This window comes from Triticum urartu, chromosome 3 (assembly GCF_003073215.2).
Source record: "Triticum urartu cultivar G1812 chromosome 3, Tu2.1, whole genome shotgun sequence".
In the NCBI taxonomy this organism is placed as follows: domain Eukaryota; kingdom Viridiplantae; phylum Streptophyta; class Magnoliopsida; order Poales; family Poaceae; genus Triticum; species Triticum urartu.
In genome coordinates this window covers 742,231,273-742,294,761 of record NC_053024.1, presented here as the reverse complement: position 1 = coordinate 742,294,761, position 63,489 = coordinate 742,231,273, and the positions used below count along the sequence as shown (strand labels likewise).

General features: G+C 47.1%; 1 protein-coding gene and 1 pseudogene across 1 annotated transcript; one reads left to right on the top strand and one right to left on the bottom strand.

Annotated features, from left to right (window-relative positions):
- Positions 1 to 14,518: 14,518 nt before the first annotated feature.
- Positions 14,519 to 17,661, bottom strand: LOC125547395. The gene is made up of 3 exons (XM_048711276.1): positions 17,261 to 17,661; positions 15,293 to 15,521; positions 14,519 to 14,746 (listed from the first exon to the last, which is right to left on the bottom strand). The coding sequence occupies exons 1-3, from the start codon at positions 17,659 to 17,661 to the stop codon at positions 14,519 to 14,521; spliced, it is 858 nt and encodes a 285-aa protein (XP_048567233.1).
- A 3,058-nt stretch (positions 17,662 to 20,719) lies between these two features.
- Positions 20,720 to 39,341, top strand: LOC125547394 (annotated as a pseudogene).
- Positions 39,342 to 63,489: the final 24,148 nt, after the last annotated feature.

Sequence of the window (63,489 nt, the reverse complement as noted above, 5' to 3'; positions counted from 1 at the left end):
ATAATTTATGTGAAACAAGCTTTGTATGTATTGAATCACTGGCAGAACCGTTGATTCCTTAGATTGAGCTATGGAACCACTAATGAGAACAGTGTTCTATTTGCACAATCATCTAGAAAACATATCAAGATCGTAAATGAACCTTTGATTCATCACCCTCTATTGTTGTTTTCTAAAGCAATGATATACTTAGCCTTCCGTTATAGAATTCAGCACAATAACTTTCTTTGACCAATTACAACTTACTGTGCCACCATTAATCATTTAGTTGAAACCAAAAATCCCTTGGAGCACTGATAAAGATTTTATCAATGTACTTACTTTCAACAAGCCTGTATCGATGTAACTTCTTACAACAATCTCTTCATCTTCTCCCTATACGAGAAACATGTCATTAGTACTTAACGACATTTTGTCTGTGCAATTATTTGCTTTTGTGTGTGTAGATGATGTTCACAAGGCTTTGCATGATTCTCCTACTGGATTGATACCTTGGTTCTCATTAAGGGAAATTATTATCTTTATTGTGCTGTGTCTCCTCTCTTTGGTGAAAAAGCCAACGCAGCTCACATGTAGCAGCAGACACAATGAAAATGTCAAAGAAAATCTCCCCATGGAACTTCTCCCAGGAAAGAATACGGAGCCAATCCGATTCAGATTCAGAGTCGAGCTAATGTTGAGACATGTCCAACATAAAATACAAACTGGGTAGTGTGAAATTAGATGTTCAGTTATTTAATCAATGCCTAACTCACAAAGGAGAGATGTCAGGTTGTTGGCAATGTTGTAATTTATCCTCTTTAACACATTTTCGGCATTTAGCTCATCCAAGAAATAAGTCATGTTCATGTGAAACCTTATTTTCCATAACCTGGCTCTATCCCAAGTCTATCTGTGGGCGGACCCCCGAGCAAGTGGACGATTCCTCGTCTAGCAAGGTTGGCCCTGCAGCGCACTCCACTGACAAGTCCTTAAATGACTGTTCATACTACCCAGGTGCCCGGCACAGGGCTATGCCTAGGGCTATCATCACGACCACCTGAAGGGCATGCAATAAGATGGGACACTGGCATGGACGAAAGAGAACAAAGAGCAGTGTGGCGCGTCATGTCGGGGAAAGCATTCGAGCACCTGAGAAGGTACAGTGTCAGCTCAGCTACTACCAGGCATCACGAGCAAGTGGATTAATCGAACCGACTATCGTTTAGTATATTTCTTTGTTGCATTCTACCGACCAAGTATTGTGCGCCCCACGCCGATATAAAATCCCTTGTGTTCATCATTTTTCTGCCTGCCTTAGAGTGTTGATTGTCTAGGCATTTTAGCCCCTGGCCGAACTCATAAATACAAGGTATCCTTGATCCCTGGTGTCCAGAGAACATACTCCGACATTTGTTGCGCCGGGTAGGCAGCTGAGGCCAAGTTAAGAAGCTTGCAACTAAGGTAGCTAGGCATGGCCAATGGCCAAGAACCACCGATCCAGGAACACTCCCCAGGAGACTCCCGGCACCAAGCGGGTGAGGACGTACAATCCCCCCCGCGGCGTCAACTCATTTTGTGTTAGAGTACTCCCGTGTAAGTCTTGTATGTATGTGTGTCCATGTGGAATTCTAAGCCTAGTCTGTTTGGGTCTAGCCTGGTAGTATATATACATGACCACCCCGTGTAATCTGATCATCCAGAAAAAGATCAATAAAGATAAAAAATCTCAGGAGCGACACGCCCCTGTTGCAATCGAAAAATAGTCTGATCAGCTTTTGTCATTCGCGACGTTCTACGTGGGTTCCGCCGAAGTCGATCGATCCGGCCAGTTACGAGCTAGCAAGACGCCTTGGTGGCACTGTAGATCCAAAGCCAGCTGCTTGTGTGCTTGCACGTACGCACGTGTAGCTCATCGGTGATTTGGTCTAGCGATCAAAAGCGAACAATTGATATCAGAGCCTCGACGATCTACGATGACGAACAGTGACGCTGACTCAGTCAAGTCCGACAATGGCGGTTCCAAGGGGAACAAGACCGGCAACGACGGTTCCAAGGCGAACAAAAACGGTGACAAGATGAAAAAGGGCGGGAAGTCAGCGACTAGTGGTGGCGGAACGGGCGGCGCCAACGTGCAGGCGCATCGCAACATCCCCATCCAATATCCGATGCTCACCGACGTCAACTATGGCGTGTGGGCGGTCAAGATGAAGATTATTCTCCGAACCCTTCGAGTGTGGGAGGCCATTATGGACGACGATGTCGACCAGGAGTGCGACGAAGATGCCATGGCCACCATAGCCAAGTCTATGCCAGATTCCGTGCTGATGACATTGGCGGAGTTCGAGACAGTAAGAGAGGCGTGGAATATATACATGACCACCACGTGTAATCTGATCAGCCAGAAAAAGATCAATGAAGATAAAAAAGCTCAGGAGCGACACACCCCTGTTGCAATCGAAAAATAGTCCCGATCAGCTTTTGTCGTTCGCGACGTTCTACGTGGGTTCCGTAGAAGTCGATCGATCCGGCCAGTTACGAGCTAGCAAGACGCCTTGGTGGCACTGTAGATCCATAGCCAGCTGCTTGTGTGCTTGCGCGTACGCACGTGTAGCTCATCGGTTATTTGGTCTAGCGATCAAAAGCCAACAATTGGTATCTAGAGCCTTGACGATCTACGATGACGGACAGTGACGCTGAGTCAATCAAGTCTGGCAACGGCGGCTCCAAGGGAAACAAGCCCGGTAACGGCGGTTCCAAGGCGAACAAGAACGGCGACAAGATGAAAAACGACGCGAAGTCAGCGACTAGTGGTGGCGGAACGGGAGGCGCCAATATGCAGGCGCATCACAACATCCCCATCCAGTACTCGATGCTCATCGACGCCAACTATAGCGTGTGGGCGGTCAAGATGAAGATTATTCTCCGAACCCTTCGAGTGTGGGAGGCCATTACGGACGACGATGTCGATCAGGAGTGCGACGAAGGTGCTATGGCCGCCATAGCCCAGTCTGTGCCAGATTCCGTACTGATGACATTGGCGGAGTTCGAAACAGCAAGAGAGGCGTGAAATATATACATAACCACCCCGTGTAATCTGATCAGCTAGAAAAAGATCAATGAAGATAAAAAGCTCAGGAGCGACACACCCCTATTGCAATCGAAAAATAGTCCCGATCAGCTTTTGTCGTTCGCGACGTTCTACGTGGGTTCCGTAGAAGTCGATCGATCCGGCCAGTTACGAGCTAGCAAGACGCCTTGGTGGCACTGTAGATCCATAGCCAGCTGCTTGTGTGCTTGCACGTACGCACGTGTAGCTCATCGGTTATTTGGTCTAGCGATTAAAAGCCAACAATTGGTATCTAGAGCCTTGACGATCTATGATGACGGATAGTGACGCTGAGTCAGTCAAGTCCAGCGACGGCGGCTCCAAGGGGAACAAGTCCGGCAACGGCGGTTCCAAGGCGAACAAGAACGGCGACAAGGTGAAAAACGGCGGGAAGTCAGCGACTACTGGTGGCGGAACGGGAGGCGCCAACGTGCAGGCGCATCGCAATATCCCCATCCAGTACCCGATGCTCACCGACGCCAACTATGGCGTGTGGGCGGTTAAGATGAAAATTATTCTCCGAACCCTTTGAGTGTGGGAGGCCATTACGGACGACGATGTCGATCAGGAGTGCGACGAAGGTGCCATGGCCGCCATAGCCCAGTCTATACCAAATTCCGTACTGATGACATTGGCGGAGTTCAAAACAGCAAAAGAGGCGTGGAATATATACATGACCACCCCGTGTAATTTGATCAGCTAGAAAAAGATCAATAAAGGTAAAAAAGCTCAGGAGCGACACACCCCTGTTGCAATCGAAAAATAGTCCCGATCAGCTTTTGTCGTTCGCGACATTCTACGTGGGTTCCGTAGAAGTCGATCGATCCGGCCAGTTACGAGCTAGCAAGACGCCTTGGTGGCACTGTAGATCCATAGCTAGCTGCTTGTGTGCTTGCACGTATGCACGTGTAGCTCATCGGTTATTTGTTCTAGCGATCAAAAGCCAACAATTGGTATCTAGAGCCTCAATGATCTACAATGACGGACAGTGACGCTGAGTCAGTCAAGTCCGGCAACGGCGGCTCCAAGGGGAACAAGTCCAGTAACGGCGCTTCCAAGGCAAACAAGAACGGCGACAAGGTGAAAAACGGCGGGAAGTCAGCGACTAGTGGTGGCGGAACGGGAGGCGCCAACGTGCAGGCGCATCGCAACATCCCCATCCAGTACCCGATGCTCACCGACGCCAACTATGGCGTGTGGGCGGTAAAGATGAAGATTATTCTCTGAACCCTTCGAGTGTGGGAGGCCATTATGGACGACGCCATAGCCCAGTCTGTGCCAGATTCCGTGCTGATGACATTGGCGGAGTTTAAGACAATAAGAGAGGCGTGGAATATATACATGACCACCCCGTGTAATGTGATCAGCCAGAAAGAGATCAATGAAGATAAAAAAGCTCAGGAGCGACACTCCCCTGTTGCAATCGAAAAATAGTCCCGATCAGCTTTTGTCGTTCGCGACGTTCTGCGTGGGTTCCGCCGAAGTCGAATGATCCGGCCAGTTATGAGCTAGCAAGACGCCTTGGTGGCACTGTAGATCCAAAGCCAGCTGCTTGTGTGCTTGCACGTACGCACGTGTAGCTAATCGGTTATTTAGTCTAGCGATCAAAAGCCAACAATTGGTACCTAGAGCCTCGGCGATCTACGATAACGGACAGTGATGCTGAGTCAGTCAAGTCTAGCAACGATGGTTTCAAGGGGAACAAGTTCGGCAACGGCGGTTCCAAGGTGAACAAGAACGGTGACAAGGTGAAAAAGGGCGGGAAGTCAGCGATTAGTGATGGCGGAACGGGCGGCGCCAACGTGCAGGCGCATTGCAACATCCCCATCCAGTACCCGATGCTCACCGACGCCAACTATGGCGTGTGGGCGGTCAAGATCAAGATTATTCTCCGAACCCTTAGAGTGTGGGAGGCCATTACGGACGACGATGTCGACCAGGAGTGCGACGAAGGTGCCATGGCCGCCATAGCCCAGCCTGTGCCAGATTCCGTGCTGATGACATTGGCGGAGTTCGAGACAGCAAGAGAGGCGTGGAACGCACTCAAAGAGATGAGGATTGGAGAAGATCGCGTCACGAAGGCTCGGGCACAAGTGCTGAAGCGCCAATTTCACAAGTTGCAGATGGAGGAAACTGAATCGGTGAACGACTATGCCATGCGTCTTACTACTTTGGTGGGAGAGATCCGCGCGCTTGGTGCAAAGCTCGACGAGACCGAGATTGTGGAGAAGTTTTTTAGTTCAGTGACTGATAAATTCATGTACATCATCGGCACGCTCGAGCAGCTTTACGACATCGACGACATGACCATAACGGAGGCGATCGGACGCTTGCGGACATGGGAAGAGAATGCTCGTGGTTGTCAGAAGGGCAATGGAGGAGGTAGTGACCAACTCATGTACTCGCGCGTAGATTGGGAGTCCGCAAGTAGCAAAGGAAGGCCAACGTTGGCGAAGGCTCAAGCAACGCGAAGCGCGGCGGACAAACCGAAGAAGGCAAAGGAAAAGGCAAGCCACAAGGTCGTGGTAAGGTGGACCGATCTAAAGAGCGGAAGCCACGGAACTTGGATATGTCCGAGGTCAAGTTCTATAAATGCAACGAGATGGGTCACTTTGCGAAGGATTGTCCGGAGCCTAACAAGCGGGAGATCAAGGCAAATTTGGCAAAGAAGGAAGATGAACGTCCAGGTCTTCTGATGGCCGAAGTTTGTGATCTCGTCTAAACAGCGGTTGTGAAACCAAATCGGAAGGTGCTACTTCATGAGAAAAAGGTAACACCAAAGTTATCCGGGAGCCAAAACGTGTCGTGGTATCTCAACACGGGTGCCAGTAACCACATGACAGGGTGCAAGGAGAAGTTCCTCGAATATGATGTTCAAGGCTCGGTCAAGTTCGGTGATGGTTCAAATGTGGAGATTTGCAGGCAAGGTTCTGTCCTCTTCGAGGGTCTCATAGGAGAACATCGCATACTCATCGGAGTGTACTACATCCCACGGCTGCGCAACAACATCATCTCTGTCGGGAAACTTGACTAGAATGGATGCAAGGTGGATATTGAGAACGGAGTGATGACGATCTTCAACAACCTCCGAAACGTGCTAGCGCGTGTGAATCGCACGCGGAACAAGCTCTATATCCACAACCATGATCAATCTCAATCGGAGTGTTGGCTCGCCAAGAGTGATGATGATTCGTGGTTATGGCATGCTAGATTTGGACATGTTAACTTCTACGCTTTGAAGAAGATGTCGAAGATGGAGATGGTATCTGGGATGCCGTTTATCGACCATGTTGATCGAGTATGTGATGGGTGCTTGGTTGGAAAACAGCACCGCAGGCCGTTCCCTGCTCAGTCTACCTATCGTGCAAGTGATGCGATTGAGCTGCTTCATGGTGATCTATGTGGCCCTATCACTCCAGTAACTCACGGAGGAAAAAAGTGTTTCTTCCTAGTGGTAAATGACTACTCGAGATATATGTGGGTCGTTCTCCTACGATCTAAAGATGAGGCGTATGAAGCGTTCAAGAAGCTAAAGGCTGCAACGGAGATGGAACACAAGCAGAAGGTTCGCGCTCTACGGGCAGATCGCGGCGGAGAGTTTACATCAAACGAGTTCAACGACTACTGCGAGAAGATTGACATAAAGAGGTTCATCACGGCACCTTATACGCCGCAGCAGAACGGGGTTGTCGAAAGGAGCAATCGAATCGTCATTGACATGGCGAGAAGTTTACTAAAGAGCAAGAACTTGCCGGGGACTTTTTGGGGAGAAGCTATCTCGACGGCCGTCTATCTTCTCAACAGGGCTCCAACGAAGGCAGTGATCGGCAAGACTCCGTATGAAGCAATTTACGGACGGAAGCCGAATGTGTCTCATCTACGGACGTTTGGGTGTGTGGCACATGTGAAGATGGCGGAGCCGCATCTCTCAAAGCTTGCCGATCGCAGCACCAAGATGGTGTTCATCGGATACAAGAGGAGTTCCGGCACCAAGGCATACCGCTTCTATGATACACGAACCAAGCGTCTACGGATTTCACGCGACGTCGTGTTTGAAGAAAACCAAGCGTGGAATTGAAGCGCAACAGCCAACGATGCTCCAAACGGTAACAACTTCACAGTTGAATTTCCAACTGATGATGATGCAGGGGAGGACGTCCAGGTGGTTGGCAAGACGCCCAACCAAGGTGACCACAATGGTAGTGATCATCATGGTGCCGACACGAACGACGACGCCGATGACGTGGATCGCAAGGTCGCAAGGTGATAGCGACAACGCCGCGCAAGACACGGGTGAAGATCTCGGCAACCACATCGACAACGAGGCGCATAGTGATGATGACAATCAAGATGATGGTCACAATCACGACGACTACGCCGATGACGTGGATGCCAACGACCCGCCATCTACCATGCCCGAGACTCAACCATTTTTCTCAAGTGCATCGACACCGACACAATTTGTGTCGCCTCCTTCGCAAGCCACAATGGATTCTTCCGGGCCTCGTCGCTATAAGACCCTCAAGAAATTCTACAAGTACGCAAAGCCAGTTACGCTCGAGTACTCCGATTTGTGTTTACTCGGAGTTGAGGAGCCGGCGAACTTCGTAGAGGCGAGCAAAAGTTCAAGTTGGATGCACACCATGAATGAGGATATGAAGGCGATCGAGAGCAATGGCACGTTGACTTTGGTAATCCGACCTCTGAACCAAAAGGCCATAGGTTTGAAGTGGGTTTACAAGTTTAAGAAGGACACGAAGGGTGCCATTGTGAAGTACAAGGCAAGACTCGTTGCAAAGGGCTACGTACAACGTCAAGGAGTTGACTATGAGGAGGTGTTTGCACCGGTTGCTCGAATCGAGACGGTGAGAGTGCTCCTAGCTTTGGCAGCACAAGAGGATTGGAAGGTTCATCATATGGATGTGAAATCCGCTTTCCTCAACGGCGACCTCAAAGAAGAAGTATACGTGGAACAACCCCTCGGCTACGAGAAGAAATGCGAAGAAGGGAAAGTTTACAAGGTCAAGAACACTTTATGGGTTGAAGCAAGCGCTAAGAGCTTGGAACTCAATGTTAGACCGAAGTTTGGTCTCGCACAGGTTCAAAAGATGTCTCCTCGAGGATGCAAAAGACAGTCAACTAAGCATCAAAGTACAAGTGAAGGTTGAAGACATGACCAGTGAGGAGAGTTGTCGTCAAGCTATGGATGAGCCGACGACAAGAAAGACGATCTCTGAAATGCTACTAGAAACGGCAAAAGCAATGCCGAGGATAAAAATTACGAGCTAGCAAGACGCCTTGGTGGCACTGTAGATCCAAAGCCAGCTGCTTGTGTGCTTGCACGTACGCACGAGTAGCTCATCGATGATTTGGTCTAGGGATCAAAAGCCAACATTTTGGAGATGTCACACACGGCCTCCTTGAGGGTGGCGTAGGCTTTACTGAGTCACCCACCTACCCCTGTGTAGGAACGACCCCTCGTGGGCTCATGGCTCAGGGAAGTGGAAGAGAAGATGAGCTTGGTCTGACAGCATTCAGTCGGCAGCGCAACCCGTACTCCTTCAAGACCAAGGTGACCCCGGTCGGTGGATTCGGTGGCCTCCCCTAGCTAGCCTGTCGGGGATGGCCGGCGCGTGGCTAACCCCAACCTCCCGGCCCCGTGGGAGGGTAAGCACACCTTGGAAAGTACCCAGTTTTGGGACAATGGGTAGGGGCACTTGGGTCATGCCGGACAGGGAACAACCATATCAGGACTCCCTGGATTCCCCACGCTCTCTTTACAGGACCACCACCCAGAGCTCTTCCAGTGGTTGAGGTCACACCCCTCTATCGGGCGGGTTGTCAAGCGCTCTCCCTTGACCTCTGTTAGTTGGTGTGGCATCCAAAATTACATCATGATGCTGAGTACGATGGGGTCCAAGATCTAACAGAATACCTCCAGCTTTACACGACGGCCTTGCATGCCACTGGAGGGTCGGAGAAAGTTATGGCTAACTAGTTTCCCCTCATCCTAAGGAGTCGTGCAGTCTTGGCTCATGAGGGAAAAGCTGGGAACGAAAGATATCCAGAGCATGGCAGAATTGTTTGCCGTGGTAGAAAAGCATGCCAGGGCCGCGGAAGCTCGAGAATGGCCGCGCCGTACCAAGAATTCCAGCGGTGCCGGCTCTTCACGAACCATGATGGATAAAGAGAGAAAAAGTGTGGAGGCCGTCCTCACCGTTAAGGCACCTGTAGCTGCTGCCCTCGAGGGCAAGGATCGCAAGCCTCCCCAGCCTCCTCAGGAGATTCAGAATATGGAGGAACCTTCCGAGGAAGGCGCAGGAAAATGGTACAAAATTCAGAACACCCATCAACATGATTTAGAAGAGTTTAAGGAGGTACAGATCATGGCGGAAAAACATCAAAGAGAGTGGCTCGGGTATACCGGATGGAGGGAAAATGATCACTCCCCTCACAGGTCAAAAATCGGTGGATGCCTGAGCGAAACAGAGGAAATTGGGCCACCGGGCGTGGGGTGCGAAACTATCGTCCAAACCGCCCTGAAGTGCGCGAGGCCGTCAGAGGAGGCAATCGAGAACGTCCCCAAACCCCTGCGAATAACCCAGGACAAAGGGCACACCTCGACCATGGCTTTTATGTAACAAAAGACGTGGCGTACGTCTATGTGGGAGCTTCATTCCAGTTTTCACACCAATAGTTTTATTTCCTGAAAAATGGAAGTGAACGCCATAACTACCTATCGGGGGATTCGCGACCACTTAGATGGTCAGAAGTTTCTTTCGGCTTTGACTCAAAAGACCACTCCAAAAACACTTCCACCGTGGGATGCTTGCTCTAAGCATCTCCCTGACCAGCAGTAATATCCGAGTATCCTGAATGCTGGTTGACGGGGGCACAGGGCTAAACCTCCTTTCTCCCCAAGTATTGAAAGAAATGCAAATACCGTTGTGTTGGCTACGACTAAGCCAGCCTTCCTGGGAGCTACGCATGGCCACACTGTGTCGTTAGGCCAGATTTCCCTCATGACGATGACAAGAACAACTACCGAACTGAGTCGCTAGATTTTGACGTTGCTAAATTCATGTTACCTTACAATGTTAACCTTGGTCGCCCAGCCATGGGTAAATTTATGGTGGCATCCCACTACGTCTATATGACGATCAAAATAACATGACCAAAAGGGCCTATATGTGTCCTTTCTCACCTCCCCGATGGCGTGATATGCGCTGAAAAGATGTACCTGCCTGCTATCACCAAGGAAGGGATTACTAGGAATGAGGAGCCCACTCTCCCAAGCCCTTGAAGGTCAAGGATCTTCACGGAGGCTGCTGTCACCACAAAAAAATATCCCCCTCAGGGATGATCCTAGCCAAGTCATTAAGATTTGGGACCAACTCGATCCCAAATTGGAAAGTGCACTCATCTCCTTCCATTGGCTAATGCCAACGTGTTTGCTTGGTAACCGTCGGATATGTCCGGGCTCTCCAGGCAGGTGATCTAGCACTACTTATGCTTATGTTCGGGAGGAAGACCCGTTAAGCAAAAAATTCAGCGCCAGGCGCCTGACCAGCAGAAGTTTATACAACAAGAGGTCGAAAGGCTACAAAAGGCAGGCTTCATCCGGGAAGTTATGCACCCTGACTGGATAGCCAACCTCGTGGTAGTCCCCAAAGCTAATGGAGATGTGAGAATGTATATAGACTTCAGTGATATAAACAAGGCATGCCCCAAAGACCCATACCCTTTGCCACACATCAATCAGATTGTGGACTCCACTTCCAGGTGCGATTTTCTATGCTTATTAGATGCCTATTCAAGGTATCACCAAGTCCGAATGGTAGAGGGGTGTGATGAGAAAACAATCTTTGTCACACCTGTGGGGACTTTCTGCTACGTATGCATGCCTTTCGGACTGAAAAACATGGGCTCAATGTACGAACGCACCATGAGAATTTTCTTAGCCCTCAGATCAGGCGTAATGTGGAAGCCTGTGTCAATGACTTGGTAGTCAAGACGCGGGATAAATCTACACACTTGGAAGGTTTGGCCGAAACCTTCGGTAGCCTACAAAAATGTGCATGAAGCTCAATCCCAGCAAGTGCATATTCGTTGTCCCATCCTAAAAGTTGCTAGGATTCCTGGTATTCAACAGAGAAATCGAGGTTAACCCAAAAAAGATAAAAGCCATCGAGAAGATGAGGACACCTGCTCATCTTAAAGATGTGCATCACCTTGCTGGTTGCAGGCGGCGTTGGGATGATTTGTCTCCAAGCTAGGAGAGAAGGCTCTACCCCTATTCACACTCCTCAAGAGGACCAGTCCATTCCGGTGGACCCCAGAAGCAGAGCAGGCCCTCCAGCAAACGAAAGTATATCTGACTTACCCGCCTGTCATAGTGTCTCCCGAACCCCGACAACCATTGCTCTTGTATATCTCTTCGACCCCCCATGTTGTGAGTGCGCCATTGGTTGTCAAGCAGGAGGTCCTCCAGGTCCAAGAGGGACCTATGGAACAGGATGTAGAAAAATGGTTTGTCCAGTGACTTGTGTACTTTGTGACCAAGGTGCTACATGATGCGGAGATCCGGCATCCCACTATCTAGAATATGTTATATGCCATAATTATCGCCTCTCAAAGGTTATGACACTATTTCCAGGCCCACCTAGTATGGGTACTATCCTCCTTTACCTTGGACCTATCCTCTCAAACTGGAGGCCACAGGACGCATCGTCGAGTGCGCTGCGGAACTGGCAGAATTTGAGATGCTATAGTGGAATAACAATAGAAAAGCTCCCCATGTAAACCAGGCCTAGCTTGCAATATTGAGGCAATCTGATTCCGATTCGAAGCCCATGTGACGTTGAGACATGTCCAACATGAAATGTATTGGGCAGTGGAAAATTTTATATTCATTAATAACAGTGTCATAAAGAAAACATGACAGGTTGTTGCCATTGTTGTAACTTCTCATCTCTAACATATTGATGGTGTTTAGCATATTGGATAAAACAAGGCAAGAAAAATACTTATGTTACATATCCTCTTTATATTTCCAAATATATATGAAGTGTTTAGGTGGGCTGATGTCTTCAATAAGAATTTGTAATATTTACTTGATGTTGTAATGCACCCAACGATCTGATGAATCATTATGGTTCTGGTCAGATGAATTGATGGCATGAATACATTCTATCAAAATATGTAATTCACTCGTGGATCCTTACGATACGGGTTATTGTGCATATGAAATAAATCAACCTCAACTTGGCTTAGGTAGAAATGACATGTGCATCAGTGACATGTGAGATCAAATAGGGGAACGACTCTGCTAGAAGTGAATTGTTCCATTTACCAAGCTACAGAGATTCATATCCTGTGTTACCCAATGTACATGTACATATCTCCCAAAAATAATAGTAAGAGTATACTATTCTCAAATCATATTCATTCTGTGAAATTTCTCCTTGCGTACATAAATGCATGCCCAAGCTGTAGAGAGCCAAATATGAGCAACAATAGTGTAAGTGTGGGTCACTGATTAATCGAGGCAACCCGGCAAAACCATCATACATATGAAATATCTTCTCATGCATATTAGTGCTTGCTAGTTCAATAAATGACATAATCAGGTTGTAATTGGAATAGATCTAGATAAACAATAATTGTAAATAATGTGTCACATTAGGATATCCATTACTAAATTATTCATGGGGGTCCTTTTAGTTTGCACTCCCTCCGTTCCAAAATAGATGACCCAAGCTAGTCTTTCGCTATTAATATATGCATCCGGCCCAAACATTAAAATGTTGATAAGTTGCTCATGCTTATCTTATTGTATATCAATTGAAGTCATTAAGTCAAACATGGGAATATTTCACCTTTCTTCCATGAAGGTGAGACTAAAATACGACAAACGTGAGAGTACCCCCACCGCCACCCCCACCCAACATGAGGCCACCGCTTCGGCGTGCATAGACCATCCACCAAACCAGGGGCAATCGAGGCCTCGCTGCCACCCTCACTGGTAGCCACATAGGCTCTTCTGGTGGATGCCCTCTAGCCGACAATAAGAAGAGGGTTGGAGGAGCGTGCGACAATGACAAAATCCTAATCACCCTTGAATGGCATGCAGAGAGTGATGCGAGGGCGAATCGCATGATGAAACTATCAATTTCTTCTCTATGCTATGGTTGATCTTACGCCATATCCTCATCTCGGTGATATCTAGTCAAGCTGGTAGAAAGGACTTTTTTAGCTTCGAGTGTTATGAATACCTGATCCATATGCTAGTTACTCCATTTCAGTATCTCACTTTCCAATGTAAATCAATGTAACTAGCATCGAGTGTTGCCGAGATTTGTGAAATGTTCTGTCACTCACCCTCGTCATAACTTGTTATTCTCTGGTGGTGCACATGTCATTGTTTTCTCTGACAGTAGTTTGTCTAGAGAATGTTATCCTATTTAATTTTTCTGCATTAGTCAATAATATACAACAAAAATTACAGGAGAAACATTGTAGCCAGAATGTGCAGCTTGATATAACACATTCAGATTTATGAAAAAAATCAATATATCAAACTTTATATATATGTGTGAATCATTTTATTTATCCACATCATAAAAGATTTATCTAGGATGTATTTTGCAAAAGATAAAAAACTCGTATTCTCGACCGGCATGATAAAACTGCATGTATAATTATTATCACAAATTGATAACTTTCTTGGATTTTTTTATGTTGATGATTGGTTGGCGATCTTTGCATGTGTCCCACTGACATTTTTGTTGATTTTTGTGGCTGTTTCGCTATGTAATTTGCGAATGTTTTTTCTATAGCATTTTTTCCTTGGGGAATGTTGCCTTCATATTACTGTTGGCCTTGCGGAGTTTCTATAGACCTTATGCAAAATTATGTACTCCCTCCGTTTCTTTTTACTCTGAATATGAGCTTGTCTCAAGTCAAACTCTTCAATGTTTGACTAACTTTTATACAAAAATAATAAATACAAAATTGACATCATTAGATCCTTTTTTGAATAAATTTGTCATATTATATTTATTTGGTATTGTAGATCTTGATATTTTTCCTATAAATATATTCAAGCTTCACAAAATTTGGCTTCGGACAAATATAATAAATGGAGTAAAAACAACAGAGGGAGAACATATATGCCTTTCCTTGTCTATATGTGCCTCATAGATGCAAACCCAAATGGCTAATTTCTCGACGCCTATGTATGCGATCCTTTTTGTGTGTGACCGTATGCATATGCATACAGCATACATGCATGTACTGGACTCGGGATCTGACTGAGTTTGGATCTCAGTACGGGAAGCCGGCGTTCGGTTGATGGAGCCCCTGCTGCACTGTCTCCTTCCCGGCAGGGAACTCCGGAGGCGGCAGCATCACATTAAGCCATTGGTCTATCTACATGTCTAGCCCTGCGTCGAACCCCGGCGGCTTAGGCATCGTCATCTGCATCTGCTCCATATCCATCCCGGCGGCCAACCCTGGCGGCGGAGGCGTCTCCTGCATATCCATCCCGGCGGCGACCACCTGAGACGGAGGCAGCGCCGCCATCACCATCTGCTGCATATCCATCGCGGCCTCGAACCCCTGCTCCTGTGGCAAAGGCAGCAGAAACCAGGGCCAGCCCTGGGCCATGGCGAAGAGTGCGATCGCCTAGGGCCCAGCCCGAGCAGGGGCCCATATCCTGTAATGTATGTGTACTATATGATGTAGAAGGAAAAAAGAAGAAGCAGCGATGGCAGCAGGCCCAGCCATTCTGTTACACGCTTGTTGCTCTTCCTGAGAACGCCGCCGTCACCTCCTCTCGTTTCTTCTCCCAGTCTCCTTTCTTCAATAGTTCAACTTTTCCCCAATTAATTGACCCAAGTTCCCAAAGGCCGGCGCTACAAACGATGCTAGCCAATGGATTGTTTCGTTGTATTATTAGTCCTTCATCATTTGATGGGTTCCTCAACCTGGTTCTTTCATCTTTTAAGTACTCTGTGGCGACAAAGTCTCGATGGGCATCGGCGAGGACTAACGCGGCGAACCAGCCACACACCACCCCGATGCTCGAGGCGTTGAGGGCAGCGCAGGCCGCAGCGTGTTCCAGCGACCGGTGAGAAGCTGGCCGTGGCCGTCGGGGCCGTGGCGAGGCGAGGGGCCAAACCATGAAGTTTCTGAGTTTTAGACTGCACGTAGAAACTGGAACTCCATCCCGTCGTTGGCGGTGCCGCTGCTGCTACCGAACTCGAAGGTGCTGCCACTGAAGATCTGGGGCGGCGGCGGCGGGCCCACCTCCGCCATGTGGCTCATGTGGGAGTGCATCGCCTCGAGGAGAACCTGGTTGGCGCGATCGGAGACGACGCCCTTCACCTGCATCAGCGCCGCAAAGAAGGTCGCCATGTCCTTGTCCCTAGGGCTAGATGTACGAACGGGCTTTTTAGCTCGGCTCGAAGCTCATTCTAGCTCGGCCCGATTGGGCTCGGCCCGACAAGTGAAAAGGACGAGCCGAGCTGGAAATATAGGCCCGTTCCGCGACCAAGCCGAGCCTGTTTTCGCTCGGTCCAGCTCGGTGGCCCGTTTCGTAACGCACTCAAATTTTAAGATTCCACAGCCAGCGCTACACAAGCAGGCTAAGCCCAATACGAAGCGAACCCCTTTTCACTGACCTACACGAGCAGCATGCACCCATGCACCACATCCTGCACCATCCCCGCTGCCGCCGCCGCCGCCGCACACATCGGTCGCTATCAGTCGCTCCCAGCCTCCTTCCTTACAATCTCTTCTTCTTCCCAACGCCATCCATTAATCTGCCATTCTCTTTCCAAGTAAGAAAAGGAGGGGGTGACGTTGCGGCGGCGCTGGGCAACATGCCGCAGGGGCAGGACAACGCGACCCCGCTGGACGCTGCACCCACGCATGCCGTTGTCGACGCGCACGCACGCAGGCATGACATTGCCAACGAGCGCACGCACGCACGCCGGTGCTCGCGCGCTACCCATCCTCGTCCTTCTCTGCTCCTAGTCCTCCCCAACGTCGGCCGTTGCGTCCCCGCCTTATCCTCAAAGCCGCGCCGCCACTTCCATGCCGCCACACTGCCCACGTCGCTCGCCGTCCCGTCACGCACACACCATGCTCTGCTCTGGCTCGCCGCTGGCCACTCATGCACACAGCAGTACAGCATGCACTAAGACTCCTCTGTCCACTCACGAGCCGCTCGGGCTGGACCGAGTCGGTGCAAAAACGAGCCGAGCCACCCAAATGCAGCTCGTTGGTTTCACGAGCCTAGCCGACAGGGCCGAGCCGGCAAAATCCGAGGCCCTGTACCAAACTCGAAAATGGGCCTTACCTCACCAAATCCTTGATTTTATTTTGTTTCTTTCTACGCTTTTGGTAACCAGATTCATGTTCTCTAATCAAAGACATGACTTGGATCATGCAATACGAGACGCTTAATAGATGAAAAAAATAATAGCTAGAAGATTTTTGCAGAACTAAATAGCGGATGTAAATCGCAACTCACAATCAAGGCCTCACGTGATCGCCGGTTATCAAAGCGACGACGCTTAAGAAATTGGAGATCGGAAGATGGCTTGAACCTTCCATTCCTTCATGTCCTCCCTGCCGCGCTGCCGTTCGTGGTCCTGCTCTCCTGGAGGAGACCGAAGAATGGATATAACCTACAATTTAGCTTAACTCGGCCGCCGGAGGAGAAAATCAAGAGATTGGCTTTGTTCGTCTCAATGGATCGCTGGATTTTTTTTCTTAGGCAGATCGATCACTTTTTTTGAGAGAAGGCAGATCGATCGCTGGAAGATCGATCGCTGGATGAGGCGCACGTCCCAATTGGGGCCTGTTTCACCCAGAGGAAAGACGGAAGGAGGCCCGTGTACAAAGGATAAAAGACCCAGCCAATTGGACTTTGCCTAGCCGTGCGTACAAAATCTGAGGCCCCTGAAAACTGGGGGCCCTGTGCCGGCGCACAGGTTGCATCCCCATGGGCTCGGGCCTGCTAGCCGAGCCTAGCCGCTCCAGAGCGAGCTAAACTGTGGCTCGGACCTAACTCGGCTCGGCTCGGCTCGTGTCTAGCCCTACTTGTCCCCTATGTCGCCCACGATTCGGGTCGAACCAAGCCTCTATATGGTCCCCCCACAGAACGCTATTTCGCCATGGCCTTGTCCGTGCGCCCGGTCCAGCTTTTCGAGCTTCTTATCTTCGCCGGCAGCACCCTCCCCCGCGCCCTTCCCAGCACCCTCCCCCGCCAGCAAGCGGTCGTCGGCAGCGTCCTCCTTCCTCGCGCCAGCCCCAGCAGCCTCCCCCGCCAGGAAGCGTTCCACGACGGAGTCGACCGAGGGGTGGCCGAAGGAGATGGCCCTGCAGCGGGGAGAGAAGGCGAGGGCGGCCACCTGGGCGCCGGTCAAGACCGACAGATCGGTGGCCTTTGTGAAGAACCCCACGCGGCGCTTGGAGTAGCAGACGTACCGGGCATCCTCCTGCTCGATCCGGCCGATACCGGTCTTCTTCGGGCCGCTGCCACCTCTCCGGTTGGGCGGCGCCATTGCTCGCTTGCTCGGTGGCTAGCCTCGGAGAAAGGGAGGAAGAGGAGTGGTTGTGGGTGTGGCTTCGTCTCGGGGTCGATGGGTCTATATAGGAGAGGAAATCTCTTCGCTGGGCTACGTACATTAAAGCTCGTGATAGGCAATGAGATACAATTGGGTATGCGCTGAGCTATATACATTAAACTCACGCGTCAAAGGATAACTACGTACAACGTATTATTTAGAAGGGAAATGTTTCGAGCCGGCAGACCGGCCGAACTTTCCGCCGGTTTCGTACGCCATGCTGGCGCTCGCGCCCACGAAAACAAACGTTCCCCGCGACCAAGTGTACATGGGTGGGCCCGCGCACGAAACTGCTTTTTTCCTTTCCTCTTTTCTTCAACCCCCAGCCGGCGACGAAGTGCTACCACCGGCCGGCGAGATGTTGCAACATTGCTCTACCAGACGGCGAGGAGCACAGGAAGGGCGTGAGGCGGAGCTCGCCGCCGTCGGCCTCCATCCCACGCGCCAGATCCTCGACGGCCTCGTCCACGGCCGGGAGCTACTGCTCCATCCCCTGCCCGCGCGGCCACCATGACTGCCGCCGCGACGCACATTTTGCTCGGAACTGAGCCGGTGAGCCTAGTAGATGTGGAGCGGCCACGGCGGAGCCTTGCATGATGGTTTGCTACGAGCGACTGTTATTTGGGGAGTGCACGTGATGCTGCTGTTCTGCCGCCCATGGCCGGTGCTGCCAAGGGCGCCATATGCCGGCGAACAAGCAGAAGCCGATGTGCTGCACGGGAATGCTTCAACCGGCTACGACAAAGCTGTTAACGGCACTGGTCGAAGCTGCAACCAGAGACATAAATTGCTACATGCGCCATTATTTCTGCAGGGACAAGATAAAATAGGTGTTACAACCGGTGCACATAGGAGCTACAACCGTCAAAGCCAACCGGTGACAATTTTGCTGGAACCAGAGAGAGAATGAGTTTCGATGGACATGCATCAGAGCTGCAACCAGTACTGAAAAATGCTACATCCGGCAACCAAAAAAGCTACATCCGGCTTTAGAAAAAGCTTCAACTAGATATGGGGTAGCTCGAGGTCGGCCACCGCGCAGCGCAAAAAGCTGCAACCGGTGACGAGAAAAGCTACAACCCGCTTCTAGAAAAGCTTCAAACAGAAAACGGCTAACTAGTAACGGCGGCCGGCGAAGATGAAGCTGTGTGGCCGTGCTACAATGGGCGCATGGCGAGCTACGACACGGCCGGTGGTGATGCTGGAACCATCACCTGGATATGCTACATTGTTTTTGTGTTGGAACCGGCCGGTGGTGGTTTTTTGCTACTACCGTCCACAATTTTTACTACATCCATTTTCTCACGACGGCCAGATGCCGGTGGTGGGTTTCTATGAATTCCGGCGGCGAGATCCAGCACGCGGGGTGGGGGGGGGGGGGCGAAGGCTGCAGCCGGTCGTCGGCGAGCTGCTACGGGCTCGCGGCGGACTACAACCTCGACCGGCTGTAACCATGGCCGCACGTTGCTGCATCCATGGAGGTTTCAGAAACACACGAAGACGACATAGGTGAGGGGCGGGCGTCCAGCGACGAGGGCGGCGACCGTCGGCGACCGACGGCGAGGGCGACCGGTGGTGAGGAGGCGAGGCGAGGCGGTCGGCGCGTGCTGGGGCGTCGACGCACGAGGGGGCCGTCCTTTTCCCGTGCGGGAGGTTGAAGAAGGAGGTGAGGGAAGGAATGGATCTGACGGTACAGGGGACCAGATCTGACGGCCAGGGCTGGACCGGCCCAACTGTTGGGCCGGTGCACCGGCGCAGATCACTGCCCTATTTAGAAACTATTCCTTCGCACCCCAAAAGAAAGCGTTCCTTCTTTTTTTCGTATGCGATTTTTTTTCGTATGTGATTTGGTTTGCGCTAAGCTGAATCGATCGGGACGTGACCCCAAAGTATTGTTGGACGCACAAAAGCAAGTGCTCCTTTTTTTTCCTTCTTTGAGGATTAAAAGCAAGCGTGCCTTCGTCCGGAATTACTTGTCATAGATATGGATATATCTACATGTATTTTAGTTCTAGATATATCTCTTCCGATTCATTTTTGTGACAAGTAATTCGGGACGGAGAAAGTAGTAGTTGGGAAATAATGTATTTTTTTCTTGGGTATACATTTGATACAACATATGGAATATATATCCGTGCCTCGAATCACCTTCAAAATGGCATACCTACACCACCCGGTGGTACCATCTCGCGCGCACAACATCAATAACCATCATTTCTACATTAGCATGAAATTCTCCAATTAATAATTTCATTCTCGTCTGGGTGAACACTTTCAATTATATTAAAACAATATTGCATTATGTTTAGCAGAGTGTATGTTTGGCTATGTGAAAACAAACCGAGGTGATGAAGCACTTATTTATATTGTTATAAATGGAGCATATATATGAACAACGAGATTGCATATAGGCATCCAGATATGTCGATGGGTCGTCAGCTAAATGCATGATGCATATAACTAGACATGGATAAAAGATCACTTCAATGGATCCTGCGCTATCTGACACAGTGTACAACCCCAAGAAGAATGCAATTGATTTCATGGAGGTGGACAGGAACTCCCGTAAGCATTTGAACCTGGATCCAATGGCGAATGGTGCAGCCGGGGCTCCTGTTGGTCTTCTTGCTAATACGGATGGAAAAGGAGGTGACCTTGCTGTGGAGGAGCTGTCAACTAGTTCTAATGGTAAACGCACCAAGACGGACAAGAGTGGAGACAATGACAATTTATCTGGGGACTCTCGGGATGGGAGCCGCATGACCCAATGAGTCTACTATGTTGGAACTGCCGGGGGGTGGGGAACCGCCGGACAGTTCGTGAGGTGTTGGCCCTCGCAATAACCAACATCCCCAAGTTTCTCTTTCTATGTGAGACAAGGAAAACTAAAGAGAAGATGGAGAAGCTTAAATGGAGGCTGGGCTTAAAGGGTTTCTGTGGTGTTAGTAGTAAGGGAAGAAGTGGTGGTTTGGCCCTTTTTTGGGACGAATCGTTAATGGTGACTGTATTGGATAGTTGTGCACGCTACATTGATGTGCAGGTGACGGACAATGGTACTGATGTCAGCTGGCGAGATACCTTTGCGTGTACGGCGAACCACGGGCGGAAAATTGTCATTTAATGTGGGATCATCTCTCTCAATTACGTGCTATCTCCCAAGGTCTGTGGTTTGTTTGTTGAGACTTCAATGAGGCTATGTGGCAGCATGAACATCTTTCGCGCTGGACGAGATCAGAAAATCAAATGTTGGCATTCCGGGATTGCTTGGAAGTATGTCAATTGGAGGATCTTGGGTTCTCTGGATTTCCTTATACACATGGTAATGCTCAACCACTCAACCCAGTGATAGAAATGTCCAGGTGAGGCTAGACCGGGTGGTTCCAAGACGAGGCGTGGCGTGATTAATTTCCGTTGGCCAAGGTGGTTCACCTAGCCTCGCCATGCTCAGATCATTGTCCGGTCTATCATGGAATTGTCACGGTAGATGTCCTAGTGTGAGGACTTAGTCGTGGAGCCATCGCAATAAGGTTAGCTTAAAGGGGTTAATCAGGACAAATGACACGAGGAGTTTATACCGGTTTGGCCCCTTACGGTGAAGGTAAAAGCCTAGTCCAATTGTATGTGGTATTGCTAGGGTTTCGATGAGCAGGGACCGAATACGCCTGACCCGGCTCTCGATCTGTTGTTTCTTGTCCTAAGCAGCCGCTAGGTCGTCCCCTTATATACACGGGTTGATGCCCTGCGGCCCTTAGAGTCCCGGCCGGATTATACAACGTATCTGGCTCAGTGACCTTTCTCATATGCCTTACAATACAAGTTTACATACATGGCGGTTTACAATCATGGGCCTTAAGCCGCTTTCGGGTCTGGGCCCTCTACCAAGCCTATCTATGAACCGCCATATGATCTTGGGCTTCATTTGAGATGGATCATCATAGGGATGACCCGGCCCCTCCTGGGCGGGTCACACCTAATAGTTATATCCCCAACATTAGGCCCCAGGTTGATTTGAACTTGTTCATGTCAATCTTCAAGACTTAAAAAATCCCTCCATATCCGCTGCAAAAACCTTGTAACCCTCCATGACGTCATCTCCAAGAATTTCGGAAACCCGCCATGATGTCATCTTTAACGGATCTTTATCTTAATGTCTTTCTGAAAATCGAGGCGTCCAATTAGTTGGATAACCATCATTTGGCCGCCTCGTCTTTCGCGCCTGCCTGTTTCCCTGACTCCTTATAAATAGGACCATAAGGTCATCTTTCCATTCCTCTCCTTCACCTTTCTTCCTCCTTGCAACACATCGTCGCACACGAACCTTGCCGCCGTCGACCTCCGTCCTCACCCTCAACTTCGGCTGCTGCATCACCCTGAGTAAACCAGAAAACAGCGGCACCACTCTGCTGTTCTAACGGCATCAGTAAGTCTTCCTTCCTGCTTCACAGATCTGTCATTAGGTTTTGTCGGTGTTCATCAGTCTTCGTCATCGTGACAACTCTCCGGGCAATAACCAACAGCGGGATCTGGATACCCATGTTGGCTCCCACATGTTCCACGATGATCTCATCGGATGAACCACGATGTCGTGGATTCAACCAATCCCACATTCAATTCCCTTTGTCAATCGGTACGTTACTTGCCCGAGATTCGATCGTCGGTATCCCAATACCTCGTTCAATATCGTTACCGGCAAGTCACTTTACTCATTTCGTAACACATCATCCCATGACCAACTCTTAGTCACAATGAGCTCATTACAATGATGTCTTACCAAGTGGGCCCAGAGATACCTCTCCGTCATACGGAGTGACAAATCCCAATCTCGATTCGTGCCAGCCCAACAGACACTTCCGGAGATACCCGTAGTGCACCTTTATAGTCACCCAGTTACGTTGTGACGTTTGGCACACCCAAATTATTCCTACAGTATCCGGGAGTTGCACAATCTCATGGTCTAAGGAAAGGATACTTGGCATTAGAAAAGCTCTAGCAGATGAACTACACGATCTTGTGCTATGCTTAGGATTGGGTCTTGTCCATCACATCATTCTCCTAATGATGTGATCCCGTTATCAATGACATCTAATGTCCATAGTCAGGAAACCATGACTATCTTTTGATCAACGAGCTAGTCAACTAGAGGGTCACTAGGGACATGTTGTGGTCTATGTATTCACCCATGTATTACGATTTCCGGATAACACAATTATAGCATGAACAATAGACAATTATCATGAACAAGGAAATATAATAATAACTATTTTATTATTGCCTCTAGGGCATATTTCCAACAGTCTCCCACTTGCACTAGAGTCAATAATCTAGTTACATTATGATGAATCGAACACCCATAGAGTTCTGGTGTTGATCATGTTTTGCTCGAGGAAGAGGTTTAGTCAACGGATCTGCGACATTTAGGTCCGTATGCACTTTACAAATATCTATGTCTCCATTTTGAACATTTTCACGAATGGAGTTGAAGCAACGCTTGATATGCCTGGTCTTCCTGTGAAACCTGGGCTCCTTGGCAAGGGCAATAGCTCCAGTGTTGTCACAGAAGAGAGTCATCGGGCCCGACGCATTGGGAATAACTCCTAGGTCGGTAATGAACTCCTTCACCCAGATTGCTTCTTGTGCTGCCTCCGAGGCTGCCATGTACTCCGCTTCACATGTAGATCCCGCCACAACGCTTTGCTTGCAACTGCACCAGCTGACTGCCCCACCATTCAAAATATACACGTATCCGGTTTGTGACTTAGAGTCATCCAGATCTGTGCCGAAGCTAGCATCAACGTAACCCTTTACGACGAGCTCTTCGTCACCTCCATAGACGAGAAACATATCCTTAGTCCTTTTCAGGTACTTCAGGATATTCTTAACCGCTGTCCAGTGTTTCATGCCGGGATTACTTTGGTACCTTCCTACCAAACTTACGGCAAGGTTTACATCAGGTCTGGTACACAGCATGGCATACATAATAGACCCTATGGCTGAGGCATAGGGGACGACACTCATATTTTCTCCATCTTCTGTCGTGGTCGGGCATTGAGCCGTGCTCAATCTCATACCTTGCAATATAGGCAAGAACTCCTTCTTGGACTGATCCATATTGAACTTCTTCAATATCTTGTCAAGGTACGTACTTTGTGAAAGACCAATGAGGCGTCTCGATCTATCTCTATAGATCTTGATGCCTAAAATATAAGCAGCTTCTCCAAGGTCCTTCATTGAAAAACACTTGTTCAAGTAGGCCTTTATGCTTTCCAAGAATTCTATATCATTTCCCATCAATAGTATGTCATCCACATATAATATGAGAAATGCTACAGAGCTCCCACTCACTTTCTTGTAAACACAGACTTCTCCATAAGTCTGCGTAAACCCAAACGCTTTGATCATCTCATCAAATCGAATGTTCCAACTCCGAGATGCTTGCACCAGCCCATAGATTGAGCGTTGGAGCTTGCACACCTTGTCAGCATTCTTAGGATCGACAAAACCTTCCGGCTGCATCATATACAATTCTTCCTTAAGGAAACCATTAAGGAATGTCGTTTTGACGTCCATTTGCCATATCTCATAATCATAGAATGCGGCAATTGCTAACATGATTCGGACGAACTTCAGCTTCACTATGGGTGAGAAAGTCTCATCGTAGTCAACCCCTTGAACTTGTCGATAACCCTTAGCGACAAGCCGAGCCTTATAGATGGTCACATTACCATCCGCGTCTGTCTTATTCTTAAAGATCCATTTATTTTCTATGGCTCGCGGATCATCGGGCAAGTCAGTCAAAGTCCATACTTCGTTTTCATACATGGATCCTATCTCGGATTTCATGGCTTCCAGCCATTTGTCGGAATCTGGGCCCACCATCGCTTCTTCATAGTTCGAAGGTTCACCATTGTCTAACAACATGATTTCCAGGACAGGTTTGCCGTACCACTCTGGTGCGGAATGTGTCCTTGTGGACCTTCGAAGTTCAGTAGCAACTTGATCTGAAGTTTCATGGTCATCATCATTAACTTCCTCCCTAGTCGGTGCAGGAACATCAGGAACATTTTCTTGAGCTGCGCCACTCTCCGGTTCAAGAGGCAATACTTCATCAAGTTCTACTTTCCTCCCACTTACTTCTTTCGAGAGAAACTCTTTCTCTAGAAAGGATCCATTCGTGGCAACAAAGGTCTTGCCTTCGGATCTGAGGTAGAAGGTATACCCAATAGTTTCTTTAGGGTATCCTATGAAGACACATTTTTTCGATTTGGGTTCGAACTTTTCAGGTTGAAGTTTCTTGACATAAGCATCGCATCCCCAAACTTTCAGAAACGACAGCTTAGGTTTCTTGCCAAACCACAATTCATATGGTGTTGTCTCAACGGATTTCGACGGAGCCCTCTTTAAAGTGACTGCGGAAGTCTCTATAGCATAACCCCAAAATGATAGCGGTAGATCGGTAAGAGACATCATAGATCGTACCATATCCAATAGGGTGCGATTACGACATTCGGACACACCATTACACTGTGGTGTTCCAGGCGGCGTGAGTTGTGAAACTATTCCACATTTCCTTAAGTGCGTGCCAAATTCGTAACTGAAATATTCTCCCCCACAATCTGATCGTAAGAACTTGATTTTCCTGTCACGTTGATTCTCAACCTCACTCTGAAATTCCTTGAACTTTTCAAAGGTCTCAGACGTGTGTTTCATTAAGTAGACATACCCATATCTACTTAAGTCATCAGTGAGGGTGAGGACATAACGATAGCCACCGCGAGCCTCAACGCTCATTGGACCGCACACATCAGTATGTATGATTTCCAATAAGTTGGTTGCTCGCTCTATTGTTCCGGAGAATGGAGTCTTGGTCATTTTGCCCATGAGGCATGGTTCGCACGTGTCAAATGATTCATAATCAAGAGACTCCAAAAGTCCATTTGCATGGAGTTTCTTCATGCGTTTGACACTAATGTGACCAAGGCGGCAGTGCCACAAGTATGTGGGACTATCATTATCAACCTTACATCTTTTGGCATTCACACTATGAATATGTGTAACATCACGTTCGAGATTAAATAAGAATAAACCATTGACCAGCGGGGCATGACCATAAAACAAGTCTCTCATATAAATAGAACAACCATTATTCTCATATTTAAATGAGTAGCCATCTCGCATTAAACGAGATCCAGATACAATGTTCATGCTCAAAGCTAGTACTAAATAACAATTATTGAGGTTTAAAACTAATCTCGTAGGTAAATGTAGAGGTAGCGTGCCGACGGCGATCACATCGACCTTGCAACCATTCCCGACGCGCATCGTCACCTTGTCCTTCGCCAGTCTCCGTTTATTCCGCAGTTCCTGTTTTGAGTTACAAATATGAGCAACTGCACCGGTATCAAATACCCAGGAGCTACTACGAGCGCTGGTTAGGTACACATCAATAACATGCATATCACATATACCTTTGGTATTGCCGGCCTTCTTATCCGCTTGGGGCAGTTCTGCTTCCAGTAACCGTTTCCCTTGCAATAAAAGCACTCAGTCTCAGGCTTGGGTCCATTCTTTGACTTCTTCCCGGCAGCTTGCTTACCGGGCACGGCAACTCCCTTGTTGCCCTTCTTGAAGTTCTTTTTACCCTTGCCTTTCTTGAACTTAGTGGTTTTATTCACCATCAACACTTGATGTTCCTTTTTGATTTCCACCTCCGCTGATTTCAGCATTGAATATACCTCAGGAATGGTCTTTTCCATCCCCTGCATATTGAAGTTCATCACAAAGCTCTTGTAGCTAGGTGGGAGCGACTGAAGGATTCGGTCAACGACCGCATCATCTGGGAGATTAACTCCCAGCTGAGACAAGCGGTTGTGCAACCCAGACATTTTGAGTATGTGCTCGCTGACAGAACTGTTCTCCTCCATCTTACAACTGTAGAACTTGTCGGAGACTTCATATCTCTCGATCCGGGCATGATCTTGGAAAACCATTTTCAGCTCTTGGAACATCTCATATGCTCCGTGTTGCTTAAAACGCTTTTGGAGCCCCGGTTCTAAGCTGTAAAGCATGTCTCACTGAACCAGGGAGTAATCATCACTACGCGTATGCCAAGCGTTCATAACGTCTTGTTCTGCAGGCAAAACAGGTGCTTCACCTAGCGGTGCATCAAGGACATATGCTTTCCTGGCAGCTATGAGGATAATCCTCAGGTTACGGACCCAGTCCGTGTAGTTGCTGCCATCGTCTTTCAGCTTGGTTTTCTCTATAAACGCATTGAAGTTGAGGGCAACATTAGCGTGGGCCATTTGATCTACAAGACATATTGCAAAGATTTTTAGACTATGTTCATGATAATTAAGTTCATCTAATCAAATTATTAAATGAACTCCCACTCAGATAGACATCCCTCTAGTTATCTAAGTGATACATGATCCGAGTCAACTAGGCCGTGTCCGATCATCACGTGAGACGGACTAGTCATCATCGGTGAACATTTTCATGTTGAACGTATCTTCTATACGACTCATGTTCGACCTTTTGGTCTTCCGTGCTCCGAGGGCATGTTTGTACATGCTAGGCTCATCAAGTCAACCTAAGTGTATTGAGTGTGTAAATCTGGCTTACACCCGTTGTATGCGAACGTTAGAACCTATCACACCCGATCATCACGTGGTGCTTCGGAACAACGGACCTTAGCAACAGTGCACAGTTAGGGGGAACACTTTCTTGAAATTATTGCGAGGGATCATCTTATTTATGCTACCGTCGTTCTAAGCAAATAAGATGTAAAACATGATAAACATCACATGCAATCAAATAGTGACATGATATGGCCAATATCATTTTGCTCCTTTTGATCTCCATCTTCGGGGCGCCATGATCATTATCGTCACCGGTATGACACCATGACCTCCATCATCATGATCTCCATCATCGTGTCTTCATGAAGTTGTCTCGCCAACTATTACTTCTACTCCCTCCGTCACGGTTTAGAAGGCGCACATGGAAATTCTCTGGGACTTAGGTGGTTATCTATTGGTTGTGGGATGGGCTAAAAAATAGCATTCACACTACGCATGCATATAGAAATAGTATATCGAAGTACTAATTAGCTACTAGAAATAAATGCAATGCGCCCTAAACCTTGTTTATTGTGGAAACGCACGCAAATTTAACTGTGCCTTCTAAACCGTGACGGAGGAAGTACTACTATGGCTAACGGTTAGCAATAAAGTAATGTAATTACATGACATTTATGTTGACACGCAAGTCATAAATAAATATAGACAACTCCTATGGCTCCTGCCGGTTGTCATACTCATCGACATGCAAGTCGTGATTCCTATTACAAGAACATGATCAATCTCATACATCACATATATCATTCATCACATCCTTTTGGCAATATCACATCACACGACACATGCTGCAAAAACAAGTTAGACGTCCTCTAATTGTTGTTGCAAGTTTTACGTGGCTGCTATAGGTTTCTAGCAAGAACGTTTCTTACCTACGCCAAAAACCACAACGTGATATGCCAATTTCTATTTACCCTTCATAAGGACCCTTTTCATCGAATCCGATCCGACTAAAGTGGGAGAGACAGACACTCGCTAGCCACCTTATGCAACTAGTGCAAGTCAGTCGGTGGAACCAGTCTCACGTAAGCGTACGTGTAAGGTCGGTCCGGGCCGCTTCATCCCATGATGCCGCCGAATCAAGATAAGACTAGTAACGGCAAGTAAATTGACAAAATCAACGCCCACAAAAACTTGTGTTCTACTCGTGCATAGAAACTACGCATAGACCTAGCTCATGATGCCACTGTTGGGGATCGTAGCACAAATTTAAAATTTTCTACGCATCACCAAGATCAATCTATGGAGTCATCTAGCAACGAGGGGAAGAGGAGTGCATCTACGTACCCTTGTAGATCGCGAGCGGAAGCGTTCAAGAGAACGGGGTTGATGGAGTCGTACTCGTCGTGCTCCAAATCACCGATGACCGAGCGCCGAACGGACGGTACCTCCGCGTTCAACACACGTACGGTTGGGAGAGACGTCTCCTCCTTCTTTATCCAGCAAGGGAAGGAGAGGTTGATGGAGATCCAGCAGCACGACGGCGTGGTGGTGGAAGTAGCGGGATCCCGGCAGGGCTTCGCCAAGCGCAAGCGGGGAGGAAGAGGTGTCACGGGAGGGAGGGAGGCGCCAGGGACTTGGGTTCGGCTGCCCTCCCTCCCCTCCACTATATATAGGGGGCCTGGGGGGCGCCAGCCCCTAGAGATCCCATCTAATGGGGGGGCGGCGGCCTAGGGGGTGGCTTGGCTCCCAAGCCAGGTGGAGGCGCCCCCACCCCCTTAGGGTTTCCAACCCTAGGCGCAAGGGAGGCCCAAGAGGGGCGCACCAGCCCACCAGGGGCGGGTTCCCTTCCCACTTCAGCCCATGGGGCCCTTCGGGATAGGTGGCCCCACCCGGTGGACCCCCGGGACCCTTCCGGTAGTGCCGGTACAATACCAGTGACCCCCGAAACTTTCCCGGTGGCCGAAACTGGACTTCCTATATATAAATCTTTACCCCCGGACCATTCCGGAACTCCTCGTGACGTTTGGGATCTCATCCGGGACTCCGAACAACTTACGGGTTACCGCATACTAATATCTCTACAACCCTAGCGTCACCGAACCTTAAGTGTGTAGACCCTACGGGTTCGGGAACCATGCAGACATGAACGAGACAACTCTCCGGCCAATAACCAACAGCGGGATCTGGATACCCATGTTGGCTCCCATATGTTCCACGATGATCTCATCGGATGAACCACGATGTCGAGGATTCAATCAATCCCGCATTTAATTCCCTTTGTCAATCGGTACGTTATTTACCCGAGATTCGATCGTCGGTATCCCAATACCTCGTTCAATCTCGTTACCGGCAAGTCACTTTACTCGTTCCGTAACACATCATCCCGTGACCAACTCTTAGTCACATTGAGCTCATTACGATGATTTCTTACCGAGTGGGCCTAGAGATACCTCTCCGTCATACGGAGTGACAAATCCCAATCTCGATTCGTGCCAACCCAACAGACACTTTCGGAGATACCCGTAGTGCACATTTATAGTCACCCAGTTACGTTGTGACGTTTGGCACACCCAAAGTATTCCTACAGTATCCGGGAGTTGCACAATCTCATGGTCTAAGGAAAGGATACTTGACATTAGAAAAGCTCTAGCAGATGAACTACACGATCTTGTGCTATGCTTAGGATTGGGTCTTGTCCATCACATCATTCTCCTAATGATGTGATCCCGTTATCAATGACATCTAATGTCCATAGTCAGGAAACCATGACTATCTGTTGATCAACGAGCTAGTCAACTAGAGGCTCACTAGGGACATGTTGTGGTCTATGTACACACATGTATTACGATTTCCGGATAACACAATTATAGCATGAACAATAGACAATTATCATGAACAAGGAGATATAATAATAACCATTTTATTATTGCCTCTAGGGCATATTTCCAACATCTGCAAGCTTAACCTGGCGCTAGAGTTAAATGTTTTGACTTTCTTTTTCCCTCAGCAGTTAAGTATTGCATGAACTTCAGCATATTATCCTTCCACAGGCTAAATCTGAGATAACACAATTATATCATGAATAATAGACAATTATCATGAACAAGGAAATATAATAATAACCATTTTATTATTGCCTCTAGGGCATATTTCCAACATCTGCAAGTTTAACCCGGCGCTAGAGGTAAATGTTTTGACTTTCTTTTTCCCTCAGCAGTTAAGTATTGCATGAACTTCAGCATATTATCCTTCCACAGGCTAAATCTGATTTCTGGAAGGCCAAATATGACCATGAGGCTGCCAAAAAGGCTAAAGCTGCTGCGAGAGCCACCAAAAATACCGTTAGGAAGTCTAAGAAGAAACCAACTACCTCTGAATTACTTAAGCTGGATGATACCTCCGAGTCGGAGGTAGCCCTTGACTCTCTTAGCCTATTTTTTAACAACCTTATTGACACTGACTATTACCAGGATGACACGGGGGCCAGCTAGGCTGTCGAAGAAGAGGTAACTATTATTTCCTCCGACTCAGAACCTTTACCAAGGTAGAAACTTCGGCGGGTAACCCGGAAAGTAAGGTTTTCACACCCCTTGGCTTATTTAGATCATCATTTTCTTTTGAAACGATAGCAACATGAGAGCCGCCGCCAGACTCGGACCGGTGGAGATGATGATTTATCCTCCGGCTTACCGAACACTCCTCGGAAACGCCAAAATGAGGTTCTTTTTAACCTTAACCCTTATATTTACCAACAAGTTACTTTTATTACTCACTCAATTTTGATTTCATCCTTGCAGGAGATTTCCCGTTCTTCCTCTAGCGACTCATCACAAACTCCACTGCCGGCTTTCAAGACCGCCACCAGGTAAAGATAATTATCTTTCTTCTGCACCTTTGTATCTTTATCATTATACTGACTTACCCAAAATTCTCGTTAGCAGTCAAGGGAAGCCCAAAAAAGCAAAGGTGACAAGACCAGCCAAAGATCCAAAAACTGCTGAACCGGGTCAGCCAACCCTTGTACTGGAACACTCTGAAGCACCGGAAGATCCTGCTGTCAATGCTCGACTGGATTTACCTGAGCCGTCTGTTGAAGAAACCATTCTTGATCCATCAACTATTGAACCGTCAAGCTCAGCTAATCGATCCTGCTGTCACGGCGATGATGTTTTAATCACTGGCACCAGATTCATTGAACCACGGAATCCAACTGTACTAGCGAGACACTCTGCCAAACAGGAAGTCATGGAAAGACGGAAAGTGAGGTTCGATGTCTCCCACTATGCTCAATTGAGTAATAGTAAAGTGCTATCTGGTTATCTCAGTCAAGTGCACTCCAGCCATGATTTAGAAATTGAGATGGTCAAACAGATGCACCAAAAGTATGAGGTACGTTCTCCGGCTTATATAAGTTATATATCCTGCCAGCCCCCCAAGTCTTCTGCTTATAAACTTGAATGATCTGTAGACTTGAGATGTTTATAAGCTTCTATTCTAGACTTCCTCCAAGTCCAGTTAAAAACTTTAAACCGGATTCTGATGACAGCACAATTTTGCATCTGTAGTCCCCAAGGGCCGGCTTAATCAGGATGAATGAGCCAGTCCTATTAGTCATTATGTAAGAGACAAAAACTTAACTTCATATCCCTCATGAGTCGGCTGGGTCTGTCAATAGCACACCAGGCTCATCTTTAACAAGAAAACAAGCAATATGCATTAGCCTCCAAGTGCCAAGTGGTATTGCGTGCAAAGAACTTGGGATTTTTTATTAAAGAACCATTTCCTTTGAAAAATTTCGCTGATAGACATTAGCCCCCAAGTGCCGAGTGTTTTTGCTTGCAAAGCACTTGGGACTTGTTTTATGTAACCTTCCATGAAACTTAACGAACTTATGTTGTATACATGCTGCGACCACAGAACTGGAAGCTCAATTATCCGAACCCAAGACCCGGTTGGCGGCTCAGGAGACTGAGACAAAGAAGGTTGAATCCAAATTCTAGTTGAGTGTGTCTGAAGCAGAAAAACTGAAGAGCAGCTTTACTGCGGAGAAAGAAGCTTGGGCCAATGAGAAGACTGCCTTGACGCAGCGTGCTGAGAAAGCTGAGGCGGCTCTGGAAGAGGTTACTGCTGAACTCACCGGTTTAAAGAACCATGTGTCTCAGATGGTTTGTGCAATCTTCGGGAAGTCACCTTGTTACTTACTCAAAGTGAGTATTTGTCATCATAATATAAGCCGCCGCCACTTAACCAATTGTGTAAACTTTACAGGTCCCAGGTGTAGTGTAACGCAGCAGAAAACAAAAAAATTCTGACCTACGCACCAGCCCAGGACCACTATGGAGACTGCATACATGGTTTGATCTTTTTCGTTACCAACTCGTAGCGCAACGGAAGTAGAGTCGATGACGAACGGCGGTGCAGATCCCCGCAGGTAGGATTTAAAACCTCCCAACCGCGAGGATGTATACCCTCATCCGCCCCATGGACAGCCCTCCGAGAGGCGGTCGGACAGTCCCTCGGATGGTGTCGCGGACAGCCCTTCGGGAGGACCCTCAAAACTCGGACAGTCACTCGGACAGCCCTTCTGGAGGACTCACAGCACTCGGACCGTCACTTGGATAGCCCTTCAGGAGGCACTCTCAAAACAGCCCCTCGGGCAAAAGGATCGAAACTACGACCTCTCTACGGGGTTGCACACATACGGTGTCATCTATCCGGCAGGGCTTCGCTGTCCAGAACTAGTTCCTGCCAGAACCCAGACAGCCTTTCAGCTCTACGAAACTATTTCGCTGGGAGGGAGAGAGAGCCAGATCATGCATGGCATTTGTATGAGAGCCAGAGTGTGTCTTTAGGCAGCCCCCTCCACCCCTATTTATAGGCCAAGCCCAAGGGTGGCTTCTCCAGGAAGCCAAAGGGGATAATACCAAAAGGCCCTCAAGGTGGCTTCTCCAAGAAGCCAAGCAAAAAGCACTTTCACTATTCACGACGACATTTTTCAGTGTCCGTTCGAACTGAAAATATTTATGTGGGCTCAGAACATTTCCCGTACCCACTAAAATAATTTTCATCGCGTTCCGAACCAATTTCGGTTTAGTGAATTTCATCTGCGAAAAGCAAACAAGAATGCGTTTTCACTATTCATGAAGACAATTTTTCGCATCCATTAAATCCGAAAATATTTCTGTGGGTCTTAGAAAAATTCCAGTACCCACTAAAATGATTTTGGATTCATTCCGAAACAATTTCAGATTAGTGAATTTCATCTGCGAAAAGCAACCAAACCAGTACCGACAGCTCCGGAACAATTCCAGCTTTTATCCCGGAAAATTCCAGAAAGTTTCCAGAATGACTCTGGCACCCTCCAAGAATTATCAGGCATGTGCCGAAACCAATTTGACTTAATAGTATATCCCGAAACAACTTTTCGGTTTCACCAAAACTCATCCGATGACCCCTCTCTGCGGAACTTTTCCGCTCTCCGAAACTTTTTCGGTGATTTTCTCTCAAACTCCATGTCTAGTATTCAGCAGATAGATGACCCTTAAGCATGTGACCCTATAGGTTCGGTGAAGCATAGACATGACCGGAACACTTTCCGATCAATGATCAACATTGGAGCCATGGACACCCATATTGACCCCTATACCCACACGAATGAATATTCGAGCGAACCTCCAGTTGCCGTGTGCTATTCCTGTTGCTTCGTGATATGTTACAAATACCCGAAGTGAGACATTTTGGCATCCCCGTGGATCAACAACTTGTCCACTATGCCAGTTACCTCGTTACTGGTATTGTTCTCTTTTCTCGTTCCCGTGTTCCGGCATCCCCGTAACACCGAGAGGGCCCAGAGATATCTCTCCATCGTCGAAGGAGCAAATCCCAATCTTGAGCTATCAAGTTACTTGACATACTTTTCCATGAACCCGTAAGCCGCCGTGATAGCCACCCATTTACGGATGACGTTTAACAAACCCCAAAGTTCACGAAGCAAGCATCAAGAAACTTGATACTCTCATGGTCTAAGGAATCATGCAAACGTTAACCATCTCTGTGTTATGTACCATTAACTTGTGACGAATGAATCTCATAGCATAACATCAATCCGGGTCGATTCAACACAAATGTTCTCTTAACATTGTGCCCTAAAAGTTGTTGGCATAGACATGCCCATGATCAGGAAAACAGAAGCACCATGCAACACTTGAGATAGTCTTAGAGGCCAGACTAAGAATACTTCTTACTGTTTATTATTCCACACGTGCACATGAGTCTTCCTCCTAGCCTCGTGTTATTGCAGACTCGAGAACCATAGTAGTTATAGCATGGAACATAAACATAATTATGAACTTGGAGATAAATAATATCATTTATTATTGCCTCTAGGGCATATCTCCTACACCAGGAGTAGCAATCTGAGGCGCGATACACTGGTAAAGCTCAAGGCGGTTTACACGCTTGTTGAACAATTGTACACTGGAGCTCAGCGAACTCTTTCCACTATCTCCCCAGCGAATCAAGGGCCGAATCTATTAATTGATGTCTTGAAGAAGTTGTCCATCTTGCACACTAGGTTCCAAGAAATCAAGCGATCTTGTGCTAGAGCCGGAGCTGTGACAGCTTTAATCCGTGCCAAAGCCTGGGTACCGGAATTAGACCCGGCGGACGTAGCCAGTGGATATCCCAGTCTCAAGGAAGATGGAACTCCTTTCGACCAACAAGACTTTGCTGCTCGTGTCAAGGAGATTCTCCCTCATGCTACAATCATCACCGAAGAGACCAACCTCACCAAATATCACCCGGGTTATGATGCAGATAACCAGAAGATGCCGACTCCTTCATATAAAGTGATGGATTTAATTCCTCCCATTTGTAAGCACAGTTTCGCCCCTGATATCGATCCGTCTGATCTGATTGATGATGAAGCTGAATTCATCGCCATATGTGGCTTTGACTGGTCCAAACCCAACTTCTAGACGGTGGAGGAGGAGGACGAACCGGCAAGGGATGAGTCACAACCTTCAAGTCAGCCAGGCCAAGATTCGTGAACCGGGGCCGGTTTATTGTCTGCTCGTTGCGATGTTTAAAAACAATCATCTTTTTGGGCACCAGGCGCCTTGTAATAGGCTAGCTTTAAAACTTCTTGTTCTATTGTGCCATCGTGCATATTGTGCTGTTCCTGACACTATTTATCCGCTATGCGAAGATATGCCATATATGCTTGATGATATTATCAATTTTAACTCTGTTCCTGCATACAATAGGTGAAAAGTGTCCTGGCGGTTTACCGCTGGACGGGTTATAAGGCCCCTATATAATCTTATCATGATTTGTAATCAAGAGTGGACTAAATAGTAATCATATATGATTAAAAATATGTCATACCTGTGATATTTGATCACCCCTATTAGTTTACCAAGTCAGTGCAATAAAGGCAGTAACCTAAGACTTTGGACACTGGTAATTATCAGAGATTGTCGGCTTATAAATAAAGCCGGACCGGGTTAATAAACACCGGATATTATCTTTATTTCATACTGGCGACTTATAGTCGAAGACCAGGCCAGGTTAATGAACACCGGTTAATGTCATATATGACTCCGACGGCATTATAAGCCTTATTGGTTTTCAACCATGTATTACTATGTCACAAGAAAAAATCTCAAAAAGACGTTCAAATCAAACAATAGAAAACCCAAGGCTTTCATAGGCCGCAAAGCCAAAATATCTTCTTCAATGAAACTAGCATTACCCATTGGAAGGTACGCGCTTTCTGTGAGCCGGCACTCACATTACCCAGTCAACATTTTAACCCAGATAAGTTCAGTTCTTATTTAAAGATAGAATTATCAGGAGTACTCGGGGTCAGAGTAGTATCGTGCATCACAGGCCGATTTATCCAAGTTTCAAGGAAGGCGGCTTTATCATCCTGAGCTTCTCCTTGCTTTCCGCAAACCGTGCCCTCACATGACAAACCGGCGTTTTAACCTTAACGAGTTCAGGGTCTTGTTTAAAAGATTGACTGTTAAGAGTTTGGCGGGTCAATTAGGATTACCTGATGGAGAAGCATCTGGCATACAGGCAGGATAACCTGGGGTTTTAGGTGAATACACCTGGCTTCCAAGCCTGGCTTTTATAGCCTATTGCAAGGTTATGAACTCGTTGTTCTTTAGAACGAACTAGCAAAAGGCCCGTGCGTTGCAACGGGAAAATATATATCATAATCCCCAATGGTTTGACCACATTTTATTGCATCAACGAAATACACTATCACTCACAATTTCATGAAATCATGAACAATTTTCAAATCAGGAATTTTTTAAAACCATGAGCATATTTGAAATCGTGAGCATTTTTCAAATTAATGTACACTTTTACAAATTCTCAAACATTTTCTAAAATTAAGAAAAAATGGATTCATGAACATTTTATACTATTTGCAAACATTTTTCCTAAAAATTGTGATCATTTTTCTAAACAATTTTTAAAATTGGCGAACATTTCTAGAATCAACGAACAATTTTTTTGGAAATTGTTGGAAGAATTTTTGAAATTCAAGAACATTTTTTGTATTTAACGATTTTTTTAAAATGCATGCACATTTTATGAATGAATAAACTATTTTGTAAGTCAGGGATAGTTTTTAGTTAACAGAAACGACTAATAGCACGGTTGAAAACTAATCATGTTTTGGTCAAATTACATATATAAATTATTAAAAGAACACCAGGAGGACTTAATACTGGATCCAAGTTGGGCCGAAATAGTCCGTACTTTATTAGTAGGTAGGTATAGATAAGGAGTGCGGAAATAGTAAGTTTAATTCCAATTTTACAGTTAAGTTTAGTGAATCAGACACCCAAGCTCTAGATAAACTTGTTTGAATTTTTCTAATCCATATACCTAGTTTCCATCTAAGACTAATTGGAGTTTACGTTAGCAGCATGAAATCACTCTTCCATGGCAAACTCACAATTTTGTTTTACACGGCCATGTATTGTCTACACATGCTGATATATGAGCACAAGCACGCAGTGTAAAATGTGAATGCACGCACACTGTACTACATTGATGAAGTTTCTGCGTTGGTGAACAATTTGTTACCTCTGTGTTAGATGGTCCTGCACTCCGGCGAACAAATTGTGTTTGAATGTATTGTGGCTTCAAATATAGCATATCACGGAGAGTTTCTGCATTGGTGAACTAATATTCTACCTATCACATTATTGGAGAGAAAATGTGCACACTTTCTGATTGGTTCCGCCAGATCACAAGCTCTGCATCGATTGATTCCTTCCGGCCGGAAGGCACATATGAGTATATGACATATCCATCCAGCTGCTTGTCTGCTTGTCCATGGTGGGTGGAACAGGCTCTCGATCTGGACGCTCCCAATGCTGATTTCCACTGCCGCGATTCCCCAACCTAGCCCTCCCCACAGCCGCGATTCCCCAACCTAGCCATGGACGCCGGCCCCGAGCTGGAGCTGGAGCTGGAGTACGATAAGACGGGCGTCCTGCGACGAGAGCGGCCGCGTCGAGCACTTCGACGGCGTCCCCCCCCCCCCCCCCCCCCCCCGCGCCAACGGCGTCGCTTCCAAGGACGTCGTCCTTGACCCGTGTCCAACATCCACGCCCGCATCTACCTCCCCTCCACCGTCGCTTCGGAGCCCCGCAAGAAGTTCCCCGTCGTCATCTTATTCCACGGTGGTGCGTTCTTCGTCCACACCATCGCGTCTCCGCTCTACCACAGGTAACTGCGCCTCCCTCGCTGCAGCCGTCCCCGCCGTCGTCGTCTCAGTCGCCTACCGTCTCGCCCCGGAGTACCCCATCCCAGCCGCATATGACGGCGCCGAGCCCTGGCTCGCAGCGCACGACGACGCCTGCCGCGTCGTCCTCAAGGGCGGCAGCGCCGGCGCCAACATGGTGCACGCCACGGCGATACGGCTGGGGAAAGAGCGCATCGATGGCTACAACGATAAGGTCAGCGGCGTGGCGCTTCTGAACACCTACTTCTGGGGGAAAGAGCTGGTGGGCGGGAAGCCCACCGACGCCGGGTACTGCGGCCGCTTCGACCATGCGTGTCCCCTGACATGCGTGGGAGGTCATCTGCAGCAGCAAGTTCGGCTCTGACCACCCGTACATCGAACCGGCAACGTCTACGGAGGAGTGGAGGCAGCTTGGGAGCGGCTGCCTGCTGGTCAACACAGCGGAGCACTGCTGGTTCGTGGAGAGGGTGTGCGCGTACGCGGAGGATGTTGTTGCCGCTCTCTCTCTCTCACACCGGACGAAGGTGGAAGAAGGAGCACACCTTTTTCCCGGTAACCAACGCCTCGGCGCCCAATCATCTTTTTTAAATTCAGCACACAGGCTACATCACTAGAGCTCCACGAATCACAGGAACTCACGTCACTACACGCGGCTACATTTTGCTCTAGCCCCTGTCTCTTGGCCGCACAGCCGAGTACACTATATAGTACAATCACACACACAGGCGAGTGGCCACACACACCACTAACTCACGCACGCATGCATCACACCGGCCACTACCACATGACCCGGCCACTAACCCACTAGCTACATGCATGCAACTAGATAACGACTTCATCCATGCACTTTAGAACTCGGCAGCTTCACCGGACGCCCCGCTCGTAACAGCCAGGGGACTCGGCTGCCAACGGAACCACGTACGTCAAGATTAGTTCTAACAGAGGAGATCAAGGCGCGCGGGTGGGACGCCGAGCTGGAGTTCCACGAGTCTAAGGGCGAGGGTTATGTCGTGACTCCGAGAACGCCGTCAAGGAGCTCGCCGCGTCGCCATGGTGGCGGATTTTGTCGTTTTTGTCTTTTTATCCCATCGAGTGGAACGTCTTTTTGGGAATCCATCTAGCTTAAGTGGAAGGGTTGGTTGATCAATAATGCTAAACATACAAAGAGTTATACGCAATTACACGCTGATTAGGATTTTTTCCATCTACTGTCCAATCATAAACTTGCCTTCCGTGATTTTCAAGGGATGGGCCGCCTCGCCACCTATTGACCAATCAAATTAACCCTATTTGTAAAAGCTTGTAACTTGTTTATACGTGTAGAATTACTCTTGGTTGATCTATTCTAGTTAGAACGCTAGCTGGGCTTGGGCCGGTTTATCGGATCGAGTTAGCCTGGGCTAATGAAAGATCCATCGCCAGGGATTCCTAAAAAACGAACCGATCGCTAGACCGATCAAGTCAGACCAATCAGCAGGGTAGATCTACTTTTAAATCTCGTCCATCAATCTCTGTGATTAACATAAAATCAACGGATATAATAGGGTGACTTATGGAGAACTATGAAAACCTCCATCCTTTAATATTAGGTAAAGAAGAGACCCCAAGCAATATGTTGAGCTGTGCTTAAGGGGTACCAATTTTGAGTTGTGCTTTTGCAACAGACTTTCTTTGGCCCCTTTAACCTGGGTAGTATGCCCCCAAATTTTTATGTGGCCTATAAGCGAGATCAAAGGGCAATTATAACTTTGCTGTATAAAGCAGAAGCCCCCATGTGACCAAAAACTCATCATGTAAAGAGGAAAAAACGATAGAGGCCCTGCTTTAGTAGGGATGCCGGCTTTATTATATCGATCATAATATATACATTGTCGAAATATGTACATTGGAAGAGCCGGTGGCTCAAGTGTACTAAGGCCTAAGGTGAGCAATATTCCAGGGCCGGTGGGTCTCTTCCTCCGACGTGCGTGAGTCCTTGTGGTCTCGAACATCGATAAGGTAATATGACCCGTTGTATAAATTCTTGCTGACCACAAAGGGTCCTTCCCAAGGTGGGGATAACTTGTGCATATCAGTCTGATCCTGCATAAGCCGGAGCACCAGGTCGCCTTCTTGGAAAGTTCTGGTTTTAACCCGGCGGCTATGATAACGGCGCAGATCTTGCTGGTAAATCGCCGAACGAGCCGCTGTGATGTCACGCTCCTCATCCAACAGGCACTAGTAGAAAACAGGACTTTGGTCACGGGGCAATATTCACATTAGTCTCGGTTCAGGCACGAACCGGGACTAATGTGAGCATTGGTCCCGGTTTGTGCGGCTAAGGCATTAGTCCCGGTTCACCTGAGCCCTTTAGTCCCGGTTTGTGTCTCAAACCGGGACTAAAGATTAGACCTTTAGTCCCGGTTTGAGACACGAACCGGGACTAAAGGGTGCGATGCCCTTTAGTCCCAGTTTGAGACACAAACCGGGACTAAAGGTCCCATTTTCAAAGTCTCCCCCCCCCCCGGCGGTGGATCGCCTTTTTTGTTTTGAAAAAATCAAAAGAAAATGATAAAAACTTCAAAAAATAAAATCCTTCGAGAGGTAGTTTTATTACTACGCCTACTAGTTAGGAAAATTTAAAAACTTAAATTTGGACATGTTTTGCAAAAAATGTAGAGAAAATGTAAAACGGCTATAACTTTTGCTTACGATGTCGGAAAAAATGTATAATATATCAAAATGTTCGGAACGAAAATCCGCATCCGATGGAAATCGCCTACGGCCTGTTTGCAAATTGTTAGAATCCTCAAATTCTAAAAGGAAAAAAAGTTATGCTCAAATTTCAGTTTTTTTGAATTTTTGTTAAATCTGGTCAAACTATGGTCAAACTACTTATTCAAGAAGTATTAGTGTTACTAAATAATTATTCAATAATATTAGTGTTATTAAATAATTATTTTAGTTTTTTTGAATTTTGGTCAACTATGGTCAAACTACTTATTCAAGAAATATTAATGTTACTAAATAATTATTGATTTTTAGAACAATAGTTTCAAACTCAAACTGTGAAATGTGTGACTTCATGCTCAAGCTAAATTCCTGAGGGTTAATAGGATTGACATCTTACTATTGTCAGGAAAACAACAAGTGCAGACTTGGAAACGAGGGAGAATAGAACCCGGAAGTTAAGCGTGCTCAGGCTGGAGTAGTGAGAGGATGGGTGACCATTCGGGAAGTTACATGATTTGGAATGATGAGGGGTGATTAGAAATTAAAGGTTAAATTGAGAAGTGATGAGGGGTGATTAGAGATTAGAGGTTAAAATAATTCAGAAATTTGAAATTCAAAAAAAATCAAAAAATTTCCTTTAGTACCGGTTGGTGTTACCAACCGGGACTAAAGGTGGACCTCCAGGCAGCGGCCACGTGGAGGGCCTTTAGTCCCGGTTCAAGTTAGAACCGGGACTAAAGGGGGAGGCTTTAGTACCGACCCTTTAGTCCCGGTTCCAGAACCGGGACTAAAAGGCCCTTATGAACCGGGACTAAAGGCCCTTTTTCTACTAGTGAGGTCAAGTGCTTCTTGACGTGCTCTTTCATTGTCAGCTTCAACATAAGCCGCCACACGAGGTGAGTCATGACAGATGTCACTAGGGAGAACTTCCTCTGCTCCGTAAACCATGAAGAAGGGTGTATATCCCGTAGATATGTTTTGGGTGGTATTGATGCTCCACAACACAAAAGGTAACTCCTCCACCCAACAACCTGGCGTCCTCTACAGGGGAACCATAAGACGGGGTTTGATGCCTTTGAAGATCTCTTGGTTTGCTCTCTCAGCTTGAACATTGGATTGGGGGTGAGCCACTAACGATACATCAAGCCAGATATGCTCACGTTGACAAAATTCTTCCATAGCACCGTTAGAGAGATTAGTGCCATTGTCTATTATAATATTGTGTGGAGAGCCAAAGCGGAAGATCACCTTTTTCATGAATTGAACCGTCATTGCTGCATCACACTTACTGACTGGCTCTGCCTCTACCCACTTAGTGAACTTATCAACCGCCACCAAAAGGTGGGTCTTCTTGTCCTTGGATCTTTTGAAAGGTCAAACCATATCAAGCCCCCAAACTGCAAACGGCCAAGTAATTGGAATGATCCTCAATTCTTGAGCTGGCACATGGGCTCGTCGTGCAAATTTCTGACATCCATCACACCTGCTGACGGGGTCCTCCGCATCAACATGAGCTATTAGCCAATAGAACCCATGACAGAAAGCTTTAGCCACAAGGGATTTTGAACTGGCGTGATGACCACAATCTCTTTCATGAATCTCTCGTAAGATCTCACAGCCCTCTTCTAGAGAAACACAATGTTGAAACGCCCCTGTGACACTGCGATGGTGTAACTCTCCATTAACAATTGTCATTGACTTAGATCGTCGGGTTATCTGCCTAAGTAAGGTTTCATCCTCAGGTAACTTGCCCCGGGTCATATAAGCCAAATAAGGAATTGTCCAATCCGGAATTACATGGAGAGCCGGCACCAACTGAGCTTGCGGGTCAGGTATAGCCAAATCCTCCTCTGTAGGTAACTTGACCGACGGGTTATGCAAAACATCAAGAAAAACATTAGGCGGCACCAATTTGCGTTGAGAACCCAACCGGCTCAAAGCGTCTGCCGCTTCGTTTTTCCTCCGATCAACATGCTCAACTTGATAACCCTTGAAATGACCAGCAATAACGTCCACCTCTCGCCGATAAGCCGCCATGAGTGGATCCGTAGAATCCCAAGTACTAGAGACTTGCTGAGTCACCAAGTCTGAGTCGCCGAAGCACCTAACCAGGCTTAAATTCATCTCCTTAGCCATCCGAAGACCGTGGAGTAAGGCCTCATACTCAGCTCCATTGTTAGCACAAGGAAACATCAAACGAAGAACATAATAGAATTTATCACCTCGAGGGGAAGCAAGAATAACTCCAGCCCGCGAGCCCTCCAATTGCATAGACCCATCAAAGTGAATAGTCCAATACGTGTTATCTGGCTTTTCCTCAGGCATCTGCAGCTCTGTCCAATCATTGATGAAGTCCATCAGCGCCTGAGAGTTGATGGCCGTGCGAGGTACATATTTTAACCCGTGAGGTCCAAGCTCAATAGCCCACTTAGCAACCCGGCCAGTTCCTTCTCTGTTTTGGATGATATCTCCCAAAGGAGCAGAACTCACCACATTAATGGGATGTCCCAGAAAATAGTGTTTAAGCTTTCATCTGGCCAAGAACACCCCATATACAAGCTTCTGCCAGCGCGGATATCTCTGCTTGGACTCAGTATGGACCTCACTGATATAGTAAACCGGCCTTTGAACCGGATATTCCTTGCATGCCTCCTTTCTTTCTACCAAAATGGCAACACTGACAGCCCGGCTATTAGCAGCCACATATAACAACAAAGGCTCCTTATCAATAGGGGCGGCAAGCACGGGTGGCTCAACCAACTGCTTCTTTAAATCCTCAAACAATGCATTAGCAGCATCACTCCAGACAAAATTATCTATCTTTTTCATCATCTGATACAGAGGGATGGCTTTTTCTCCTAAACGGCTTAACGCCGCAATACAACCCGCCAGACGTTGCACATCATTGACACACGCCGGTTTGGCTAGAGAAGTAATGGCTTTGAAGCTTGAATGCCTCCGTTGGACACCAAAAAACCCAAGAGCTTGCCTGTCGGCACACCAAAGACACACTTGGCTGGGTTAAGCATCATCGTGTAAACCTGGATTATCAAAGGTTTCCTTCAAATCATCTATCAATGTCTCTTTCTCTCTGGATTTCATCACAATATCATACACATAAGCATGAACATTATGCCCAATTTGGTTATGAAGGCAATTTTGCACACATCTCTGATAAGTTGTATGGGCACTCTTGAGCCCAAAAGGCATAGACACGTAGCAGAAGGCTCCAAAAGGAGTTATGAAAGTTGTCTTCTCCTGCTCCTGAACTGCCATCTTGATCTGATGATAACGCTCACAACCCGTCGTAGCATCAATAATCTGATCAATACGAGGGAGAGCGAAAGGATCAGCCAGACAAGCCTTGTTTAAATCCGTGTCATCCACACACATACACCAAGTGCCGTTCTTCTTAAGTACCAACACGGGGTTAGCCAACCACTCAGGATGGAAAACTTCAATGATAAACCCAGCTGCCAAGAGCCGGGAAACTTCTTCTCCGATGGCCTTCCGTCTCTCCTCATTAAAACGGCGAAGGATCTGTGTGACCGGTTTAAACTTTGGATCAATATTTAAGACTGTGCTCAGCGAGTTCTCTCGGTACACCCGACATGTCTGAAGTCTTCCATGCAAAGATGTCCCGATTCTCACGGATGAACTCGATGAGCGCGCTTTCCTATTTTGGATCCAGATTAGCACTGATGCTGAACTGCTTGGATGAGTCGCCAGGAACAAAATCAACCATCTTGGTATCATCTGCTGATTTAAACTTTAAAATCGGATCATGCTCTGTGGTTGGCTTTTTCAAATATGTCATACCTACCGGGTCAACATTGTCCTTGTAAAATTTTAACTCCTCCGTTGCACAAACCGACTCCGGATAAGCCGCATCCCCTTCTTCACATTCTAGAGCTATCTTACGGCTCCCATGCACTGTAATGGTTCTTTTATGACCCGGCATCTTGAGCTGCAGATACACGTAACACGGTCGCGCCATGAACTTGGCATAAGCCGGCCATCCAAACAGAGCGTGATATGGGCTGTGGATCTTGACCACTTCCTAGGTCAACGTCTCCGACCTAGAGTCATGATCATCTCCAAAAACAACTTCCAGAGCTATCTTACCAACTGGATATGCCAACTTACCACGCACCACGCCATGGAAAACAGTGTTTGACAGGTTAAGATTTTTATCAGTCAACCCCATGCGACGGAAAGTTTCATAATAAAGGATATTGATGCTACTCCCTCCGTCCATGAGTACTTTGGTAAACTTATACCCTCCGACCTGAGCTGCGACCACCAAAGCCAAATGACCCGGATTATCAACCCGGGGCGGGTGATCTTCCCGACTCCACACGATGGGCTGCTCAGACCAACGCAGATAACGAGGAACCGCCTGCTCAACAGCATTGACTAATCTCTTATGAAGCTTCTGGTCACACTTACACAAGCTAGTGGTGAACACATGATATTGCCCACTATTCAACTGCTTCAGGTTGCTCTGATAACTAGACTGTTGCTACTACTGACCCCCCTGATTACTCCGCTGGTTGTAACCACCCTTGCTGTTGTAATTACCTTGATTTCCTTGGTATCCAGAGTTAGAAAAGCCACCGCCATAACCCAGACCGTGAGAGCCGGGCCCAGAACCTCCACCTGGCCCATGGCTGCCATGAAAAAGATTGGAATTCTTGTACTCCTTCATAATATGACAATCCTCCCATAGGTTCCCAGATGGTCTTTCTTTCGTACCATGTTTTGGGCAGGGCTGATTTAACATATGTTCAAGATTTATACCGGATCCTCCAGCCCGTGGGGGTAGTTCACCCTTGTGATGCTGACCATTATTCTGTGCATTGGTGTTAGTCACAAAGTCAAAACTATTATCAGCCTTGCGCTTACCATTGCCTCCCGGGTTATACTGCTCCCCCTTGGCGTTGCTTCTCTTCCTTCCCTTCTCCGGCTTTTCATCATCAGACTCGGGGTCCTTGGTACTATCGGAGTCAGCATACTTAACAAGAGCCGCCATGAGCGTCCCCATGTCATTGCAGTGGCGTTTGAGCCGCCCTAGTTGCTGCTTCAAGGGCGTGAAATGACAATTGTTCTCCAACATCAACACCGCTGAGTCGGCATTGATGCGATCCGACGAGTGCAAGATTGTTGAGACCCGACGCACCCAATGGGCTGTTGACTCACCTTCTTCTTGAACACAGGAGGCCAGATACACAATTGACATGGGCTGTTTACATGTATCCTTGAAGTTTTGGATGAACCGGGCCTTTAACTCGGCCCATGACCGGATGGAATTGGCAGGGAGCCCCGTCAACCAAGTGCGGGCCGTCCCTTCTAACATCAGGGGGAAATATTTAGCACATGCAGCCTCACTGACATCCAGCAACTCCATGGCCATCTCATAACTCTCAATCCATGCCTCAGGACATAAATCGGCTATATACTTAGGCACCTTGCGAGGACCTTTGAAATCCTTGGGTAGGCGATCGTTACGCAGGTCCGACGCTAAGCATGGCACGCCCAAGTTTCTAAAGGTTACACCTGGCTCCACAGAAGTTGTTGGACGAACCGGAGTGGTTTGATGGGCCGCATACTGTGCCGCTAACACGGCCTCTTGACGGGCTTTTCCTTGATCCACGACATTCTAAGCATCAGCACCACCGCCTGCCAGGTTATGCTCGCGCGGCGGGTTATGGTTACGTCCACTGCTTGACACCGCCGGCTCATCAAGATGTCTGCTGTAACTTCGGCTTGGGCGAGGGGTGGAATGAATCCTATCATGACTGTAAGAATAAGCCTGTTCTTGGGTCAGTGTTGTTTGAAGAAGCCCTCTGGCTCTCCATGTCTCGACCGCCATTGGCGACTCACCATCAACCGGAAGAGCCGCCAGTTGTGACGCCGTAGCGATCATGTTATCCAAAGGGTTAGAATAATGACCCGGTGGCGTCGGTACTTGCTGCGGCGGGTTGGTGTTCTGACCAGGTGGGTCCATTGTGCGCGGCTGAACCGGCGTACCAGTCCCAGATGCTTCGACCCGGTTTGCTACTGCCAGGTTACTGGTTCCTGCTCCTGGCGTGTTAGAGAGATTCCTTGCCTCATAAACCGAAGGCAGACGAGTATGATGCCTCCTCCTCATGACTTCATTGGAAGCGTTCTAATCTAACATGAGCGGGTAAGATTGTGAGTGAATCCGTTGAGCCTGAGCATCCAAAGCGGTTTGATCCTCGGCCATCCTGGCGTTTTCTGCGTTTAGCTCCTCCCTGGCCTACGCTATCTCACCACGCAGCTTTGTGATTGCCGCATTATGCTGATCTTGATCCGTCGGATTAACCACCGCCATTAACAGTGCTGTCAGTTTGTCCAGCAAGTCAGTTAAAGCTTGAGCTGGTGGGCGCTCACGGCCTCCTGCCCCGGCAGCCGGTGCCGCTGCTAACCTAGAAATCAACTCTGCTGCCGTTGATCAATGTTGCACGGGCTGTGTACCGGCCATGAAGATTGCAACCCGATTAAGCGGCTCACAGGGGTCCAGAATACTGTCGCCTTGGGAACAGCCCCCAAGCCGGCCGTCCGGGAGTTGATACAATGACTCTGCTCGCCGGTGGATGACTCGTCATCAGAGTAAACGACGATCTCATCACCAGATGATGGTATGTCCTCAGATTCCACTCCATGGATAAATCCCACTAAGGCATGATTCATGGAAGGCCGAACCCGGGAGGGTCTCGCATGTTGAGCCGTCTCGAAGATGTCGGTGCAGATGTCCGGCTCAGGTCCCGGTTCACCGATCTTGCCGATGAAGACGTGGATTCCGCCGAAGGGGACCCGGTACCCATACTCAATTCACTAGTAGAAAAGGGAGCAACGGTCCAGGCCGGGTCAGCACATTAGTCCTGGTTCAGTCTAGAACCGGGACCCATGGGGGCATTGGACCCGGTTCGTGAGCCCAGGGGGCCGGCCAGGCCACGTAGGCCATTGGTCCCGGTTTGTCTAGACCTTTTGGTCCCGGTTGGTGGGACAAACCGGGACCAATAGGCCTCACTCCTGGCCCACCACCATTGGTCCCGATTGGTGGCTTGAACCGGGACCAAAGGCTCCCCTTTAGTCCCGGTTCATGCCACCAACCGGGACCAATGAGGTGCCTATATATACCCCCTCGCGTAAGAGCAGAGCATACTGCTATGCACACAAGGTGTTCGATGGAATGCCCGAGCCACACTACTTAAGCTTTCTCCTCTCCAAGCTCGACCTCCAAGCTCCATTTTCCTCAATATTTGTCTAGGTTTAGCGGTCTGTCACGCCCCGTCCCCGTCTTCACCGCCGTCGATCACCCGCGCCGAGCTCATCGCCGGCACCACCGTGGTGAGCCTCTTGTTCTTATCTTCTTTCTGAAAGGAAAAAATATTCTTACTTGTATGTTTACATAGATACTTGTATTATTTTCTTACTTTTATTATTGCATCTTATATAGTGTGATGGTTTTGGTATCCGCCCCCGTCGGCCCTTGTCCTGTCTATGATTCGGATGTGGTATATATATTATCTTTATAACTATTGGTTCATTTATCGTTTATGAAAATTATGCCGACCAACGTGACATAGATTTTATTTATGTAGGGTGTATGTGAATCGGAAATTCCAACTGACCCTATTGTCGAGAGGTTAAATTTAGTTGAAGAAGAAAACAATTTGTTGAAGGAAAAAATAAAAAAAATTGAGGAGGAGAAGATGATATTGGAGTTGCATGTTGCGGATGTCGTCGATGATCACAAGATCAAGATGGATGCAATGCGCTTGAAGATTAGAAAGATTAGAAAATATGCCATTCATACCGAGGATTTGTATCATTATGTCGTTGGATCAATTGTTACCTTGGTTGCAATTATGATCGCATTTTTTTTCGCATTGAAATGCTTTACATAGTTTTAATGTATGGTTTAATTAATTAGATGCTCTGGAGAGCTATATGTTGTTAGATGAGAACTATCTATGTAGTTTGGTTTTAATGTGATGACGAACTTCTATTAATTTGGACACTTAATTATATATAATGCACGCAGATGAACCGGCAATGGATGTACGGTGATAGACACAGCTCCAAGTACATTAAGGGCGTGCATGAGTTTCTCGATGCGGCTGAGGCAAACAAGCAGAATGGTTTGATGTGTTGTCCATGCACTGAATGTGGGAATACGAGGTCTTACTCTAACAAAAAAATCCTTCACTCCCACCTGGTTTACAAGGGTTTCATGCCACACTATAATGTTTGGACGAGGCACGGAGAAATAGGGGTTATGATGGAAGACGGCGAAGAAGAAGAGTACGATGACAACTATGTGCCCCCTGAATACGGTGATGCTGCAACAGGGGGAGCTGGTGAAGATCAAGAGGAACCAGACGATGTGCCCAATGATGCTGCAACGGGTGAAGCTGCTGAAGATCAAGAGGAACCAGACGATGTGCCCGATGATGATGATCTCCGCCGGGTCATTGTCGATGCAAGGACGCAATGCGAAAGTCAAAAGGAGAAGCTGAAGTTCGATCGCATGTTAGAGGATCACAAAAAAGGGTTATACCCCAATTGCGAAGATGGCAACACAAAGCTCGGTACCGTACTGGAATTGCTGCAGTGGAAGGCAGAGAATGCTGTGGCTGACAAAGGATTTGAGAAGCTACTGAAAATATTGAAGAAGAAGCTTCCAAAGGATAACGAATTGCCCGACAGTACATACGTAGCAAAGAAGGTCGTATGCCCTCTAGGATTGGAGGTGGAGAAGATACATGCATGCCCTAATGACTGCATCCTCTACCGCGATGCATACAAGTATTTGAACGCATGCCCGGTATGCGGTGCATTGTGGTATAAGATCAGATGAGATGACCCTGGTGATGTTGACGGTGAGCCCCCCCCCCCCCAGGAAGAGGGTTCCTGCGGAGGTGATGTGGTATGCTCCTATAATACCACGGTTGAAACGTCTGTTCATCAGAAACGAAGAGCATGCCAAGTTGATGAGATGGCACAGTGAGGACCGTAAGAAAGACGGGAAGTTGAGAGCACCCGCTGGCAGGTCGCAATGGAGAAAAATCGAGAGAAAGTACTGGGATGAGTTTGCAAAGGACCCAAGGAACGTATGGTTTGCTTTAAGCGCGGATGGCATTAATCCTTTCGGGGAGCAGAGCAGCAACCACAGCACCTGGCCCGTGACTCTATGTATGTATAACCTTCCTCGTTGGATGTGCATGAAGCGGAAGTTCATTATGATGCCAGTTCTCATCCAAGGCCCTAAGCAACCGGGCAACGACATTGATGTGTACCTAAGGCCATTAGTTGAAGAACTTTTACAGCTGTGGAATGGAAACGGTGTACTTACGTGGGATGAGCACAGGCACGAGGAATTTAACCTAAAGGCGTTGCTGTTCGTGACCATCAACGATTGGCCCGCTCTCAGTAACCTTTTAGGACAGACAAACAAAGGATACCACGCATGCACGCACTGTTTAGATGACACTGAAAGTATATACCTGGACAAATGCAGGAAGAATGTGTACCTGGGCCATTGTCGATTTCTTCCGACCAACCATCAATGTCGAAAGAAAGGCAAGCATTTCAAAGGCGAGGCAGATCACCGGAAGAAGACCGCCATGCGTACCGGTGATCACGTACTTGCTATGGTCAATGATTTGCACGTAATCTTTGGAAAGGGTCCCGGCGGACTAGCTGTTCCGAATGACGCTGAGGGACACGCACCCATGTGGAAGAAGAAATCTATATTTTGGGACCTACCCTACTGGAAAGACCTAGAGGTCAGCTCTTTAATCGACGTGATGCACGTGATGAAGAACCTTTGCGTGAACGTGCTAGGCTTCTTGGGCATGTATGGGAAGACAAAAGATACACCTGAGGCACAGGAGGACCTGCAACATTTGCACGAAAAAGACGGCATGCCTCCGAAGCAGTATAAAGGTCCCGCCAGCTACGCTCTTACGAAAGAAGAGAAAGAAATCTTCTTTGAATGCCTGCTGAGTATGAAGGTCACGACTGGCTTCTCGTCGAATATAAAGTGACACAATAATATGCAAGGACGGATATTCTTGGTCTCAAGCACACTACACAGTTATACAGAACTCTACCTTGGTGACCCCGTATGTCGATGAACACAAGAACAGTCTGCGCTCCAAACACCCGGAGCAGTGCGAGAACTGGATTACATGTGAACACATCAGGACTTTCCGCAGTTGGTTGGAAACACGTCTCAGAGGTGACAACACTGTTTGTGATGAGCTGTACTTGTTGTCCAGGGGACCATCTTTGAATGTATTGACTTACAAAGGATACGAGATAAATGGGAATACATTTTACACGATCGCCCAAGATCAAAAGAGCACCAACCAAAACAGCGGTGTCCGCTTTGATGCAGCAACCGAGAGTTTTAAGGACACATATTATGGTTACATAGTGGACATATGGGAACTTGACTACGGACATGATTTTAAGGTCCCTTTGTTTAAGTGCAAATGGGTCAATCTGTCAGGAGGCGGGGTACAGGTAGACCCACAGTACGGAATGACAAAAGTGGATCTGAAAAATCTTGGGTACACTGATGAACCGTTCGTCTTAGCCAATGATGTGGCACAGGTTATCTATGTGAAGGACATGTCTACCAAACCGAGAAAAAGAAAAGATAAGGAAGCGAATACATCATACGATGAGCCAAAGCGCCACATAGTTCTTTCAGGAAAAAGGGACATCCTGGGAGTGGAGGGCAAGACAGACATGTCTGAAGATTATGAAAAGTTTCATGAAATTCCTCCCTTTAATGTCAAGGCTGACCCAAGCATCCTGATAAACGATGAAGATTATCCATGGTTACGGCACAATAAGCAAATGACACAAGCGAAGAAAAAGTGAAGACTTTCTCCCGCAACTATTATGATGATACCATGCCAACTTTGTAACACACGAGTATGCTATGCCAACTTTTTCAGAGTTCATTTGAAAACTATGAATTTAGGTCGAATTTTCTCTATAGGTGCATCTATGTTCATTTTTTAGTAAAGTTAATCACAAACTTGTGATTCACACAAATTTCAAAGAATTCAAATTTTAACTATTCAAATTTGAAAACTAATGGCACTAACAGAAAGTTTATAATTTTTCTAAAACTAATGGCACTAACAGAAAGTTTATAATTTTGCTGACCTAAAAGCAAAAGGAAATAAAAAATAAAGCAAAAAACAAAAGAAAATAAATAATGCAGAAAACAAAACAAAAAATCTGGAAAAAAATAAAAATAGCAACAATAAGTATTTTTTTTGTAAATAGAAACTAAATAAAATAAATAAAGCAACAAAAAAAACTAAAAAGTGTTTTCAAATTTGAAAACTAATGGCACTAACAGAAAGTTTATAATTTTTCTAAAACTAAAAGCAAAAAGAATTAAAAAATAAAGCAAAAAACAAAAGAAAATAAATAATGCAGAAAACAAAACAAAAAAATGGAAAAACAACAGCAACAATAAGTATTTCGTTGTAAGTAGAAACAAAATAAAATAAATAAAGCAACAAAGAAAAAAAAGTGTTTTCAAATTTGAAAACTAATGGCACTAAAAGAAAGTTCATAATTTTTCTAAAACTAAAAGCAAAAAAAATTAAAAAAAATAAAGCAAAAAACAGAATAAAATAAATAATGCAGAAAGCAATACAAAAAAACTGGAAAAAATAGCAACAATAAGTATTTTGTTGTAAGTAGAAACAAAATAAAATATATAAAGCAACAAAGAAAAAAAAGTGCCACCTACTGGGCCCCCAAGGCCTGAATATGACTAGAAACCCTACCATGGGCCAGGATTCAGGCCCGCAGGAGGCCCAGTAGGCCCACAGGCACACAGTGCAGGGTTAGGCCCGAAAGCCTGCATTTGAGAGGAGCTCGAGAGGGAAGGCGCAGCAGCGCTTATAAACCACTCTCGAGCTCTCTCAGCTACCGAGGTGGGACTAAAGTTTTGGCGCGGGGCAGCACAAGGCCTTTGGTCCCGGTTGGTGCCACCAATCGGGACCAAACGCCGCCGCTTCCCGCCCTTTGGGCTGCTGAAAGGAGGCCTTTGGTCCCGGTTGGTGGCACCAACCGGAACTAAAGGGGGCCTCTCATGTATGTATGATGAATTTTGATATATTTTTTTCATATATAATGTAGATGTCTATGTATGTATGGAATGATATCGATGGATGTATGTATATAGAACATTCATAGAAAATATGATGAATCTGATATGACCAATGTCCCCCTCCGGTTCACTCGGGAACACTAACTCTCTTGGAGAAAAAAATGTTATCGGGGAAAAAATGATATCGGGGTCGAGGGTCGTCGAACATGAGAGGAAGAAGAGGATAAAAAAAGAAGAGGAAGAAGAATAAAAAGAGGAGAAGAAAGAAACTCCTCTATTCTTTCTTCTCCTCTTTTTTTCTTCTTCTTCCTCCTTTTTTTATCGGGAACGAGGGTCATCGAGGGTCGCCGAGCGGTAGAGGAAGAAGAGGATAAAAAAAGAAGAGGAAGAAAAAAAAAGAGGAGTTCTTCTCCTCTATTCTTTCTTCTCCTCTTTTTTTCTTCTTCTTCCTCTTTTTTTATCGGGAACGAGGGTCGCCGAGGGGTCGAGAGTCGAGAGGGGGTCGACGGTCGCCGAGAGGTCGAGGGTCGAGACGGTGTCGAGGGTCGCCGAGGGGTCGAGGGTCGTCGAACATGAGAGGATGAAGAGGATAAAAAAAGAAGAGCAAGAAGAAAAAAAGAGGAGAAGAAAGAATAGAGGAGTTCTTCTCCTCTATTCTTTCTTCTCCTCTTTTTTTCTTCTTCTTCTTCCTCTTTTTTTATCGGGAACGCCCGCGTCATTTGTGGGACGTGGATGTAGTGTCCGACACCGACGGCCACCTGTATCTCACACCCATGATACTTGCTATTTAGGGTTTCCTCTACCGCTCGGCGACCCTCGACGACCCTCGTTTCCGATAAAAAAAAGAGGAAGATGAAGAAAAAAAAGAGGAGAAGATAGAATAGAGGAGAAGATCTCCTCTATTCTTTCTTCTCCTCTTTTTTTTCTTCTTCCTCTTCTTTTTTTATCCTTGAAGCGTTGTCGAGGCCACCCCAAACCCCAGAGAAGCAGCGTCGAGGCCACTAATTAATATTAGTTCTACGTTTGCCACTAATATATCCATCTTTCATGTTTGAATAATAATTGCCATGTTGTAAATATTTGTAGAAACTATGGACACCACCCGAGACGAAGTACAAGAAGAGTTGTTGGGGGACATAATCGCACGAGGAAGTGATGCCGTCTGCTCGTTGTTTCTCAACGACACCGATGGTCCGGAAGCAGCTGGCTATGATTATGATGGCTCCGGTGACCCAATGCCGGTGCAAGAAGGAGACCGTGAGGACGGCTCCGGTGACCCAATGCCGGTGCAAGAAGGAGACCGTGATGACGTTTCCGGTGACCGAACCGAGTCCGGCCAGGTATATATATTAGTTAAGCCTGTGCTGACTAGCTAATTGATGCATTCATTGTTTTTGTATGTACACATATTAATTAAGTCTTTGTTCTTTTTTCTGGCCCTCCGGATCGAGAACAACTTCGGTAAAGAGACGAGGCCCGAAGAAAAAGTTGAGCTCGGATGAAAGGTTTGAGATCATAGCAATCGCGCCCGACGGCCAACCGATTGAACCCCTCCCTACAAATAGCGCATTTGTTGCTCAGTGCGGGGTTCTGGTTTGGGACAAGATCCCGATCAGCATCCAGCAATGGTTAAAGCCGGCTACAGAAGACCCTGAGGTGTCTTATGTCAATGATATGCAGAAAAATGTTCTTTGGACTGAGCTGAAGTCAAATTTCACCCTACCGCCAGAGGATGATCCGGAGAAGCCAGTTAAAGAGCAATTAATCAAGTCTTTTGCTCTTAAGAGGATGGCAGAACTATTCAGGTGGTGGAAGAAAGAGCTGAATAAGTTTGTTGATAAAAAAGAGACACCAGAATTCAAGGGCGGATATGAGAAGATCAGAGATCACTGGCCCGCATTTGTGTTCCACAAGACATCGGAAAAGAGTAAGAAGATGTCGGCGACAAACAAGCAAAATACCGCGAAGAAGAAGCATCACAATCGCACGGGGTCAGGTGGCTACCTCGTAGCCCAGCCTAAGTGGGCCAAGACTGAGAATGATCTGGTTGATAAAGGGATCGAACCAGAGACAATTAACTGGCCAGACCGTTGCCGGACTTGGTTCTTCGGGGCTGGCGGATCCTTGGACTCTGTATCAGGGAAGTGCATTTGGACGGACAATCAAATGGAAATACCTGTCAAGAAGTTTCACCACTATATCGAAGCAGCGCAGCAAGGGACGTTCGTTTCAGACAGAGAGAACGACGAGCTCACAATGGCCCTCGGGAATCCTGCGCACCCTGGAAGGACATGAGGCACGCCAGGCTCCATTCCATGGAAGGCTGGGTTTCTGGACGCAGGCGGTTATAAATGCCACGAGAGGAGGAAAAAAGTGCAGCAGACCCAAATGCAGGCGCTGCACGCAAGGGTACAAGCGATAGAGGAACGAGAAGCAAATCGCAGCAAACGAACTGCCGAAACTTCCCCCGAAGCTACCACACCATCTCAGCGGAGAAGCAGCGTGACTTCCACCGAGCTGCTTCAGCCGGAGCATGTCTTGACGGCTCCTGCCAGCTACCCTGTGGATGCTATCACGGAGTCTCAAAATTGCCACCTTATGATGCAATGGATTAATATGAAGGTCAAGGCGGTTGTTGGCTCTGTTTTTCCTACTGAACCCGGCGCAAATTTTCACTGTCGGCCGATTCCAAAAGGATATGCTAGGGTGATGGTGGATGAAATAACAGAGGGATTTGAGGACCTCCAGCTTGACCACCCTACCGGTGAAGGGGAGACTCGGCTGGGTTCTGCTCTTAAGACTCCATGCCTATGACGGAAGGAGCTCATCAACCTTCCGAACTGGACGCCTCCACCTCCTCCTCCTCCTCCGGCGAGTCAGGACACTCCGCCTCCTCCACCTCCTCCTCCTCCGGCGAGTGACGATTAGGGCACTCGGCCGACTCCTTCTCCGGCGCGTGGCGGCACTCCGCCTCCTTCTCCGCCTGCGCCGGTGCGCCCGAGCAGCCAGCCTCGTCCTTCTCCGCCTCGTCAGCAAGGGCGAAAGAGACCCACCGCCGCTCCGGCTGCTCCGGCGTGTCGTAGTCCTTCTCCTCCGCCTCGTAAGCAAGTAAAGAAGACATCCGCTCCGTCTGCTCTGCCGGCGTCTAGCAGTACAGCCAGAGGCGGGAGGACATACAGATTCGGTCCTTCTCTGAAGACTCCAGAGAAGTTACCATATGAGAGGACCCCGGAGGAGAACGCCGAGATCACGCGAGAAGAAGTGAGGAACTACTTTGAAGGGGTGACAGCAAAGAAACATCCACCTCCGGAGGAGGAGGTAGATCCGGTGAAAGCGAAGCGCACTCTGGCTGCGCTGACAAAACTACCCAAGTCTCCGCCGAAAGGCAACTATGACCGCATTATTGGAAAGGAATTTGCCGAAGCGGAGCGGTCGGGAAGTACTATCAATGATCAAAGGCTGAAAGAACGACAAGCTAGGAAACAAATTCCCCAGCTCGGCGAACAAGCGAAGCAATCGTGCCCCCCGCTCAAGGTGCCTAGCGACATCGTCGCTAATGATCTGAGTATGGTGCCCGGTTATAGCAATCTTGGAGATTACCTGCCCGACGATGTACATTATGATTTCATGGAGGTGCAGATACAAAGATACGAGTACGGGAAGCCTCTCGTCAAAGATGAAAGATCTCTATCAACGATGATGCAAAGATTGCATAATTGGTACTTGAAAATCTGCAGAGAGTCTGGGGGGAGGAGTACTTTGTATGTGAGAGTTAAAAAGGAGCATGACCTCGTTGGAATTGAACTGTTTCCTGTTCCATTTGAGGAGTTCTTTCAGTTTTTCAATCAATTGGCCCTCGATAAAGCAACGGTCACCTGCTACTGTCTGTAAGTAGTACTACTTCTGTCATTAAGTCTCTCTATATAGCTCAGCTCTTTCATTGCATGTATTTATAATTATATCCTCACTATATTATGCAGATTGAAGATCGCCGAATTGAAGAAAAGACAAATCAGTGATATTGGGTTCATTAACACAAATTTCATACCGCAGATACCGAGGCCAACTTGCTACGATTGTTGGTAATAAATGAAAACAAAGATATAATACTCTTTCCTTACAACTTTAAGTGAGTGTTACTGTCTTGTGCATATTCGGTTTCCCTTATATATTAGTCAAGGTTATAGTAATGTAATTGATGAGTTATACATGCGTGTGCAGTTTCCACTATATTCTCCTAGAGATTAAGCTTGAGCAGGGACTAGTAACCGTCTTAGACTCAAGACGAAAAGATCCCCAGGACTATGCGGACATGACTCAAATGCTCGAGAAGTTAAATCGATCATTATCCACCATATCAGCAACTTTGTTCATTTCCTGATATATCAAGTAATTGTTTTCTTTGTCTGGCAGGGTTTGGAAAAAATTCACCAAAAAACCTCCGGGACTCGCGAAGAAGCTGCAATTTAGACACCCGGAAGTAATTACTATAGTAGTATGTTCCGCGCATCTCCTAGTGATTCAAGCGCTAGTTTCATCAATACCATTTGGCATTCTTGCTTATCAGTTTGATTGACCTCTATTTCTTGTAAAGTGGTTGTGGCAGGAACAAGGGAATGATTTCTGTGGATACTACGTTTGCGAGTCCATCCGCCACATGACCTGTGAGCGGGGCTACTCTGACGAACAATATGAAGTGCGTAAATAACAACATTCACAATTTTATTTTGTTACCAGCATTTGTGTTGAGTTTCATTCATTCATTCATATATATATATATATGTATATGTATTGACTCCCTTCTTCAAATTAGATGTTTCGGAAGCAAAATGAACTCCTAGCACCAGCTCGCATGCGAGCAATTCAAGAGGAATTGGTGGCATTCTTTCTTGACCACGTGATCGCTGAAGACGGAGAATACTATGTGGACCATGCGTCCGTATGTTAGGAGATTATATTTGTAAGAGATAATTATTGTATATATGTAGCCGGTAGTGTCGGATAGATATACGAGAACTTGTTGTTCGACCAATCTCTCGGAGAAGGAGAGGTGGTCGATATCACTTCTCTCTGTATGCATATATGTTCATGACGATCTTCTGTTTCCTTCGTTTGCTTACTAGCTAGCGTGTCTAGTCCTCTCTATACGTATGTATAGTACGTAGCGTCGACCAAGCACGGACATAAGAGAGGACACTTCTCTCTATTAATTATAGCTAGCTAACACAATATATGAAACACCTAAATTAACCCCCCAAAACCCCCAAACCCCCCCCCCTTCCAAAAAAAACAAAAACCCCAGCCACAAAAATGCTGACGCGTGGATGCCTATTGGTCCCGGTTGGTGCCACCAACCGGGACCAAAGGTCCTCCTGCCTGGGCTCCGCACACAGGCCACGTGGAGGCCCATCCGTCCCGGTTCAGGATTGAACCGGGACTAAAGGGACAGGGACTAAAGGAACCGGGACAAAAGGCCCTTACGAACCGGGAAAATAGGCCCATTTTCTACTAGTGATTGAGCCGGCTTTGGGGCCCCAGCCTGCGTCGTCGATGTAGAGCTTTCCGCGACGACTCTTGGTCATCCGGCCCACAGCGTATCCCCTGATCCCTTCGAAGTTACCCTTTAAGAACTTGAAACCATCATGCGATAGCCCCACGGTGGGCGCCAACTATCATGGAATTGTCACGGCAGATGTCCTAGTGTGAGGACTTAGTCATGGAGCCATCGCGATGAGGTTAGCTTAAAGGGGTTCATCAGGACAAAGGACACGAGGAGTTTATACTGGTTCAGCCCCTTACGGTGAAGGTAAAAGCCTAGTCCAGTTGTATGTGGTATTAATAGGGTTTCGATGAACAGGGAGCGAATACGCCTGACCCGGCTCTCGATCTGTTGTCTCTTGTCCTAAGACGACGCTAGGTCGTCCCCTTATATACACAGGTTGACGCCCTACGGCCCTCAGAGTCCCGGCTGGATTATAGAACGTATGCGGCTCGGTGACCTTTCTCATAAGCCTTACAATACAAGTTTACATACATGGCGGTTTACAATCATGGGCCTTAAGCCTCTTTTGGGTCTGGGCCCTCTACCAAGCCTAATCTATGAACCGCCATATGATCTTGAGCTTCATTTGAGATGGATCGTCATAGGGATGTCCCGGCCCCTCCTGGGCGAGTCACACCTAATAGTTATATCCCCAACACGGTCCTTGTCCAGCTTTAGGTCGGCGATGAGCCTCAATGACAACATCCCCCACCACGATATGAGATTATGTGGGAGCGGCATTCAGCACTTCCTGGAATTATAGCGGAAGCTTGGGCGAAGAAAAGGCCTACTGGCAACTCGGGGGAGGTTGCAAATTCACTCAAGTCTGTCATGTCCAGCCTACGTACGTGGAGTGCTGAGAACTTTGGCCACATCACAAAAAGGATTGAGAAACTAAGAGGTGAACTGGGTGAGTTGAAACTGAGTTCTTCTGATCGTGTCCTCATCCGTACAAAGATGAATGAGATGGATGAATTACTGTATTGCGAGGAAATGCTTTGGTTGCAGTGCTCGCGGATCACGTGGTTGAAAGAAGGCGATCGTAACACAAAATACTTTTCTCGTCATGCTGTTTGGCCGTCACGGCGTAATTATATTCAGCGACTTCGTCGTATGGATGGCACTTGGTGTCACGTTCCATCTGATATGGAGCGGATGGCAACATCGTACTTCTAGGAGGTTTATATAAATGATCCTGCACTTTCGCCCGAGTCGGTGTTGAATTGTATTCTACCTAAGGTGCCGGCCGAGATGAATGCTTCTTTGTGTGCGCCATATACGGAGAAAGAAACATCTGATGCCTTGTTCCAAATAGGGCCGCTCAAGGTGCCAGGTGAAGATGGGTTCCCAGCGCGTTTTTTATCAACGCAACTCGCTGTGCTTAAGGTTGAAATTACTGCTGCACTCCTTGAGTTCTTTGACACAGGTTATGTCGGAAGGCGTTAATGACATGGCAATCGTCCTGATTCCTAAAGTTCAACATCCTAAAGAACTCAAGGATTTTAGGCCCATTAGTTTGTGTAACGTTCTATACAAAATAGTTTCTAAGTGCATGATTAATAGGCTACATCCTTTGCTCATGGATCTTATTTGAGATAATCAGAGCGCGTTTATTCCAGGACGGCTGATGTCGGATAACTCTATTGTCGCTTTCGAGTGCATTCACCATGTACAGTCTTTGCGGCAGGGTGCCCCTCTTTATGTGCATAAAAATTGGATCTATCAAAGGTGTATGATCGTGTGGATTGGGTTTTCTTGCAGAAAGCCCTCCTTAAATGGGGCTTTGATCTGGTTTGGATAGATCGCATTATGGTATGTGTTTCTTTGGTGAAATATTCTGTCAAATTTAATGGTAAATTATTGGAGTCTTTCACACCATCGAGAGAGCTGCGGCAAGGTGATCCATTGTCTCCCTTTTTGTTTCTGTTTGTTACTGACACGCTATCTGCTTTGATTAGTAAGTCAATGACCGAGGAGGAACTAGAAGGGATCAAGATATGTCGGAGGGCTCCAGTTATTTCACACCTCCTTCGCATGCAACATGCAACGTTGGTGAGAGATTTGTTGAACACTTATGCATCGGCATCAGGGCAACTTATAAACCCTGCAAAGTGCTCTGTCCTCTTCTCCGACAATTGTTTGTCATCTAAGGCCGCGGGAATTAAGTCAAATCTGGAGGTGACTCAAGTGGTTTTTGATCCTAAGTATCTTGGTTTGCCTGTACCTGAAGGGGGGATGGATAAGGGGAGATTTCAAACAGTGCAAGCCCGACTTAGTAAGAGACTCGTTGATTGGAATGAACAGTACATGGCAACTTTGAACAAGGAACTATTAATTAAATCGGTTGTGCAAGCCATAACCACATGTGTGATGAGTGTATTCCGGCTGCCGATGTCTGTACTGGATGATCTTACATGATTAATGCGGCAATACTGGTGGGGTGTAGAGAAAGGAAAATGAAAGATGGCTTGGTTAAGTTGGGACAAGATGAGGCTACCAAAGTCCATGGGTGGTATGGGTTTCTGTGACATGCAAGTCTTTAACCAAGCGCTGCTCGCAAAGTTTGTGTGTGGATGATTATTACGAGCGAAGTACTATCCCAATGGGAATTTATTGGACATAGTATTTATAGGAAACTCTTCAGCAGTGTGGAAAGGAACTGAACATGGTCTGGAACTGGTCAAAAAAGGCATCATTTGGCGGGTTGGAGATGGTTCATCGATACGTACTTGGAGGGATCTTTGGATTCCTCGAGGCCATAACTTTCGGCCGGTCACACCGAAAGGGAACTGTCGATTCAACCATGTGTCTGATTTTCTTGATGATAATGGTTTGGATGGTGCAACATTTGAATGACCATTTTTGGCCGTTGGATGTCCATGAAATTCTGAAAATCCGTACTTCACCGAGATAACGTCAAGATTTCTTTCCCTGGCATCCGGAGAAGAACATGCATTTTTTCGTGAAAAGTGCGTACTACCTGGTGACGGCCGTGCATGATGAACAGTTCGCCGGCGGGGCATCGAGCAGTAGCCTCGACGGGAATCGATCCATTTGGAATCTTTTTGGAACTCGTGTGTTCCTTTACGCATGAAACATACGGCTTGGCGAGCTGCGACTGGTGCGTTGGCTACTACAGCGTGGATGCAGTATAGGCATCTCACGTCGCGCAAATTTCTGCCCCCTCTGCAGCATTGTGTGGAGGAAGATAGCTACCATGCATTGGTTGCATGCAACCATGCACGTAGCATTTGGGAGGCCATGAGGCGCGTCTGGGCGCTCCCCTGTGACCAGCTCCTTATTAACAGTGGGAAAGAGTTGTTGGTAAACCTGCTGATTAATTGTAATGATGCCAAGCGCGACCGTGTTCTTACTCATAATAAAGAGGTTCCCCCGGTGGCTGCTACGGTGGACTATTTGGAGAGTTATATGAAGTCTATTGGAGATGCTAGTAAATATAGCACAGAGGAAATTATTAAGGGTAAAATGCCGGTTGTTGGTTGGACTTTGCCTGAAGTAAGAGTGGTCGTGGCTCCTACGCTTTGGCTGCCTCCTCCTACTGATTACATTGCTCTGTCAGTGGATGGGTCGGCGGCAGGGTGATTCTCCGACATCACAATGGATCAGATATTTTTGCTGCATATTTATTTTCAATTGCAACGATGCACTGGAAGCGGGGTTACATGCAATCATGCAAGGAATGGCGCTTGGTTTACAACACTCTAACCTTCCAGACATTGTCCAATCTGATTCAAGTGAAGCTTTGTCTAGTCTTACAGGAGATGGACTAGTTCGTTCTGCCTATGGACATCTGGTGGATGAAATTAAGGAGTTGATGAAAGACCGGGAGTTTATTCCCCAGAAATTATCTAGGGATCAAAATAAAGTTGCAGACCGTTTGGCAAATTATAGTCGTTTAGAGTGTACCACGGCTGTGTGGTTGCTCCTAGGTCCACCATGTATTGAGGATCTTTTACCTCTCAACTGTAACTCTCTCGATATGGAATAAAACTCTCTTTTCCTTGCAAAAAGAAGAACAATTCTTTGTCAAAGATTTTCTGGTGGAACATAAATATTTTGATTTCTCCAACAGTACCAAGTTCATGATTTTTAGCTGTTTGGATCATGTTTTTTTCATGCTTAGGTTCATATTTTTAGTTGTTCAGATCTTGTAATTTTTCATACTTAAGGTCACAATTTTAGTTGTTAAGATCGTTCAATCTTTTTGTTGGTGCATGTGTCAAGAGACTGAAAACTACAATTGGGTCAGTCACTTTCTTTGTGTGGAGATGAGAAAGGGCCCTAGGCCAGGCGCAGTCAGGGGCAGTGCCATAGCACGCTATCTGGACAAGTATGTATAATAACCAAGCCTCTACACCTGGGAAAGATTTCGCGTTCAGTTTAACCCACTTGTTTGACCGCGACCTGCTTGCTTACCGAGCGCACGCACGTGTATTTAATTGAGATACTGGCATGTACAATTACATGGTGGCTGTAGACTCAAGAGCAACTAGTTAACGAGCACTCCTTCGGGAGCCTCACAGTGATCAGCGCCACTTGACGCGCTCTCAGCCGCCCGTCACGTGTCGCGCTCTAGGCACTTCCTTCGGATTTGTTTTTTTTTGCACGCATTTTCAACTTTTTAAACGATTTTTTTCCAGGTTTTTTCGACGTTCGGTTTTCCACCGGTCTTTCTTAACACTTGGACCAAAAGAATTTCGGAACTTTTTTTTTGCGCGAAAAACACATTTTTTTTGTTTCGCGAGAGTCACGGTTTTGCTTCCGTGAGCGGCGCGGTTTTGCTTTCGTGAGAAACACGGCCGTGCCTCTCGGAAACGGAAAATAATGTGTTTTCTGTTTTTTTTCTTCCGCAAGAGTCATGGTTTTGCTTCCGCGAGAGACACGGTTGTGCTTTCGCGAGAGTCACGGCTATGCCTCTCGGAAACGTCACGGTTTTGCTTCCGTGAGAGGCACAGTTGTGCTTTCGCGAGAG

Coding starts and splice junctions, on each gene's coding strand:
- LOC125547395 (XM_048711276.1), bottom strand. CDS start 17,661: ATGGCGCCGCCCAACCGGAGAGGTGGCAGCGGCCCGAAGAAGACCGGT. Junction 15,522..17,260: donor CAAGGCCATGGCGAAATAGC/GTTCTGTGGGGG, acceptor TCGTACATCTAG/CCCTAGGGACAAGGACATGG. Junction 14,747..15,292: donor AGTTCCAGTTTCTACGTGCA/GTCTAAAACTCA, acceptor GCCATGGCCCAG/GGCTGGCCCTGGTTTCTGCT.